The sequence below is a fragment of the Schistocerca nitens genome, chromosome 4 (assembly GCF_023898315.1).
Source record: "Schistocerca nitens isolate TAMUIC-IGC-003100 chromosome 4, iqSchNite1.1, whole genome shotgun sequence".
NCBI classification, from domain to species: domain Eukaryota; kingdom Metazoa; phylum Arthropoda; class Insecta; order Orthoptera; family Acrididae; genus Schistocerca; species Schistocerca nitens.
Window position 1 is genome coordinate 914,781,936 of NC_064617.1, and position 72,089 is coordinate 914,854,024.

The following is a 72,089-nucleotide window of genomic DNA, read 5'->3' on the forward strand; positions in this document are numbered from 1 at the left end:
GAGAAAAAGACGTGTCTAAAGAAGCAATCACAGACATTGGGAAAGCAAATATAGATACAATGGCTCTGAGCACTATGGGACTCAACATCTTAGGTCATAAGTCCCCTAGAACTTAGAACTACTTAAACCTAACTAACCTAAGGACATCACACACATCCATGCCCGAGGCAGGATTCGAACCTGCGACCGTAGCAGTCCCGCGGTTCCGGACTGCAGCGCCAGAACCGCTAGACCACCGCGGCCGGCAATATAGATACAAGAAAAGTCACTGCGAAGGAATTGTGGATAATAGAAGAAATACTTCAATTGATCGACGAAAGAAGGAACTATAAAAATTTACAAAAAAATGGTTCAAATGGCTCTGAGCACTATGGGACTTAACATCTGAGGTCATCAGTCCCCTAGAACTTAGAACTACTTAAACCTAACTAACCTAAGGACATCACACACATCGATGCCCGAGGCAGGGTTCGAACCTGCGACCGTAGCAGTCGCGCGGTTCTAGACTGAAGCGATTAGAACCGCTCGGCCTCAACGGCCTCCAAAAATTTACAAGATTCGATGCTAAATATGACAGCTGAAGGAAGACCAATCCCAGATGATCAATGCAGACAGCAGGTGGACAGCATGGAATCACAAAGTTCAGGTGTCGTGACGTAACAATAACTAGGTCTTAGCTTAGTTCTATATACGTGTATGCATTTGTGTCATTCGCCGGTCAAGAGCTGAGTGAAAGTATTTAAGGGGCAATAGGTCTCTACAGTTTGCTACAGCACAACTGAGAACACCTGGACTTTTGTGTTCTAGTAGCAGCAGTGCTGTCAGGTTTTGCAATGCGTTCACAACTGCGGTAAATTCTTTGGCAGAGTCTCTCGATCACAGCGCTTGGCTACAAAATAACGGGCACTATTTGTATTCATCCAAAATGACAACGTTATTACTGATAATGGCCTACGTCATCGGCTAGGTACTACCTGTTCTCGTATGTAAGGTAGTAACTGACATGCGGTTGTCGTATCGGTATACAGGAGCTTCTAATCAGCAAGCAACAGTTTCAGAAAAGTAAATCGTTTCGTCTGACGAATTTTCTTAATGTGTCCCTTAATCATTGAAGCGTCTCGAACAAGCTATTTATAATAAATCAGCTTGATTGTAAGCTTCCTGGAAAAGCATAAGTCAAATTTTTTGTCTGTCCCGTCTGTCACGGTTCCGTTCCAGGAACCGTAAAATACTGTTATTACACGACTGCAACACATGATCCCATCAAAAGTGCCGCCCACTACCCAAATAGGTAAACAACAGTTTTTAGAATGAGATTTTCACTCTGCACCGGAGTGTGCGCTGATATGAAACTTCCTGGTAGATTAAAACTGTGCGCCCGACCGAGACTCGAACTCGGGACCTTTGCCTTTCGCGGGCAAGTGCTCTACCAACTGAGCTACCGAAGCACGACTGACGCCAGGTACTCACAGCTGTACTTCCGCCAGTACCTCGTCTCCTACCATCCAAACTTTACAGAAGCTCTCCTTCGAACCTCTAGCACACCGATTATATCAGTTAATGGTCAGGACTAGACAGTGTTAAATGAGAAGCTGAGTTAATAGCCGTTAGAACGCCGTCAGAAGGTGCGCAGATGTTTATGACCCCAATAACAACACGGATGTTATTACTACGAGCAGCATGTTTCATAACAAGACAGACCACCCAGTTCCTTGTCCTTGGACAAGTTCGCTGTTAATGGACACTGTATATGTACTGCGTAAAATTTCATACGGCCGTATCTCTTCAGCTTTAGTCTCTTACTAACGGCTTCATTATAGGCCCCCCTATGTTCATTAGTGGAGTTAATCCAGAACTGGACAGATGTCTATTTCCGTGATGTTATAGCTGTGATGATTAACTTGGGTACACAGAAGACAGAAAGAAATTCTGGTTGGAATGTAGGAGCTCATTCAAACGAGTATTTGTATGTATGTTAATACTGAAACTGTTAAAGTAAATAGCTGAAATACAGGGTTGATCAAAAAGTAACGCGGCCTTATAGGAAAACGGCTAAGTTGCAAACGTTGTCGAAAGTGGCTTCTATAATGTGCTTCATATAAGGGAATACGGCGTGCATGTTATCCAACTCATTTTGTAATGTTTGTTGAACTGTACTGACATCTCGTTCAGTTTATTTCTCCCATCTTGAATAATGTCAGTTTTGTTAGCAGAATCCTTAATCTCTCCACAAGAAAAAGCCAGGTGGGTATAAATCAGGATGCAGAGGGGACCACAGCCCCTCCTGAAGCACTTGCCAATGAAAATACTGAGCTACAAATACCACTGTGTTTTTTGGTGCAGCATTGTCTTGCTGAAAATATGAGTACTGCAAACAGTCTTCAGATGTTTATAAATTGCTACAGTGTCTGATGCTCCCTGTTCATTGTGTCATGAAACAATGTGATGTAGATTAGCACAAAAATACCCACTTCTTGGGTATGCAGAAGGGATACATACAACTCACAGGGACTCTCCGTGGCCAGTATGTATGAATTCTCTACATTCTCACAAGCATCGAAGTGTAATCATGCCACATTAGATTAAACCAACCACCTAGTTCTTAATTTGGCGTTACAGCTGACATAATACACGCTTCTTCTTAATTTGGTGTTGGTGTTGTTGTTGTGTTCTTCAGTCCAGAGACTGGTTTGATGCAGCTACTCTACCCTGTGCAAGCTTCTTCATCTCCCAGTACCTACTGCAACCTCAATCCTTCTGAATCCGCTTAGTGTATTCATCTCTTGGTCTCCCTCTACGATTTTTACCCTCCACGCTGCCGGCCAGTACTAAACTGGTCATCCCTTGATGCCTCAGAACATATCCTACCAACCGATCCTTTCTTCTAGTCAAGTTGTGCCACAAATTTCTCTTCTCCCCAATTCTATTCAATACCTCCTCATTAGTTATGTGATCTACCCATCTAATCGTCAGCATTCTTCTGTAGCGCCACATTTCGAAAGCTTCTATTCTCTTCTTGTCCAAACTATTTATCGTCCACGTTTCACTTCCATACAAATACTTTCAGAAACGACTTCCTGACATTTAAATCTATACTCGATGTTAAAAAATTTCTCTTCTTCAGAAACGCTTTCCTTGCCATTGCCTGTCTACATTTTATATCCTCTCTTCTTCGACCATCATCAGTTATTTTGCTCCCCAAATAACAAATCTCATTTACCACTTTAAGTGTCTCATTTCCTAGTCTAATTCCGTCAGCATCGCCCGATTTAATTTGACTACATTCCATTATCCTCGTTTTGCTTTTGTTGATGTTCACTTATAATCTCCTTTCAAGATAATGTCCATTCCGTTATTCCGTTCAAGTGCTCTTCCAGGTCATGTGCTGTCTCTTACAGAATCACAATGTCATCGGCGAACCTCAAAGTTTTTATTTCTTCTCCATGGATTTTAATTCCTATTCCGAATTTTTCTTTTGTTTCCGTTACTGCCTGCTCAATATACAGATGGAATAATATTGAGGATAGGCTACAACCCTGTGTCACTCCCTTCCCAACCACTGCTTCCCTTTCATGCCCCTTTGGCGTTACAGATGACATAGTACACGGGCAGGAAGCTACACGTTTACCGCAGTTTTCAGGTAGCAACTCATGAACAGCACGAACTCTGCGTGGACGCTTCTTTAAATAGTGGTCTAATGATTTGCTGGTACTACCAACAGAGAGACCAGTGTGGCTAGATAGGTGTCACATAGACTTCACAAGATTCAGTTTGCAGTTTGCACTTCAGTAAACGTTTCAGTCGACCAATTTTCCTGCCACATTTCCTGCCTCCTGTGAGGTGGGAAGGAGAGACACACAGTAGTCAGTGGAAATCCCATTAGCTTCTATTATTCTTGCAAATCTAGATTTCGGCTGTAAATAGCCATTCTCAGTGCATTTTCGTTATATTTCAACAAACTGGCAGCAGTTCATTTCACCATATGTTTTTACAGGTGTATAGGCTGAATGATACTGAGCTATTTTCCTATAGGGCTTAATTTTTGAACGACCGTGTTTTTTAGCCATAGAGCCAATTTACTTTAACAGTCTCAGTACGTTCTGCCTATACACATGTAAGAACATATGGTGTTGTGAACTGCAGTGAGTCTGTTGAAATGCAACGAAAATGCACTGAAGATAGCTATTTACAGCCGAAATCTAGATTTGCAAGAATAATGGAAGCTAATGGGCTCGCACCTGACTATGTGCCTCTTCATCCCTATAGTCTACGGTCACTGTGCACTACGGTTCCAGATGGAACCAAAATTGGTTCTGGAAGTTGTACTGTCGCTTGTGGTGGATTTGTATGGTACATACTAAGCATACTTACTGTGAAGGCACTTTTAGTTTTGGTTTGACTCATATATCTACTACTTTCTGCTATAATGGGCAACCCGATATCCTCAAACACGGCACATAACTGAACACGCCTCATTAGCATATTATTTTAATCGGCATGTGTTTTATACTGGTCGTAGAACAATAGCTCAGACTGCCTAGTTGTTTGGAACTGTCAGCTATCACTGTCTTGCCTGCTTAGTGTATCGTTTCAGGTAACATGGGTTTTGCACAGTAATGGAAAAATCTTAAACAGTTTAGAACTGGAAATATTTGATTTGGTGTTCCATCGTGCCTTGCACCTAGTGTTGTACGAAGATCGAACTTTGCTCATTGCCAAGTGCATCTTAAGGTATAAGTTAGATCAATAGCGTCACGTGTATTTTGATAAATAGCACAGACATTGTAGCTGTGGAAGTACTGTAAGTTACTACAGTGTTGTTAATACCTTTATACACACATTAAAAAGAGTTTTGCATCACCCTATTCCCAGAACTCCTGGAGGTAGACGTTGACTGTGGATATTGTTTCACAGACACAATCCATTTGACAGTTCAGAGATGTCACTGAACCCGCCCAAAGATGTAAACAACCATGCATGAGCAGCGGCTATTAGACGGAGGGGGTCCGACAGCCGATCAGTTCCAGTCATTCCACCAGGAAGGAGGTATACAGCTTGTGTTGTATATAGTTCAACGATGCCTATATGGTCACGACCCGCTGTTCGATAGCGTTCGAATTCTTACTTTGGGCCAGGAAGGGCTCTCAAAAAGGGCAGCGTCCAGGCGTCAAGGCGTGTACCAAAGCGATGTTGTTCGGACGTGGAGGAGATACAGAGAGACAGGAACTGTCGATAAACATGCCTTGCTCAGGCCGCCCAAGGGCTACTACTACAGTGGTGCACCGCTACCTACGGATTGTGGCTCGGAGGAACCCTGACAGCAACGCTACCATTTTGAATAATGCTTTTCCTGCAGCCACAGGACGTCGTGTTACGACTCAAATTGTGCGCAGTAGGCTGCGTGATGCGCAATTTTACACCCGACGTCCATGGCGAGGTCCATCTTTGCAACCACGAAACCATGCAGTAAGGTACAGATGGGCCCAGCAATATCCCGCATGGACCGCTCAGGATTGGCATCGCGTTCTCTTCACCGATGAGTGTCACATATGCCTTCAACCAGACAATCGTCGGAGATGTGTTTGGAGGCTACCCGGTCAGGCTGAACGCCTTAGACACACTATCTAGCGAGTGCAGCAAGGTGGAGGTTCCCTACTATTTTGGGGTGGTATTACGTGGGGCCAACGTGCGCCGATGGTGGTCATGGAAGGCGCCCAAATGGCTGTACGATACGTGAACGCCACTCTCCGACCGATAGTGCAACCATATCGGCAGCGTATTGGCGAGGAATTCGTCTTCATATAGTTCGCGCCCCCATCGTGCACATCTTGTGAATGCCTTCCTTCAGGATAACGACATCGCTCGACTAGAGTGGCCCGCATGTTCTCCAGACATAAACCCAATAGAAGATGCCTGTGATAGATTGAAAAGGCCTTTTTATGGACGACGTGACCCACTAACAACTCTGAAGGATCTACGTCGAATCGCCGTTGAGGAGTAGGACAATCTGGACCAACATTGTGTTGATGAACTTGTGGATATTATGCCACGACGAATACAGGCATGCATCAATGCAAGAGGATGCGCTACTGGGTATTAGAGGTACCGGTGTGTACAGCAAACTGGGCCACCACCTCTGAAGGTCTCGCTGTACGGTGGTACAACATTCAATGTGTGGTTATCATGAGCAGTAAAAAGGGCGGAAATGCTGTTTATGTTTATCTCTATTCCAATTTTCTGTACGGGTCCCGGAACTCTAGGAACCGAGCTGACGCAAAACTTTTTTTGATGTGTGTGTATTTTGATAAATAATAAAGACATTTTAAACATGGAAATAACACAGTACCACTTTATATATATATATATATATATATATATATATATATATATATATATATATATATATATATATATATATCACGTTTAAAATGTCTAAAATGTCACTATCAATATACCACCCTATATATATATATATATATATATAGGGCGGTATATATATATTGGTCTATTGATAGTGACTATCAATATACCACCCTATATATATATATATATATATATATATATATATATATATATATATATAGGGCGGTATATATATATATATATATATATATATATATATATATTGGTCTATTGATAGTGACTGGGTCAAATATCTCACGAAATAAGCATCAAACGAAAAAACTACAAAGAACGAAACTCGTCTAGCTTGAAGGGGAAACCAGATGGCGCTACGGTTGGCCCGCTAGATGGCGCTGCCATAGGTCAAACGGTTGTCAACTGCGTTTTCTTTTTTTTTTTTTTTAATGGGAACCCCTTTTTTTATTACATATTCGTGTAGTACGTAAAGAAATATGAATGTATTAGGTGGACCACTTTTTTCGCTTTGTGACAGATGGCGCTGTAATAGTCACAAACATTTAAGTACGTGGTATCACGTAACATTCCGCCAGTGCGGACGGTATTTGCTTCGTGATACATTACCCGTGTTAAAATGGACCGTTTACCAATTGCGGAAAAGGTCGATATCGTGTTCATGTACGGCTATTGTGATCAAAATGCCCAACGGGCGTGTGCTATGTATGCTGCTCGGTATCTTGGACGACATCAACCAAGTGTCCGGACCGTTAACTGGATAGTTACGTTATTTAAGGAAACAGGAAGTGTTCAGCCACATGTGAAACGTCAACCACGACCTGCAGCAAATGATGATGCCCAAGTAGGTGTTTTAGCTGCTGTTGCGGCTAATCCGCACATCAGTAGCAGACAAACTGCGCGAGAATCGGGAATCTCAAAAACGTCGGTGTCGAGAATACTACATCAACATCGATTGCAGCCATTCCATATTACTATGCTCCAGGCGTTGCATGGCGACGACTTTGAACGTCGTGAACAGTTCTGCCACTGGGCACAAGAGAACTTACGGGACGATGACAGACTTTTTGCACGCGTTCTATTTAGCGACGAAGCGTCATTCACCAACAGCGGTAACGTAAACCGGCATAATATGCACTATTGGGCAACGGAAAATCCACGATGGCTGCGACAAGTGGAACATCAGCGGCCTTGGCGGGTTAATGTATGGTGCGGCATTATGGGAGGAAGGATAATTGGCACCCATTTTATCGACAGCAATCTAAATGGTGCAATGTATGCTGCTTTCCTACGTAATGTTCTACCGATGTTACTACAAGATGTTTCACTGCATGACAGAATGACGTTGTACTTCCAACATGATGGATGTCCGGCACATAGCTCACGTACGGTTGAAGCGGTACTGAATAGCACATTTCATGACAGGTGGATTGGTCGTCGAAGCACCATACCTTGGCCCGCACGTTCACCGGATCTGACGTCCCCGTATTTCTTTCTGTGGGAAAAGTTGAAGGATATTTGCTATCGTGATCCACCGACAACGCCTGACAACATGCGTCGGCGCATTGTCAATGCATGTGCGAACATTACGGAAGGCGAACTACTCGCTGTTGAGAGGAATGTCGTTACACGTATTGCCAAATACACTCAGGTTGACGGACATCATTTTGAGCATTTGTTGCATTAATGTGGCATTTACAGGTAATGACGCTGTAGCAGCATGCGTTCTCGGAAATGATAAGTTCACAAAGGTACATGTATCAAATTGGAACAACCGAAATAAAATGTTCAAACGTACCTACGTTCTGTATTTTAATTTAAAAAACCTACCTGTTACCAGCTGTTCGTCTAAAATTGTGAGCCATATGTTTGTGACTATTACAGTGCCATCTATCACAAAGCGAAAAAAGTGGTCCAACTAAAACATTCACATTTCTTTACGTACTACACGAATATATAATAAAAAATGGGGGTTCCTATTTAAAGAAACGCAGTTGATATCCGTTTGACCAATGGCAGCGCCATCTAGCGGGCCAACCATAGCCCCATCTTGTTACCCCCTTCAAGCTAGCCAAGTTTCGTTCTTTGTAGTGTTTTCGTTTGACGCTTATTTCGTGATATATTTGGCCCGGTCACGATCAATGGACCATCCTGTATATATGTGCGTGTGTGTGTTTTGCTAATGAAGCTTACGTATTTTTGGTAACATTACAGACTTTTAGACATACCACTATTGTCAATAACTTTACATATATTTGATAAATAAGCTAGCTACTTCAAATACGTTTGAACACGGCGGCAATTTACGTAATTTCATGTTGTTCGTATCCTTCTGAACATGAAGCCAATATATTTATTTCAAGTCTTTCAGATACATTTTAATATAATCAAGATGGCGGCTCTGAGGCTACATACCAATCGGCTGTTCCGTTTTAAAATAAATTTTACTGACGAGATAGAATTTCACATACAGTGTTTGACATAAATATTGTTTTAATGAAGCATAAGGAAGTCATTTATGAATGAATGTGTGTGTGTGTGAGAGAGAGAGAGAGAGAGAGAGAGAGAGAGAGCGACAGCGAGAGACGTAGGGAGCGAGAGCGAGAGATACAGAGAGATGAAATTTACTGGTAAAGCAGAATTTTTGCAGACGAAACTGTCAGGCTTATCCTGACAAAACATCTCGTCCCCTCCTCCCTCCTCTCTCCTGCCCCTACAAGTAGGCAACCCGTGACGGTTACTGTACTAAGTGGTACTAAGTACGGTATTGTACACATACAGGTAAACGTGCCCTGGGAGTGCCATCGGTGCAGTGTGGAGAAAAACTGCATGTAATCCCTCATCCAGATTCAAGACAAAAGTTCATCTAGCAAAATCAAATCGGTTGCATTTTAGAAACATGTCTATGAAAACGACGAACTGGCAACACTGTCACATCATGCAGCGCATCTGAATGTACAGAAGTATATGTATCACACCACACTGTCGTGCCAGTCATCATAGCTCAGTGAGTAGGCTCCTGGAATATGCCGGCACGGCAGCGCAGCGTGTTCGGTCTGAGGGTTAGCTGCGCTCTGTAATAAAAAAACTGAGTGAATGGATCGATAACGAACTTCAACGGGCGTCAGATGACGTCCGCCACGAACAATTGAAACGAACAAAATTTATTATTTTGATTATTTTGAGCTTTTCCTCATTACAGAGGCTTATCTCCAACATAATAATTTACTTGGAAATTACAGTACAAACAATAAACGTTCTTAAACTATAATCTAAAAATATTTCTCCAGGTGTTTCGATCTTGTGTGTACTCTTCCTCTGCGCCCATTCTCCTCATTGTGTGCTGTACATTTTGGAGCCAGGTTGTCATAGGTCGTCCTCTTCTTCTTCTCCCCTCCGGTTCCCACTCCAGTGTCAATTTTGGTATTCTGGTTTTCTCCATTCGTCGTACATGCCCGTACCACTGTAATTTCTTCCTGTCCATTACGTCATATATTCTTTCTTTTATTTCCATTCTCCTTATTACCTCGGTGTTCCTTATCTTTTATTTCCTGGAGATTCTTGCCGATCTTCTCCAAAAGTCCATCTCTAGAGCTTGTAATTTTTTAATGTGCTTCATGTTAATTGTCCAGGTCTCCGTTTCATACAGAACCACACTCTCTAATATGGATTTGTATATTAATTTTTTAGTTCTGCTCATTACATTCCTGCTCCATAAGACGGAGTTAAGCATCCCAATGACCCTCCGTCCGCTACTAATTCTTTTACTGATTTCTGACTCTGATTTTCCCTCGATTTCTAAAATGGATCCCAAATAACAGAAAGTGTTTATCTTTTTGATTTTCTTTCCTTCAATGTATAGCTCATCTGAATCATTAGTCAAGTATTCTGTTTTTTGGTAATTAATCTTCAAACCCCAAGTTTTGTATGCTACTGCTAGTTGATTGCACATATAGTTAGCATCCTCCCCATCTTGTGCTACGACTACTTGATCATCAGCAAATAATAAATGATGTAGGTAAACTCCATCTCTTATTTCTAATCCCGTACTATTACATTTACGAGATCATGTTCTAAGGCTATAGATTTTAAATAATGATGGTGACATGGGACAGCCCTGTAAAAGACCTTTGCTTGTTCTAAATTTCTGTGAACGTTTATTACCAACTTTCACTTGGCAAATGTTATCTTTATACATCTGAAACGAACAAAATGAGATTACAAAAAAAATAAAAAGAATATCAAACCCACATCCACCAAAGAGGTATTGTTCGAATACTCGTCAGGTTCCGTTTTTTTTTTTTTGTTTTTTTTTTTTTTTTTTTTAATGAAGTCCATTCAAAAGTTCTCGTCATTTATAAGTGGGACAACATTTTGTCAAATAATAGGCTAACACATGAAATTGGGATCCATTAAACAGCATACATGTGTCTACTAACACCACAGTGTATAACCATAAATGATCGTGTCGAGTCACGTAGAGCAGTTTCCCGATGGAGTACACAGACGATGAACACGTCGATATGCTTTTGGTGCTGAGTGCATCCGATAGCAAAGTTGCTGCTGTTCGTGCGTGTACTAAGCGGTACCCTCAAAGGTACCTTCCTCATAAGAATGTTTCTCGTTGCCTGAAGCAACGCCTTCGGCAAACCGGTAATCTTCGTCCACAAGGAATGGACAGAAGTCGTCCAAGGACTGCACGTATTCCACAAACAGAGGACGCGACTCTTGAAACCGTGCACCAGTAACCTCGGCGAAGTACTGCGATATTGCAAGGCAGTTCCAGATATCTCAAAGACTGGTTGTTGAAGTGTTGCACGACGAAGAACTGCATCCATATCACTACACGTTAACTCGACGTCAGCGGCCAGAAGACCGAATTCGACGAGTACAGTTTTGTAAATAGCTTTTCACCAAGTAGAAGATAGCGAACATTTTATTAACAACTTGATATGGACTGACCTTCACTGCTGAATTTTTTTCCACTCTCCACAAAAGCTATTATTGGTCGTAAAACAACCCACATGTCACCCGTATCTTTCAGGCACGTTTTGGCATAAACGGCCGTTATTATGGCCAGAGGTGGTTGTTCTTGGTACTGATTTCTCAGGATCTATGCACCCAAATTGCGTGAAAATGTAATCACATGTCAGTTCTAGTATAATATATTTGTCCAATGAATTCCCGTTTATCATTTGCATTTCTTCTTGGTGTAGCAATTTTAATGGCCAGTAGTGAATTTTACAAATCGAAGTCTCTTTATTTTTATTTATTTATTTATTTATTGTTCCGCGGGACCAAATTAAGGAGAAGTCTCCATGGTCATGGAACGAGTCAATACATGAAATTATAACACGATATTAGAAACAGATAAAGTGAAATATAAAAAAACATATTCAGGTGACAAGTCGTAAGTTTAAATGAAGAAAATCAACAATGTAACACTGGAATTTGCTTAATTTTTTAGCTCTTCCAGGAGCTCCTCGACAGAATAGAAGGAGTGAGCCATGAGGAAACTCTTCAGTTTAGACTTAAAAGAGTTTGGGTTACTGCTAAGATTTTTGAGCTCTTGTGGTAGCTTATTGAAAATGAATGCAGCAGAATACTGCACTCCTTTCTGCACAAGAGTCAAGGAAGTGCATTCTACATGCAGATTTGATTTCTGCCTAGTATTAACTGAGTGAAAGCTGCTAACTCTTGGGAATAGGCTAATATTGCTAACAACAAACGACATTAAAGAAAATATATACTGTGAGGGCAATGTCAGAATTCCCAGATTTTTGAATAGGGGTCGACAAAAGGTTCTCGAACTTACACCACATATAGCTCGAACAGCCCGTTTTTGAGCCAAAAATACCCTTTTTGAATCAGAAGAATTACCCCAAAAAATAATACCATACGACATAAGCGTATGAAAATATGCGAAGTAGACTACTTTTCGTGTTGAAGTGTCACTTATTTCAGATACTGTTCTAATGGTAAATAAAGCAGCATTTAGCGTCTGAACAAGATCCTGGACATGGGCTTTCCACAACAGCTTACTATCTATCCGAACGCCTAGGAACTTGAACAGTTCCGTCTCGCTTATAATACGCCTATTCTGTCTGATCAAAATATCGGTTCTTGTTGAATTGTGAGTTAGAAACTGTAAAAACTGAGTCTTACTGTGATTTAGCATCAAATTATTTTCCACAAGCCACGAACTTATTTTCCTCTCGTGATCTCTTCTTCGCCTGATTCAGCGTCTTTTTTACTTCTAAGCGAGCGTCATCCGGTGCCCCACATTCATGCTCGTTTGAACTAATAACGACACAGTCTTTGGTCTTAAGCACTCCTCAGCAATATGTTGTTCTATGTTTCGAACAGCGCCATATCACAGTCCCATCTGCTTTGGTTCTCTTTACGATGTACGAGTAACCATCATAGTGGGCACATGGTTTACCGTGGGTGGTTGTTGACAGTTCCATATCGAACAGATAAGCACACAGAGACACAAGGCGAACGAGCTGAACACTCCAAAACTTAGACTCATACTGACAGTGAGTAGCCAGGCGGTCATTCACTGAAGTGGACGAGGACTTCACGAGTGCAGGTAGGCCGCGCCGCACAGGGGTCGTTTCCGGTGGATGACAACTCCCGGGAACGCGGGTAGGTCCTACCCGTGAGCAGGTAGCTTCCAACAAAACTGGGTGCGACTTTCACAGATTTCTGTCTGGGGGCGATTTTCACGGGGTGTGATTTTCACATATCCGTGCGAACTTGTTGGTCAGTGTATTTTTACGAGGACAAACAGCTCCGCTGTGGCGATGATTCTATTCACCATGTATGCCACAATGGTCAGTACTTGAATGCTGAAAATGAAAGTTTAACTAGAAAAAATTTAAAATGAACAATAAAAATTCACGATACGCTCCAGGCTCGCTTGGTGACCTACACACTTCTCACAAATAAAAATAAAATTTCGGTGAATTTTATACAACCGTATCGTTCAATCCTTGCACAACTAAGTTCAATTTCTTCGTCTGTCGCATCCTGAAATTTCGTTTACGTTCCGTGATATTGGTGTTAACGGATCGTTCTATTATTCCGAAATGCACTTCGCCGCAAGTGCTTATTATTCGGTAAATCCCTCATGGTGCAAAGCATAGCACTCCGTCTTTAGGCCCCAAGTGGCCCGTTAGGACCATCCGACCGCCGTTTCATCCTGAGCTGAGGATGCAGATACGAGGGGCGTGTGGACAGCACACTGCTCTCCCGGTCGTTGTGGTGGTTTTCTTCGACCGGAGCCGCTACTATTCGGTCGAGTAGCTCCTCAATTGGCATCACGAGGCTGAGGGCACCCCGAAACATGGCAACAGCCCATGGCGGCCAGGACGGTCACCCATCCAAGTGCCGGCCACGCCCGACAGCGCTTAGCTTCGGTGATCTGACGGGAACCGGTGAATCCACTGCGACAAGGCCGTTGCCATCCTCATGGTGAAGAGACCCTGTTTGATTTTGGACGATTTGAAGGACAGGACTGTCGGATGGCTCTCAGCCGTGGCAGCGTGCGCACGGCCCCGCGCGCCGGCCAGTGCTCCGCTACAGGCGTTGTTTACTTCCGCGTCGTAGCATTAAGGCTTGTGTCCGTCCACCGTGTCGAGCGCTTACCGCCGTGCGACCCTTAAAGTTTCCTTCCCAGCTGAACATGCGCGACCACGTGCACATGAAGTTGGAACGTTCAAACGTGAAGAAGTTCGTTTAGATCCTAACCACGTTCTCGGAATCCATTTTTCGATCACGAGTAGTGTCGTTTATATTAAAATGACGAACACCGAGGTGTGTGAAGATGTTATTCGCCGCCATGCCAATGGACTTAAGTTCAAATACTCTGATGGTCACGTCGGAACTGTAACACTTGAACTCGCAGAGTACGGTCAACGCACGATTGGGGTGTTTGAACCACCTTTTGAAGTGCCGAAAGACGAAGTTGTCTCTGCGTTACAACCATACGGTAACGTCATCGGTTACGTAGAGGAAAAATGGCAAACCTTCACGACCTACCATGTCCTTAATGGTGTGCGTCAGGTCAAAATTGAACTGAAAAAACATATACCACCATACCTGACAATTGGCGGGGTGCGAGCCATTGTCATGTACGACGGCCAACCCCGAACATGTGCGGGTTGTGGACAAGAAGACCACGTCAGATCCGCCTGCATGCGACGCCGCCTGATCCAGACGCCGGTCGGCGAGGAAGCGTCCCCAGCGGTGATCACTCAGATCCCTGTCACATATGCCAAGGTTGCCCAGGACGGTAGCACCTCTACACAGGGTCTTCCTGCTCCGTTGACGTCGTCTGATCACGTAGGTGCAACCGCTACTAAGATTCCTTCTGAGGTGCCACAGACGCCACGTCCTGACCTGCCGAATATTCGCAGCACTGTGACTGAAAATGCTACTGAGATGGACGTTGATCCGGGAGTGGTACCTACTTCTGCTTTCCTTCAGACTGGTCCGGAGTCAGACGAAGCCACCCGCAATCGGACTCTGAACGACATGTTCGAAAACAAGGATCGACACGAAAGAGAAAGAAACGTAGCCGTACACCCCCTGATGAATCCATTCTACGGATGGATACCAGGGATACTGACCCGAAGATGGACGACAAACCGCTCTTTGATGACCAAAAGTCTGATGCGAACGACCCGCCACAGGCGACACTGGCAACGAACACCCCTCCTTACTGGCGCCGTCGCCCCCACAGGTCGACGTTGAAGAGAGCCTATCCACTGAGCCGAAAACTACGTCTCCTCTCCACGTGGATGATGTGCACAGCCGATGCCCTACCGCGGTATCAGTCTCCTGGGCAGACGACGTGGGGATCGAAGGGACTGGGGTGGACGGTGCTGATGATGGGTCGCCCCCATCAGTTGCGCCCGCGCCCGCAAACTCTCCACAATAGCAGCCTCTTCAGCGTACCGGCAAGATCGACGATCTCTCGCTCCTGAAGGAGCCCCACCTGTGCCTGTGGGACTCCAACACTAGCATTATCGTGTCGCAACGATTAACCTCGCGACCATTCGTGCGCCCCACAAACTAGCGCTGCTCGGCGATATGATTTATGATGTGGACATAGATATTGTGCTTTTTCAGGAAGTGCATGTCGCCAATTTTTCATCACCACATGGCTTCACGGCGCATCTTTCTCCCGCTTCGGACACCGGTAGTGGTGTTGCCATCATCTTACGAGAAGGTCTTCCTGCCGAAGATGTCCTATACCTCCCCAACGGCAGAGGTATGGCCCTTACTCTCTTTGGTGTACGCATCGTCAACATCTTCTTCGCGAATGAAGTTACACCCCTTTTTATGGGACCTCACGATGACTGGGTCATGGGTGGAGACTTCAATTGGACCCAGCGACCTCAGGATCAATTGCCGCGTCACTCACCATGCACAACTCTGGAAACAGTCGTCACGCGGCTACAATTTGTCGACACGTGGAGACATATTCACGGTGATCTGTTGGGCTTTACGTACCACACTGCGCACTCCTCTAGCCGACTGGATCGCATCTACATCTCGCCATCCCTAATTCAACACACTCGACAGGCTGAAATCTGGCCTGTTGCTTTCTCAGATCATGAGGCTTACTTCAGTGATGTTGTTCTCACAAGACAGGCAGTATGGCACGGATGTGGTTTATGGAAACTGAACGCGGCATTTCTTAATTCACCTGACTGTCGACTTCTAATAGAAGACACTTGGTTCACATGTAACAGACGCCGTCCCACGTATCCGTCTACCATATCCTGGTGGATCCAGTGTGCAAAACCTGCTCTTCGAAAAACTTTGATCCGATATGGCAAAGATGTTGCCGCCTGGAGGAAGAGCACTATGGACTTTTACTACAGGATCCCACGAGAATGCTCCACGATGCCAGCCTCCCCTGAGCGCCATACAAGGATGAACCATGCTAAGGCTCAAATCTCCAATCTCATGGGAAGGCATTTGGAAGGAGCGATAGTACGATCTCGTACTGCTGATCGCTTTATGAACATCCGTCGATGTACCATATCATCCAAGGACGCCAAAATCGACGACGAAAATTGATTCACGTCCTAACAGACCAAGAAGGGCGTCGCTACGTAACCCAATATGCAATAGGGAATGTGCTTCACGCCCACTACCAGCAGCTCTACGCCGCAATTCCACATTCCCCAGAGTTGATCGAGGAAGTCTCACAGCTCAACTTCGGTGGTATCCCAGGAGATGCGGCGATTGACTTGATGTGACTGCTGATGAAGTCCGCGATGCGATCCAGGCAGGAACCATCAATCGCTCCCCAGGACCCGACGGTCTTCCCCTCGAATTTTATCGCACCTTCCGTGATTTGTTAGAGTCCACCTTCACCTCCATCTGTCGGGAACTGATGTCTCCGGAAGTACCTGTGCCGGACGCTTTCATGGAAGGAATTATTATTCGTGTACATAAACCGCATGGTGGCAACAATATCAGTGATTATCGGCCCATCACCCTCCTTAACAGTGACATGAAAATCTTCAGTCACCTTTTGGCGGCACGACTTAAAAACGTTGCCCGATATATTGTGTCGCCAGACCAAGCTTCTTTGGGAGGGAATAGTAATATCCGCACGGCTCTATGCCGCTACAGGGAGATGATCGCCGTTACCCAGGCACAACGCCTCTCTGGGGCACTTGCGTCTTTGGACTTTAGTCAAGCTTTTGGTAGGGTTGACCATTCGTTCCTTATGCCCGTTCACCACCATATGGGTTTCCCAGTCGCCGTTATCACTATAGTGATGCGCCTTCTGCGGGGTATTTCTGTTGCACGGCCTATGCTTACGATGTAGTCATCTGTTTACGTAATGCCGACGAGGTTCGAACTGTTTTGACGTGGGTAACCACTTATGGTGAGGCGTCGGGTAGCTCTTTAAACGTACGTAAGTCACAAGTTATGTTCATTGGCACGGGACTTCCCGTGGAGTGCGTTACACCTCTCACCACCGTTGACACCATTCGCTGTTTGGGAATAGATTTTTCATCTGATCTCCGGCGTTCAGACACCACCAACTGCCGACGCCTCCTTTTAATGATCAGAGCATGTCTTATGGACCATCGCCTTCGATCCCTAGATATTCTCCAACGAGCTCGATATGTCAATATATATATATCGCATCCCGAGTTCCTGATGTAGCACAAGTTCTACCTTTCCCGCTTACTGTAGCACGTCGCATGTTGGCAGCGATGGCATCTTTCGTCAGCTCTGGGCTGTTGTTCAAAGTTAACTATGCAACCCTTACTCTTCCCCGTGAACGAGGTGGGATAGGTCTGTTTCACGTGCCGGATAGAGCTCGCGCCCTGTTTGTCAGCTCTCAGATGATGGTATGGACTCGTTGCCCAACGAGCCTCACTGGTCTCCTCCTGTCGGCACATACGCCGGTCTCACTGTCAGCCCCAGTGATGATCTCGGATGTTGCGGCCCAGTTCCATTATATACGATACTTCTTTCTTGAACTCAGTCATCTACGCCTCACCTTACCAAGACAGCTTTTACTCAAGACAAAGGCAGTATACAATGTCCTCCAATTAGGTCGTCCACCAAACCCGATTGAACAAAAGTTCCCCCAGGTTGACTGGCGTCGTGTATGGCGCGCGGTGTTCGCCTGTTACCTTGACACGAATGTTGAATCTGTCTCGTACCTAACTGTCAATGGTAAGCAAATCAACCAATTTCGCCTTCATCGTGTCCACCTCGCCCAATCACCTCTATCTTCCACGTGTGAAGTGCCAGACAATGACGAACATCGGTTTGTTTGCGGACCGGCAGCGGAGGTTTGGCACTTGATTCGTCTATTGTGGGTTTTCTAACGCGGGACATTCCGGATCGGATTACTCCCCTTCCATTATTATTTCCGGAACGTGACTATTTTCCTCGGACAAAGACCTATGCTGTGAATTGGATTCGCGGACATGCCATTCACTATCTATTTGGACAAACTGTAGACTCTGTACTCAATGACCGTCTTTATGTCGTTGTCCGTCACTCAAAATACAGACAATTTTTCTCGAACTTCTTTGGGAGTACTTTCCACGACCCGCCTCGCAGCTGGAATGTGTTAAGCCAAAAGAGAGGGTTTCCTGTTTGAAACAATGAACATTTCTGAACAATTGAACGGAACACATCAATTTCGAGAAGACGTGACTCAACATATTACCAGCGGGGCGCAGAAGGCCTCTGATCAATTACACAACAAAACTAAAGAAAAAAAAATAAAGTAACATAAAAATAAAAACAATAGAAATATAAATAAAATTCAGAAAAAGGAAGATTTTGTTTTGTTTGTAAGGATAGCCCTAACCTTGATTTCCCATATTTCCCCTGGTATATGGGCAGCTCTGGTTTAGTCAGGAGCCAACGCCTGAAGCGGACCAGATTTTTTTGTTATAGGATGAAAAGTGGCGGTGGCACTTAGGTTTTTTTTGTTCCACTTTTCTAAGGGGCTTTCTAAAAATTCAAAAAAAGAGAAGGAAAAAGTTTTAAAAAAATAAAAAATTAAAATTAAAAAAAGGTAACGTGCTTGCCTGTCAGATAAACGCTGCCTTTGTTCGCCTTTCGAGACCCGCTGAAAGCCAGATTTTTTAATTCTTTTATAGCAGAACTACAAGCAGGCAGATACAAATTCAATGAGGGAATCGTAAGACAATGCTCTAGCAAAATTCGTCTTGCTACTTTTAGTAACCCTTAGTGTCAAAGCGAAAACCTTACGGCACTGCCAAATTCATAATGCCACTTTTGTTTTCTGCCGACATATTTTTTGTTGTTGTTCAAAATGGTTCAAATGGCTCTGAGCACTATTAGGAAATTATTCATTCTAAAAAAAAGAGAGAGATAAAAAAGGAAAAAAAAGTCGGTAGAGCACTTGCCCGCGAAAGGCAAAGGTTCCGAGTTCGAGTCTCGGTCCGGCACACTGTTTTAATCTGCCTGGAAGTTTCGTATCAGCGCACACTCGGCTGCTGAGTGAAAATTTCATTCTGGATACGACGAAACTGTTTCACAAAGAAGTTAGCACCCACAACACTAAATACACTTTCCGCTGAAACTCTGTCCAACTGTTTGTATAAACTTGAACTGAGTGCATAATTGGAATGACTTCGGTATTTATGCCCTAAAAATGTTCCCCTTCCAAAAAAAAATTTAGCCCATGAATGAACAACATGATCTGACTTCCATTAATGGTAGGCATTCGGTGGTAGGCAGGACGTTCACGGCCCAACGGGGATCTCGCACATGTGTTTAAGTATTGCAAAAATATATCATTCTAGGACAACTAAAAGTGTAGATCGAACGCTTGCGATGAAGGTGTAGGCCTAACACCTATTCGCAAAAAGCATGAATGACCAAAGCCATGTTTAACATATTCAGGATATCAGCACGTGTCTCGAAGTTATCAGCAGCTTAAACTTACGAGTACGTCTTGTTTTCTTTAATCTGCAAGCAACGAAATAAATATTTTATCTGCCAATGATAGTTTCAGGTGATTCCGCTGAAGGCAGAATGTACTCAGCGAATTGTACTCACATCAACTACGAATTAGGACAAAAGTTAACTAACCACATAGGAACTGAGCGTGAAAAACATAATTTTTGACCTCTAATTTGAAGTAACTTTCGATTGTTATTCAATAAGCAATCACGAAAATTGAGCAAAAACGTTACACAGTAAAACAATGCCATATATCATCAAAATCAGAAAGAAGAGGAACCCCCATATAATCTCAGATCACTGTGAGAACCCATATAAAAATAAATGTACTTGTGTATGTAAGATCCACATCTCCTACTAATCCAATGGGCCAATTTCAACAAAATTGGCACACATATAATTTACTGTCTGGAAAGAATGACTTTGTAGGTAATAACCACCCACCTATCAGAGGGGTGGGGTAGGGATGATAAAGCAATGTGACTCATGACGCTGTTTATTTCTTTGCTTGCATGTTAAAGCAAACAAGAGGTAAGTGTAAGCTGCTGGCAACTTCGAGACACGTACTTCTATCCTAAGTATGTTAAGTATGCCTTTGGTCATTCATGCTTTTTGCAGATACGTGTTAGGCCATACAGAGCACTGCCCACATCTGCATCGCACGCGTTCTCTCTATACTTTTAATTGTTATAAATGTATTAGTTATCCAGTATTTGAGAATGAGAACACAGACGCTAAACAAACTTTTTAAAAAAAAATTTGATTCTTTTACGAAACTTTTTCTCGCTGTCGATCACCCCAAAATGATGAAAGGAAAATCATTAATCGCTTACTGTATTATCGTTATTCATTCAGTAAAACTCCATATCAAGCATGGCGTTTTAATTTATCACCTCTTTACTTCTATCTGCACGCGTAACACATTTTGACTGCAGTATTCACATGTACCATCAAAGTACCAGAAACACTACATCATTGTTCGACACTTAGTTCAGCAGATACGACCTCATAAAAAAGTGAATGCGAGAAAATTTACCGCCTCGTGCAAGACATTTAAAATTATCACTTCGTTGCCATTAACTCTATTCGCAACACTTTTCGCAGATAGTATCCACATTAGCCACTGAATTTACCTAGAAAAATATATCATCATACGACACATAGTTCAGGAGGTACATAATTAGACGCGGGTAAAAACTGCCATATCACGCACGACGTTTAAATTAATTACTACTCCACTACTAACTCTATTGGCAACACATTTGCTAGGCAGTGTCCACATAAGCCGCCGAATGACCGACAAGAATATATCATTGTATGACACGTAGTTCAGGACACACGTCATAAAATTTGAGCACATGAAACTGAAACTTCAGGGCGAAATTCACTGGACATACATGTGGAATATGTGTACAAATACGCGTCAAATACACTACTGGCCATTAATATTGCTACACCAAGAAGAAATGCAGATGATAAACGGGTATTCATTGGACAAATATATTACACTAGAACTGACATGTGACTACATTTTCACGCAATTTGGGTGCATAAATCCTGAGAAATCAGTACCCAGAACAACCACCTCTGGCCGTAATAACGGCCTTGATACGCCTAGGTATTCAGTCAAACAGAGCTTGGATGGCGTGTACAGGTACAGCTGCCCATGCAGCTTCAACGCGATACCACAGTTCATCAAGAATAGTGACTGGGCCGGCCGTGGTGGCCAAGCGGTTAAAGGCGCTACAGTCTGGAACCGCGCGACCGCTACGGTCGCAGGTTCGACTCCTGCCTCGGGCATGGATGTGTGTGATGTCCTTAGGTTAGTTAGGTTTAAGTAGTTCTAAGTTCTAGGGGACTGATGACCTTAGAAGTTAAGTCCCATAGTGCTCAGAGCCATTTGAGCCGATAGTGACTGGCGTATTGTGACGAGCCAGCTGCTCGGCCACCATTGACCAGACGTTTTCAATTGCCGAGAGATCTGGAGAATGTGCTGGCCAGGGCAGCAGTCGAACAGTTTTTGTATCCAGAAAGGGCCGTACAGGACCTGCAACATGCGGTAGTGCATTATCCTGCTGAAATGTAGGGTTTCGCAGGGATCCAATGAAGGGTAGAGCCACGGGGTCATAACACATCTGAAATATAACGTCCACTGTTCAAAGTGCCGTCAATGCGAACAAGAGGTGACCGAGACGTGTAACCAACGGCACCCCATACCATCACGCCGGGTGATACGCCAGTACGGCGATGACCAATACACGTTTCCAATGTGCGTTCACCGCGATTTCGTCAAACACGGATGCTACCATCATGATGCTGTAAACAGAACCTGGATTTGTCCGAAAAAATGACGTTTTGCCATTCGTGCACCCAGGTTCGTCGTTGAGTACACCATCGCAGGCGCTCATGTCTGTGATGCAGCGTCAAGAGTAACCGCAGCCATGGTCTCCGAGCTGATAGTCCCCGCTGCTGCAAACGTCGTCGAACTGTTCGTGCAGATGGTTGTTGTCTTGCAAACTTCCCCATCTGTTGACTCAGGGATCGAGACGTGGCTGCACGATCCGTTGCAGTCAAGCGGATAAGATGCCTGCCATTTCGACTGCTAGTGATACGAGGCCGTTGGGATCCAGCACGGCGTTCCGTATTACCCTCCTGGACCCACCAATTCCATATTCTGCTAACAGTCATTGGATCTCGACCAACGCGAGCAGCAATGTCGCGATACTATAAACCGCAATCGCGATAGGATACAATCCAACCTTTATCAAAGTCGGAAACGTAATGGTACGCATTTCTCCTCCTTACACGAGGCATCACAACGTTTCACCAGGCAACGCCGGTCAACTGCTGTTTGTGTACGAGAAATCGGTTGGAAACTGTCCTCATGTCAACACGTTGTAGGTGTCGTCACCGGCGCGAACCTTGTGTGAATGCTCTGAAAAGCTAATCATTTGCATATCGCAGTATCTTCTTCCTGTCGGTTAAATTTCGCGTCTGTAACACGTCATCTTCGTGGTGTAGCAATTTTAATGGCCAATAGTGTATTTCAGGATATACATAATGAGATGCGGGAAAAAACTACCATATCACGCACGACGTTTTAATTTATTCCTTTTCCACTACTAACTGTATCCGCAACACATTTGTTAGACAGTATCCACATAAGCCGCCGAATGACCGACAAGAATGAATCACTGTATGACACGTAGTTCAGGAGACAACGTCATAAAATTTGAGCTGCATGAAACTGAAACTTCAGGGCGAAATTCACTGGACATACATGTTAAATATGTGTACAAATACGCGTGAAATATGTTAAATATGTATGAAACATATCTGACATGGGCGTATGCGAGCGAATCCACGGGTAAAAATCTCATCCTAAACCCCTGGAACGATTTCAGTCAAATTTAGTGTACATGTTAGTTAAAATCTAGAAAGAAATACTATAGGACTAAGAACCACCAGAATCCTATTGGAGTGGATGTGATAACGTGGAGGGATGAGGAAAAACGAGGAGATGGAGAGACAGAGGGAGGTGGAGGAGATAAGCAGAGGTAGGAGGAGGAGGGGATGGACAGAGATAGACAGGGAGGGGGAAACGGGCAGAGGAAGGAAAGACGAGGTGATGGACAGAGAAAGGAGGTGGACAGAGATGTGGGGAAGAGAACAAAGGCACAGCGAGGGGGAAGGAGGAGATGAACAAAGGGGGAGAAGCAAATAGACAAAGAAAGAGAACAGACGGAGATGATCAGAGAGAGGAGGATGAGGAGATTGACAGAGAGTGGGGGGAGGAGGACGTGGAGAGAGAGATTGGGTGATGGAGATGAACAGAGAGAGGGGGTTGTTGGGCTAATAAAAGATAGGAATGAATAGATACCCAGACAATGCCGAGTACACAGGTAGCATTAAATAACTGGAAAAATAACGTGAACCATGAGCCACAACCGCGGGTGACTTGAGAGACCAATGTTAATGCTTGTACATGGAACAAAGCCTTGATCGAGATAAGCAGATCTAACTTTGGTCACAAAGAAAAACACCTGTAGAGCTGAAAATCAGGTAAATAGAATATTACGCCGAAGTTGTGTTACGCCGAAGAGTGTTGTAACTTAAAGATGATCACCACCGCAGTACACATGACAAAGGTTTCTGACATTTAAAAAAAGCAAAGCGCATAGGCTGCCACCCAAACAGAAGTATATGACTGGACTGAGCGGACAGCACGTGTACTCTCCGCGTGGTCAAGTTAACTCAAATCTTAACCACCCAGTCAGTAAGGCTCCGCCTAAGATTACAGCCTACAGAAATGTTCTTAGTATGCACACACAAATGTGACCTCGCTAACAGACAAGAACAGTGCACAAGAGACTCTTTCCATAACGACTTACCAGTTGCATAGTGATATTTAGCGCGAAACAAGTTTTCTAAAGGTTGAAACGTCCCCTTAGAAAAATTAAAGATGACTGTGCTTAAACTGACACACAATATTTTTAGCGCAACGCAATCTGACTTTCAATAATCCCTACAAAAGAATGGCCCTGACTAACATTAAACTATACCTTTCACAAATCACTTACCTCACAAAAATCTTCGTTACTCAAGCTACTGGAATACAGCAAGCGCCACTACTGCCAGCTAAAAAAAAAGATTCAAACTACTGAAGGCACTAACTACTGATAGGCATAGTTAGCAAATGAAAGATTTTGATAGAGAACAAACAATGTATTTACCTCAATAGTCATAATATATATAGCAGTTCATGACATCCAGTCTTACAAATTTCAAAACTCCGCCATCTCTCTCCCCACATCTACCACTGCTGGCGGCTCACCTCCAACTGCGCAACGCTACGCGCTGTTCACATCCAGCTGCCCAATACTACAATGGCAGATATTCCAACAACAATGCAAACCAGCCACAGACTGCACACAGCACAGCCAGTGATTTTCATACAGAGCGCTACGTAACGTTGCCAAAAAGAAAACATAAACAGCCTACTTACATAGCCCCCATAGCCCCCATGCAATTTTACAAATTGTTTTGTGCAGTGGACGATAATGATTTGATAAAATTTTTCATAATTACAATAACAAAGATATCAAATGCACCCACTTATTGATACAATGTTGGTCAAAAGCTAAAATTTTCTCACAGTCCATAAAGACAGTCCTGATCATTCATCACAGTAACATTGCAGTGTTTTTCTCAAAGTCTGAGCAGTAAAAGAAAATGCACACGGAAGTAGTGGATTTCGATGCGATCTTGAAGAAGTAGTGTTGTCCTTCCAACGGAAAGAAAGTGCTGACTCTTGACATGCAGACAGGTATTGGTCCACAACAGAGCAAACCCACAGCAGAGTCAGTCGAAATTTTGAAGAGTATTGGTAGGTAGGTCATCACAGAGCAGACCCACTGTAGTCCTGGTAGAGATTACGGTATTGGTGGGCCACCAGAGGTGCAGACCCACTGCAGTCCTTGTAGAAATAATGGCACTGGTGAGTCAGCAAAGGTATAGACCCACTGTAGTCCTTGTAGAAATGGCCAGCAGCCATCTGTTGTGGCTGTGCAGGTGCACAATCACCATTGAAGAGTCTTGTGGATAATATAGCAAGTCCATAACCACCACTTGTGCACTCACAAAGTTTTTGGAATTGTCCTTAGAACCAGCAATGCTGTTAACCAGTCCTTTGCTGAATTATCAACACACGTCCAGACACTAACAGTCCTCTTTTTTTTCACATATTGTGCATATATAGTATGACCAACAGAAATGTGTGCAGTGAAATGAATGCTTACAAGTTACTTAATTTGATGAACTGGTGTCTGAAAACAATAGCGTAGGCAGTGAAACAATTACTGAACAGGGAAGCATTATCGATCGATCGCTCGGCAACAGCTCGCCTCAGGAATCCGAAATGACAGGACACAATTTTGCAAATACTGTAGATTCAGGTTTTGCGTCCTCACCGTTTTCTCAAATAAGTCAAGACACATTTTCTGCTTGTCAAAATGTGAATGTTGCCGGTGCAAATGCACTGCCGAAAAGTGTAGAGGAACAGGTTTCAGACATCTGTGCATTGTTATTACAATTAATGCAACAAATGGGACAAAAGCTTCAAACGTTAGACACAATGGAACAACACCAGAGACAAACACAGCAACAGTTAGACGCAATGGAACAAAATCTTCACACCACACTTGAACAAACACGTGAATATTTAACTACTGAGTTACATAAAATCGAATCGAAATGTCAAAAAGTCTGTAACGACGTAAAAACACAAATTTGTGAGCATTTTCAACCTATTTTTTCGCGGCATGAAAATGCATTACAGAATCACGAAGCAGCCATAAAAGAACTACAAATTATTGTTCATGAAAATCATGAGACCTTGCAAGCTAAAATTGACTCAGTTGCATCTACCGATTCGGTTACGCAACTTGCAAAAACTCAGGAAAACTTAAAGGACACAGTAGAAAGACACATGGAGAAAATTAGTTCATTATCAGAGAAAGTAGTTGAACTTTCGGATCAGCTAAATAATTTATCTACGAAGGTAGATGATAATCTGAATGGCACAAAATCGGTAGTCTTTAATGACACAGAAGAGTGCGAACAAATTAGGAAATTCAAACAAAATCAGAATCAAATTAATACGCAACACCAAAGAGAAATCCGGGAAGTACAAGATCAGCTGACACAAGTAATACAAAAATTACATATTTCAGAGGACACTCTCGCTCCAACACGGGAAGAGGGATTTAGAAATACGGAACAACCACAAAATAATAACACAGGACACTTCGGAAATTATGAAAGAAATTGGCAAGGTACACCGAATTTTGAGATGGAACCGCCGAAACTACGTAACAATGACTGACATGCGACTCGCCGACATGATGATTTTGACTATAAGCTGTTCATTACTACACGTAAATTCAAAACATTTAAGAATTCTGGCAAAGACATTCATCCACAAGCATGGCTCCATCAATTCTCTCATTGTTTTCCTCCCAACTGGTCGTTAGAACACAGATTAGAATTTATGTGTGGCTACTTAGAGAATGAACCAGCTGTAAGAATGCGATCGGTCATGCACGATTGTCACAGTGAAGGAGAATTTTACCATGCCTTCCTCTCAGCATATTGGTCTCAAGCTACACAAGACCGAGTAAACCATAGCATCATGATGATGAAACACTTTGAACAATCTGAATTTTCCAGTCTTGTCAAATATTTTGAAAACATGTTGCATAAGAATCAATATCTTTCAAACCCATACAGCCCTTCAGAACTCATCCGCATTTGCTTAATGAAATTGCCTGAACATTTAAGAAATATTATTTTGGCAGAACGTTGCAAAGACGACATTGAAGCTTTTCAGGGACTCTTACAAGAATTAGAAATTGACGCAGACAGTCGCGGGATGCGAAAACAGGAAAACAATAACTACAGGTCACATCCGTCACAATCCCGTGACGACAGAAACAATAACTGGACACGACAAGTCTATTCTTACAACGCAAATCGTGACCAAAACAGACACCACCCATATGACAACCACTGGCAGAGTAATAATAGTTACAGAGAAAGATCGCATTTCCGTAGTAATGAATATGACAGAGATTACCTTAGAAACAGACAATATGGGAACAAAAACAATTATTATCAAGGGGGACAGAATAACTTCAGACGCAACAGTTCAGCGCACAGTTACGATTCCGGGAGAAATTCTCCACCACATGACCGACAAACAAGAAACTATGTCAACTACCGACAAAACGACAGACCTGAATTCCATCAGAACTGGCGGGATTCAAACAGAGCAGGGCACTCTCGACAAGGTGAATTTGTAGAAGTTAGGTCTCCTAATCCCAATAACGACGCACGCCAACAAAGAGACAGACAATGACTCGCACCGCAGGCAGCCACGTGCACCAGCTGGCTCAGGGAAAAATTACATAGACGCTAACCTTGAGAAAAATTTTAGCATTCTTTACCGATGTACCATATACCACATGATAATTCCACTGAAGCTGAAACTCTGCGTACTAGGAAGAGTAAAGGTTTACACCACATTTCACATATAAAACCGTTTATTGAAAGATAATCTGCTTTTTAACTTTGTCTTTGCCATATAACTTTTCACTTTACATTACCAGTATGCATTGTCAGACTTAGAATTCGTTAACATGCAACAATGTTTGAAGTTAAATATCCAGTCAAGAACCAAGAGAACTTATTTAAATAGAAATTACGAATGCATTGTTATAGTGAACAGACGACACAGTGTTATTTGTACATTCTTGCTTGTTAGTTGCACGATCACGTAACGACTATAAGGCTTACATACTTAGAACATATACCGGCACTGCTAATGAGATTTTCATGCAACATTTTGGTTTACTTGAAAAGACATTCTTTATTTGAAGTACTTTCTGTGGGATTAAAGATGACTTAGCACTTGGTTTCTTTGACAGCTACACAATTATATCACAACGCTAATATTGTGTGACACAATTTACAATGTTGCTTGTGTGCTGTATCTGCTTTATATCTGCACAGTTTTTCTGAATTCTTCTGGAAAGTAAAACATGTTTAATAGTAACTTTGTGGTATAGCTACAATAAGACAGCCTTTGTTTTTGTTTTGTAGCACAACAATACATTACAGTGTAGTACTTTCTTGATCACAGTACTGTACGTAATAACTACGATATCCATATGCAAAGCATTTCACTTTTGTTTATCATGAGGTAAGTACATTGACTTCTGCAGAACTTAGCTTTCGGAGGACAATAACTACGACACTTCCACAGAGATTATCTTACAGCAAGACACACATTTAGCGCTAAAGGACACATATTTGAGTGACTGATTTTGTACTTAAATCATTTATTTTTAAAGATATTTGAAGTACAATGATACAAAGGTTTTCCGTGATACATTTCAGTCCATTGTTGTAATCTGTAACCCCTGAGGGTACAATTACATTAATCCTCAGGGGGGTATACGCTTACTTTGTGTACCATGTGTTTGGCAAGCACAAGGAGCCCTAGCTAATATGGTATTTGCTTATACAACTTTACACATCGGTACCATACTTCTCTAACACACAAATTACACAGCTACCTGATTATTTAACAGAGAAACAAACATTTTTTTACTACATCAGTGACACATGTTTACGTAATTACACAGTTGGGTAACTTCACACTTATGAAATTGTATTTTGTCTGTACTTTGTGAACTGTTCATATTTTTTCGGACCCATTGTGATATTATGAGAGCTTTGAATGATGTATTTGGTATGGGATCATGATTTTAAAGTACGTTTGAGGTAGATGACACTATTGAAATGAGCATAGAATTTTTTTTAGGTTTTGAAATTATTGGAGGAAGCTACGACGATTTTGAGAGTTGACTGAGGTGTTATGATGTTATTATTACGATGACTATGTGTATTATGCTGTTGCGGTATGTTTATGATCAATAAGCTGATGCTATATGAGTTATTTGAGTGTGCTACGTATCCGTTATGATGAAATATTGAAGAAGTGTCGACGAATAAGGTAAGGAATAATGAATAGTGGTTAGGGACTCTGGTTTGTGAAAAAGGTTGTTGGAAACCAAGAATCGTACTTTAAGAGTTATGAAATGTATGTAAATGCGTGAATGTATTACAATGCCGCCGAAATTTTTTTTGGACTCTGTTATATCAATAGGATTTTGTTTCTACAGATTTGTAACGCAAATTCTTGGCCTATGAAATATTTTTATATGAGACTGTCACTGTAGCAGAAACTGCTGTCGTAAATATTTCCGTAAGAAAGTTAAGTGACCACCTGCACGTAATGCGTCGTGGGCAGCTGCGCGACAGTCGCCTGGAAAAAAGCCATTAGTGTGTGCCTTTCAGAGGCACAGGTAGAAAAAAAAAAGGGAGGCCATTATCCTCGCTATTGACATTCCTTTGTATAAAGCATCGCAAATACGACATGCTCAAACTTGAAAACATATGATTATACTGTGGAGCTCTTAATTTATGATATTTACTAAAATGCCTAATGAAACGATGAGAAACATTTCATGGCTATTGTCTTGCTAGTTGAGAGAAATGCCATATGGCTTGCTTTATGTATTTATTTACTCAATTTGTTTAATATCTAGTTTCTAGCTGCACTGCAGTGTTGGTTAAAATAAAATTTTATAGATGTACTAATATAAATATTTTATGCCTACAGATCCAGTAAAAAATTTTATGATCTATTAAAAAAAACGAAGGAGCATAAAAAGACATTTCCCTTCACAGGAATTGCATACGGAATTTTCTTTTCAACTACGTGGTAATTTTTTTGGGAGAATAACTTCTTGTGGTGCACCACTTTAATTACATAGACATTAAGATGTAAATATACATTTCCCTTGTCTGCACTGTTGTCTTTAGTGTAATATTTTTATTCTGCTTGAGCTATGTCATGTTTAGATAAAAGTTATTGCATTTGCTGCTGCTGTTTACCAGGCATAGTGCTACTAAATTCCTTTTTTCCATTACTCTGTTAAGCCAGTTTTACTGCTGATTTATTTTTCTTGTTGCTGCACATTGGCTCATATTAGTTGTAATTTTGCATTTTATTTGTTAATTTAGATTTACTGCTGTTTGCTTTGCAATATGAATTTTTTATCATTGCTGTTTGTGTTAATTGTTTTGTGCTGCTGCATTGCCTCGTTCCTTGGTTTAGCATCTGAGCTCAGTAGATTTAAGTTAGCTTAAGATGGGGTAGGTTATATAAGAGAACGAGTTGTGATGAATTGGAAGAAATGCATTGAGAAGCTATAAGAAAATGGTTTGGCCAAAAAAGTATTTTGAAAGAGGATATGAACAAAAAAGTAGGGTTTAGTGACAACAGGTTTAGGTAGGATTTTCTTGTAAATAAATGATGAGGTAAGATAATGGAAAATAAATAACGAGGTAAGACATATGTGAACATATAAATACAGAAAGCATGCTTGGATAGGATTTTTTTTTTTTTTGGTGGAAACAAATGTTGAAATTTGAGGAAAGATCTACAGAACGAAGTTTTGGGTTGGACTGCAGTACCAAATGTCACACTGAAAGCAAACCCTGTCCTTTCCCCCTGTGTTATTCTGCTATGTGTTTGTGGACTCTTGTATATTTGTGTTTTTCCTGTCTTTATGTGTTTAGCTAATAGGAGTTATGTTGTAGAATTTTTCTGATAATATGTTATTTTCTTTGTAAAGATGTTTAGACATTATTTATTCTGTTCTGTTTAATGCTCATGTGTGAAGTTGATGTTTCAAAAGTTATTCTGATCTTTTATGTATTTACTTATGTCATAATTCCTGTAACACTGATGTATATGTTTATTTCTATTCTTTTGTAAAGCCCCTATTACTACAAATGTTATCTGTATTGTTATGTTCTTTAATGATGTATCTTTGTAATTGTATTCTTATGTTATAAAATTGTAATGGACACCAGTTCATCAGATTAAGTAACTTGTAAGTTACATTTCACTGCACACATTTCTGTAGGTCATAGTATATGGACAGTATGTGAGAAGTTGGGACTGTTAGTGTTTGCACGTGTGTTAATAATTCAGCGAGGGACTGGTTAACAGCATTGCTGGTTCTAATGATATTTCAAACAATCTTTTTGTGAGTGGACAAGTGGTGGTTTATGGACTTGCTATATTCTCCGCAAGACTCTTCGATGGTGATTGTGCACCTGCACAGTCGCAAGAGATGGTTGCTAGCCGTCTCTACAAGGACTACAGTTGGTCTGCATCTTTGATGGCCCACCAATACCATTATCTCTACAAGGACTATAGTGGGTCTGCATTTTCGTTGGCCCACCAATACTGTAATCTCTACCAGGACTACAGTGGGTCTGCTCTGTGACGACCTACCTACCAATATTCTTCAAAACTTCGACTGACTCTGTGGTGGGTTTACTCTGTTGTGGACCATTACCTGTCTGCATGTCGAGAGTCAGCACTGTCTTTCCGTTGGAAGGACAACACTACTTCTTCAAGATCGCATCGAAATCCACTACTTCCGTGTGCATTTTCTTTTACTGCTCAGACTTTGAGAAAAACACTGCAATGTTACTGTGATGAATGATCAGGACTGTCTTTATGGACTGTGAGAAAATTTTAGCTTTTGACCAACATTGTATCAATAAGTGTGTGCATTTGATATCTTTGTTATTGTAATTATGAAAAATTTTATCAAATCATTATTGGCCACTGCCCAAAACAATTTGTAAACTTTTTTGTGGGGAGCATGGGGGCTATGTAAGTAGGCTGTTTATGTTTTCTTTTTGGCAACGTTATGTAGCGCTGTGTACGAAAATCACTGGCTGTGCTGTGTGCAGTCTGTGGCTAGTTTGCATTGTTGTCTGCCATTGTAGTGTTGGGCAGCTGGATGTGAACAGCGAGTAGCGTTTCACAGTTGGAGGTGAGCCGCCAGCAGTGGTGGATGTGGGGAGAGAGATGGCGGAGTTTTGAAATTAGTAAGACTGGATGTCATGAACTGCTATATATATTATGACTATTAAGGTAAATACATTGTTTGTTCTCTATTAAAATCTTTCATTTGCTAACTATGCCTATCAGTAGTTAGTGCCTTCAGTAGTTTGAATCTTTTATTTAGCTGGCAGTAGTGGCGCTCGCTGTACTGCAGTAGTTCGAGTAACCAAGATTTTTGTGAGGTAAGTGATTTGTGAAACGTACAGGTTAATGTTAGTCAGGGCCATTCTTTTATAGGGATTTTTGAAAGTCAGATTGCGTTGCGCTAAAAATATTGTGTGTCAGTTTAAGCACAGTCGTGTACAATTGTTCAAAGGGGACGTTTCAAGGTATATTTAGATGGCCATAAAAATTACATATTGCCGACAATATATCCCAAAGATGTTGTCGGGCAACATTACGGCCACAGGAATTGCAGTCATATTTACAGCATACTAGCCACTGTTACCCGACAATGTTTGCGGCAATACATGTCCGGGCCAGAAGTGTTTGGACGGGGACACACTATCGTCACAAAATGGACGAACGCGAGCTAGCGTTAGTGAGTAAGGCTGTCCTGCTTTTACATCACACAAGTAATAAAGTTATCAGAAAGAAGAACAAAGGAAATCGGGTTTTGTGGATGCATCCAATTTTAAGTAGGCGGAACGATTCAGCTACAGAAAATTTCACTTGTGAATTGATGCTGTTTCAGAATGTTACTGGAATGTTGAAAAATGATTTCGAATATCTCGTTCAAGGAATTAATCCTAGAACCACTAAAACCAATACAAACATGAGTATCTGTATACCAGTTACAATACGACTTGTGACCACTCTTTGGTTTTTAGGTACTGGTGGTTCGTATAAAAGTTTGATGTGTCTCTTTAAAGCGCACTATTCTTCAGTAAGATTCATGATACATAAGTACACTACTGGTCATTAAAGCTGCTACACCACGAACATGACGTGCTTCAGACGCGAAATTTAACGGACGGGAAGAAGATGCTGTGATATGCAAATGATTAGCTTTTCAGAGCATTCACACAAGGTTGGCGCCGGTGGCGACACCGACAACGTGCTGACATGACGAAAGTTTTCAACCGATTTCTCATACCTAGACAGCAGTTCATCGGCGTTGCCTGGTGAAACGTTGTTGTGATTCCTCGTGTGAGGAGGAGAAATGCGTACGTACCATCACGTTTCCGACTTTGATGAAGGTCCGATTGTAGCCTATCGCGATTGCGGTTTATAGTATCGCCACATTGCTGCTCGCGTTGGTCGAGATCCAATGACTGTTAGCAGAATATGGAATCGGTGGGTTCAGGAGGGTAATACGGATCGCCGTACTGGATCCCAACGGCCTCGTATCACTAGCAGTCGAGACGACAGGTATCTTATCCGCATGGCTGTAACGAATCGTGCAGCCTCGTCTCGATCCCTGAGTCAACAGATGGGGACGTTTGCAAGACAACAATCATCTGCACGAACAGTTCGACGACGTTTGCAGCACCATGGACTACCAGCTCAGAGACCATGGCTGTGATTACCCTTGACACTGCATCACAGACACGAGCACCTGCGATGGTGTACTCAACGACGAACCTGGGTGCACGAATGGCAAACCGTCATTTTTTCGGATGAATCCAGGTTCTGTTTACAGCATCATGATGATCGCATCCGTGTTTGGCGATATCGCGGTGAACGCACATTGGAAACGTGGATTCGTCATCTCGGTCACTTCTTGTTCGCATTGACGGCACTTTGAACAGTGGACGTTACATTTCAGATGTGTTACGACCCGTGGCTCTACCCTTCATTCGATCCTTGCGAAACCCTACATTTCAGCAGGATAATGCACTAGCGCATGTTGCAGGTCCTGTACGGGTCTTTATGGATACAGAAAATGTTCGACTGCTGCCCTGGCCAGCACCTTCTCCAGATCTCTCATCAATTGAAAACGTCTGGTCAATGGTGGCGGAGAACTGGCTCGTCACAATACGCCAGTCACTACTCTTGATGAACTGTGGTATCGTGTTGAAGCAGCATGGGCAGCTGTACCTGTACACGCCATCCAAGCTCTGTTTCACTCAATGCCAAGACGTATCAAGGCCGTTATTACGGTGGTTGTTCTGAGTACAGATTTCTCAGGATCTATGCACCCAAATTCCGTGAAAATGTAATCACATGTCAGTTCTAGTATTTGTCCAATTTTATCATCTGCATTTTGTCTTGGTGTAGCAATTTTAATGGGCAGTAGTGTATCTACTGCATTGTTTTGGTAAAAGACCTGAAAGATTTCATTCAAGGAAGTTTGAAATAAGAATACAATTTTTATTTTACTTTTGTTCATCAGCAGACACTGTTTACATTACCAATTCCTGTTTCAGGTATGTCTCGAGATAATACGAAACTCACCGCATCAAATGCATACGGTGTGAATGAAGAAGCACATGCGCTTCTATTCTTCTGTTGCGACTTTTCGGCCTCACACTGGCATAAGTTCGTGGACTTTGGAATTTTTGGTACGATTCCTCAAGCGTGATTCTGAACTCATCGACCACAGATTCCCAGCTATCCTTTTTCACACTGCAATCTTTGTGCACATTACTTTCGACATCCCATAACTCTGGTCTCAGACGAATCGCATTTATAAAAATTATTGTTGTCTACTATGTCCACTCGTTCATAGCTATACACAACAAGCGCTCGACAATGAACTACGAAATAAGCACTACGCACGCCCGAACTTCCAAACCAAAGCGGAACGATATTGTTTGCACTCAGACACATGACTGCAGCGCTGTCGTTGAGAGAATTAGGAAACACAGATGAGAGAGAGGGGGAAGCATTTACCATAGAGTAAATATCTCTGGAGTGAGCATTGCGTTCTGCGCATATTGTCAACATTAAACCAGGATTGTCACGTGTTTTCGGGACTTCGTTGTGCGTGTGTGCTTTCTGCAGCGTTTGAAGTTTATAATATCAAGAGTTTTTGTAGTGTTTCACCGTTTGTTGATAGTGTAATAGCGAGGGTGAATTACTGTTGTTGCTACGGATGCAAAGAAAAATATGTGAAATGAGGGATAGTAACTTTTCATGGGTACATACCATGTAGCTCTAATTTTAGTTATCATATTAGTAAGAGACACTATATGTTTAAAAATTTAGAGACGTCTTATAATTAAGGCTTGATTCTGTAGACCTATTTTTCTACGATTTTATGACTATATAACAGATATTACGGCTCGTACAAAACCTTACAAACAATCGCTTCCTCTCGTAAATTTGCTAGTGGAACAGGAAAGGGAATGGTTAGTTGTTTCAGTAAATACTATCCTCCATGCATTTATCAGTGACTTGTTGGTTATGTATATAGATTACTCAGTCTACTATTTATTTGATAAACTGGGAGGAAGTACTTAAAATGCGTTAAATAAATATCTGAAAGTGCCATCAGTAAGAAAAATTGTGCTTTAGGTCGCAAAAACGAGAAAATAAATACGCAGAAATAGAAGAAAAAAGGACGAATTAGCAGGGATATAATCGCTAATGTGCGACAAACTCGGTGTTTTTCGGACACTTGCAAAAGTACTAGCGTACTGTTAAGTCATTTCGTAGGACTAGGACTATCACTGCAAAAAAGTACGTCAGGCTCTGTAATATTATTAGTGCCGTATCATACCGAAAACTACCAAAAATCGAGTGCATCTGAACTGTGACACCTATCGCAAAGAAGCAGAATGTAATATCACTTGCCCTTAAAAGTTACGTAGCTGGTTTGTTCCCGGTATCAAATGGATACTGTTAAAATGTCTGCGCACAATATATAAATAATCCACGACACGTACGAAAAGAATCCGTCTGTACTAGGGATGTAGTGATATTCTAAATATACATGGACAAACACACCACGTCCCGAGATCATGTGACCAGGCCGGCAATGTATGTTGACAACACAAAATCTGTTCTGCGCATGTGAATGCTCACTCCAGAGATATTTACTCTATGGCATTTACAGACGAGGACAAAGATAGATATTGCCGTGCAATACGAAATATTCTCCACCCTTGGTTGACAACACGGCAACCCCTCGGCAATAAGTCGACAACTACCTGCAACATGAGCAATATTGCCCATCCATACCTCAACACTGCCTTCTGTTGCAGGCACTTTGCAGCATTGTTGACAGCAACGCTGTTGCTGCCAAATATTTCCGTAAAATAGGGTCCATCTAAAGATACGTTAACAGACGGCTTTCACTTAACAAACAGCGGAACTACGTCGAAGCTGACCACCATCACCACACTGTTGGCAGGGCGTGGTCTCCGCTGTACCGGCCGGTATTGCGGCTCCGCCGGGCGCGTGATGGACCTGCGGCACTTATCGCAAAGTCAAGGCCGCGGGCACCCGCCCACTCAGTGCTTTGGCGGGCGTTGCCTCCCCAGCAAGGCCGGCCGCTGCTGTATATATATTGGCGCCGACGTCAGCCAGGCACCACAGGCAGCAGCCACACGCCCTTACACCACCATGAAGGCCTTCGTAAGTATTCAGCCTCGTCGATAATGTCTGCGTTGAAAGCCAGTTACGAAACACTCGGTCGACTTGCAGTTAACTAATGTTGATACTTGCAGGGCGACGTAGTGGGAAACAGTGGCTAAACACAACTGTGAATTCAATTTGATTTAAACATCGGAATGTACCTGTAATTGATAATATGAAAGTATCATTTCACAATTGCAGACTTAGGTAAACAGGTGGCAATTTTCTATCGGTAGGGAGAAATAAAATAATTCTTCGTTAAATATGGGTTTCGATCTTATGATAATCTTCAGGTATCGTAAAATTATTTGCAACCTGTTTTGTTTGATGTGAAAGTCGATGCAGCATGTCATGACGTCACACAAATGCAGGATGCTTTTCGATCGGTACCCCTGGGATTTGCAGTGGCATGCTAGAGGCTAGCACGACTGGGGTGGCTGTAGGAATCTGGAACATCCTATAATAATTGGTATTGGAATACTTTAGTAAGTAACTTTTACTTAACTTCGTCCCGCTACAACACAATTCTGGTATTACGTTTGTAATACATGTGCGAACTAGAGGCTACGAACCTAGCGAGCTGAAGGCTATTCTAATCTGACTTCGCTCACGACCTGTAGCTGAATCGGCCCGGTGCGATCTGCAACTCTGTCCGTGCCATACGGCGGCGCTGCAAGCGCCAGCGAGTCCAGAGAGGTTGCAAGTGCTGGACCGCTATCGATTATCGCAACCTCTAGCGTGGTGTCTAACGTTGACACCACACTGTTCGTGGCATCAAATAAAATAAAAGCCATTCCACATCACCGGCGTCAATACTGAAATAAGTTATATGTTCAGTAGTAAAATGTACTTACTCAGTTAATCAATCTTCTTTTTATTCTGTCATGATACGGTACTAACTTTTCGTGTGGAGGTGCCTAATTTTACGATACCGAGAGCGGTTCCGAAAACTGACTTCTTTTCAAATATTTACGAGCTGTGGTGCACCAGATGAACAAAATATATTAAGGTTCAATATGCCTTCAATTGTGGGGTCTCTAGGGACGAGCCAAAAACTCGAACTGGACAAAATTGAAGCAGAAAATTGACTGCTACCTTTTCAAAGATACCATCCTGCAATTCGTGTTACAGGATTAAGGAGAACTTCCAACTAAATTACTGGATGGAAATTTGAATTTCTCTCCACTACACTGTGAGTTTAATTTCCTAAGCACTGTTCCAACTCGCTCAAATCGTACTCTATGGTATTGTTAAACTGCCATTCACCTACAGTAGATAAATTACAAAGAATGGTCGGTACCACCTCTTCTTCTAGAACATCCTGAAATGGCGTGGAGTAGATATCAAATTACGTGAAAATGTAACGTCGAATGCACGTATCCCAAAGAGGGGACGTTTGAGAGAATATTGCATCACAATGTCGAGTAATCATGTTTTAGGTTACCTAAAACGGGTCAAAATCAGAGAGAAAATATATAACTTTGAGGGTCTTTGAAGACTCTGGAAACATCCTGCAGCCTCTAACACACCATTCACAGAGTAACAGTGAAAATTTTAATAATCATCTTACTTGCTCCAGCAGGCACAGGCACAGGAAAGGAGAGTAATATAAAAAAAACTTACCATACGTTAGATACTAGTATCAGTCATTTCGGATGTAGACGACTCCATCTATGGTGCGTTTGTTACAATGTGTTTGTTACATGAGTATGAAAGTACTCACTTGGTCTACAAATTTTACTGTAATTAGCAATTGGTAAGATCACCAAATACAATTTTATATGTTAAAAATGACGAAATTCCTCCAGCTGTATTAAGGTGTTGGTTTTATTGGCAACTAGTTTCGATGTTAAACTTCCTGGCAGATTAAAACTGTGTGCCAGATCGAGACTCGAAATCGGGACTCAGTGGTAGAGCACTTGCACGAGAAAGGCAAAGGTCCCGAGTTCGAGTCTCGGTGTGGCACACAGTTTTAATCTGCCAGGAAGTTTCATATCAGCGCACACTCCGCTGCAGACTGAAAATCTCATTCTAGTTTCCATGTTGTTACAACATCATCTTCAGGCCCATACTTGTTGACAGTAACCATATGTGTCTAACAACAGTAGTCACCACTGACTACTAGTGTTAGACACATACGGTTACTGTCAACAAGTGTGGGCCTGAAGATGATGTTGTAACAACATCGAAACTTGTTGCCAATAAAACCAAAACCATAATACAGCTGGAGGAATTGCATCATTTTTAAACATGTATTATACTAGCTGACGTCCCAAGTCGTCCGTTTGAATTGTAGATATATGAAGATTAAATGCAATTTTAAATCAAACTGATCTGATTGATATTTGATAGTGAGTCAACAGACGCTTTGTTTCTTCTACATTAGTAAAGATACAAAATGCAAAAGTGGCCAAGCTTTGCTGATACAAACCTCCAGATTGTTCATTTGGTCTTCAGTTTCAGTTCTGACCAATGTATGATATATTTCCAAAAACCTCGAAAAAGTCAACTATTAGCCCTAGACGTATACTAAATTATATATGACGGTAGTATCTGTTCCCGAAAGAACAGTTACCGTGGATGACCATGTACCTGTGCTAGAAATGAAATGATAATTAAATGGACACCCTAGCTGCAAACAGGGACTTATCCCTTGCACGCTCCCCGTGAGATCCACATTCCCTACATGTCCACCCCACTACATTCGTAGTGCGCCTAATAGATGTTTGCCCATCATCTTGTGCGAACGCACACGCTATGCCCGAACTCGTACGGGACTTGGTAGATTAATCTGCCACGAGTAATGAGTATGATGGGCAAACATCTATTAGGCGCACTACGAATGTAGTGGGGTGGACATGTAGGGAATGTGGATCTCACGGGGAGCGTGCAAGGGATAAGTCCCTGCAGACGCACTATCCTCTGTGCCCGCAGTGGCTCAGATGGATAGAGTGTCTGCCATGTAAGCAGGAGATCCCGGGTTCGAGTCCCGGTCGGGGAACACATTTTCAACATGTTCCCAATGAAGTACATCAACGCCTGTTTGCAGCTAGGGTGTCCATTTAATTATCATTTCGTATACTAAATTTTTGTGTTGTGCGCTTTGATAAGCGCAGCTCAAGTCTATTTTGCACAGGGAACTACAGAATTGTTCACAGCAAGAAATTAATTTTTCCCCTCCCCACAGGTTTGCTCTTTCCTCGTCGTCCTGCTGGTGGCGGCCGTGTTCGCCCAGGAGAAGGCCAAGGAGACCCTGAAGGGCGCCGAGGCCTACTACGCCTACGCCGCCCCCTACGCCTACAGCGCCTTTGGCTACCCCGCCGTCAGCGCCTACTCCGCCTACCCTTACGCTGCCGTCGGCTACCCCTACTACTACCGCTGAACACGCCTCACTGGGCTTATGCATCACACTTGAGAAGCCGTGCCTACTGTATTTCAGATCACCAGTGCCATAAATAAATGTGTATATAGCAACAACTACTTCCTTTCATTTACCGTCACCTGTTAATCCTAACTCCTTAGTATGCGCCACCGGATTTACACAGACGCGCACACACACACTCAAAGAGAGGGGTATGGGGGAGGTGGGGTAGGAAGGGATGGATGGTGAGAGGGAACGTGGTTGGATGGAAGCGAGAGCTAGAAGAGGGGAGAGAGAAACAACTGCAACCTGATCAGACGAATATAGACACTAAAGTCAACTTTCTCAGCTATTAAAGGCATTGCATCCTTCAGTGGGGAAGGAATAACATGACCTACTGTATGTAGTACTCGTGCCTATAACACAGTAAATATGAGGCTTGTCCATAAATTAAGTTCCGATCGATCGCTAAATGAAAACCACAGTGAAAATCAGAAACAATTTATTTGCAAGAGTTAGCTACACTTTCCAGATACTTCTCTACATAGTCGCCACTCCGACGTAGACATTTACCGGAGCGTTATACCAAATTTCCAACACCATCGTCATAGAAGGCAGCCGCCTGCATTTTCCGATAATTCTCTACGCTGGTCTATAGCACGTAGCCTGTGCCCAAGTGTTGTCTTCGTATTCAGTGTTTCACGTGAACAGAGATGATACTCAGAACTAGACAATTAGGGCTGGACTGTGGATGATCGAACACTTCCCATCGAAAAGGCTGCAGGAGCGTCTTCACTGCCCCTGCCGAGTGCGGCTGAGAATTGCCATGAAGAAGGAAGTGCGTGGCAGTTGTGTTAGGTGGGCTGCATTCATTGTGGCGAAGCCTCTCATAGGCCCTCCTACTCGGCGGGAGACATTGTTGTTCTAGGCACCTTTACTCGCTCACAGTGCGCTCACAACTGAAAAGAGCGTCTTGATGCGATCGACGATCATACTAGAGACACTACCCAACACATCTGTGCAAAACTTCTTCGGGTTTTCACCGAGATGCCCATTTCGTGACAGATCGAAACTTACTTTCTGAACAACCCTCGTATTTCGTTTCAATAAGTTCTAAAAAATTATGTAACAGAACAGTCTATGTTTCTATTAAAAATTAACTGTTTTGATTTCAAACGAAAGGTATAATTAATGTAAATTTTTTCCATGAGTCATACCAGTGACAAATATAATATATTTAAGTGGAAACTATTTATCTTACAAGTGAATTAATTAAATGAGCATACAATAATATTGTACTTTATAAAAAATTGGAATCAACATGTGACAGGTCTAGCGAGTATACGTCACTATATTTCGAGTAGGTGTCTCACATTATCCATTTAAACACAGAAACAGCTATGGGCACACTAGCAACTAATATTTCTGTGATTGGGACTATGTTGTCCCAAATGCAAGTAAACAGCTCTCCTCTCGTTGTCAACGAAATACTAGTAATGAAACTTTCTTCCACCATTAGAATTAGAATAAGCTATGTCCGAATTGAGAACATCCACACAAGAAAATTCCAAAAACCCTGATTGTGCATATGAGTGGAACACTAGGTCGGCTAAACAATGATGACAGAAGACATTGTTGTCTCACTGAGGGAATTACGTGGCGTTTTCCGTCTAAAATACAAAAGTCTGAATCAATAGGATTTTACGTGTAGCTCCTATGCTTACCATTACGAAGCGACTGTCCTAACAACTTCACTAAATAGATAGTTAAATTATTGTATCTTGCACAATGCTTACAGCCATCACGATAATGTAAGTCTGTAACCAGTGCCACCTAATTATGCTATGCAGAGAGGTTTGGGATCCCTCTGGGCTGTGCACCAACGCACTAACAGGTGTTAATGACCTATGACGCAAAGAAAAATAATCATAACATGAATAGTGAAAACTCCTCGTACACCGAGGAGGATACAAGTCAAATGATTCATTGAAACAGTAACAGCATAAATGCGCAGCTCAGAATAGTTTCAAAATTAGAAGCCGTCTCTAGTGATGCAAAACGCCCTTCTACAAGACGGTGCAAAGGACTCTTAAGGTTAAATTAGTAACCACTCCACAGTGTATGAACTGAAGGCATGTAAAACAGGTAATGATTTCTCTTGAAAGTACCTACAGCGAGAAACTGACATAATTTCATTATAAAATAGCCTTTCTCATTATTAGCATTATCATTCGTGCCTATTTGCATCGTTTTCATGTCAAATTGACATCATTAACAGGAAAATCTTCTATTCACGTAAAGAGCTTTCAGCTCTCGGTCACATACTCATAGTCTTTTTGTTCAAAGATAATGTAAAAATATCAGTGCATCAGTGGTTAGTTATTTAGGCGGTTTCATGTTCCATTAATCATTTGTGTGGTTAATCGTAATGATGTGGAACGACTAATTTTACATTCACATTAGTCATTCATGTGTAAATACAGCTACATACTGACCATTTACAAATGGTTGCCTTTTAAAAAAATACAAATGTCACTTAGTAACTGATACCCACCAGCTTTTACACTTTACAAAAATGTACCTAAACAGGGAAAGGTCGACTTAGGATGATCTGTGACCATAGATCAAGTGGAACATCTTAGAGATCTTAGTCAGCTAGTTAGCGGAAGCTGAACAAAGACTCGCGGCACACTTGTATTTCTGTTGCAGCACCGTGTGGTCGACTTCTCGCGGAGTGGCGGTTGGGCGATATAAGTGACAGAGTGTAAGGTGTCAGGCAAATCCAACACCTTCCATGAAAACCCTGAAATGATAAGCAAATCCAGTAGTATGTCACATAGCTCCGAATAAATCGCGACAAAAATTAACCAAAGTAATACGAGTAACGAGTGAGCAAATGGAATACCACAGACTAACACAAGAATGCCTAAATGCATGTCATACCTTCCCACCGTGAGACAGACGCAGTTCCGAGGGGAGAAACGAGAACAGAAGCCGAAAGCAGAACCGTGTTAAGCTGGAAGGCCCTACGATAAGGGACGGACGGACACCCACGTCGCCAGCTAACCGCTAGGACCACACCACCCGCAAGTTTTTGTGTGAGACTTTTTCGCGTCTCTGTTACATCAGGACCACCCCCCAGCTCATGTTAAAAGACAGAGCCCTCCAGAAGAACAGTATAGATCTTACGATAACGCTAAAAGGACCACACCAGCTGCAAGTTTTAGCGTGAGACTTTTTCGCGTCTCTGTTACGTTGCAGACTTTAAAAAACATTGCCCCGTCACGAAAAGTATAACGTTTCTCATTGGATGGACAGAATTTTTGTAGGCGGAGCTTAAGGTTAACATTGAGACCCTGATTGGTCAGATGAAAACACAGCCAGATAGTTTTTTTTTTAAACCAACTTCGGTAAATTGTAGTAAGGAGAAGTTAGGGGAGAGTTGCTTCGGAGATGGCGAGGTGAGCGGAGCTGTGCTGCCCGCCGCCCCCTGACGAACACCGACAAGGTAATGAATGCACGCGATGCCGCATAACAGCGCATAAAGCTTCACTCAGAACTGCAGAAGTCTCATCTGTTACACCCCCTTTTTGTGTAATACTAGCGTCGATCGTCAATTAAAGCTCATGGTGTTCACATTTGCCACTTGAAGTAAAAATCTGAAACGCAATGATTTTTCTGTTATATAGTTATTGAGAAGTCACATCAGCCACAGTAATTTACGACAAGTTAGATAAGTAATTAAAGATAATTGAGGGTCACTGTAGACCATTTTGATAGTTTTCTCTTTTGTGAAACTTAATTTAAACCTAGATTATAGATGTGATATGGCATAGGTCATCCTTCGATCCATTGTAGAACTTGGAAACCCATTCAGGGAATATTCGTTCACATTTTTGTTGAACGCAGTTGGTTTTTACCATCCTGTATTAAAACATTTCCTTTTATTAATAATGTAATTTATAAACAATGTTTTGTGAGTAGAATAAAATTTCCAATGGTAAACTTAACTGCTTTTTCGACGTTATTTTACCAGCTAACTAAAAATAAGAAAGCCTTGAACCCCTTCCACTAAATTTAGTTAGTATTAAGATTCTTTTACAGGGAGTGCAGTGGAGCTGACGCTGAAATAATTAAGTATTTGGTTATATCATCGCTAGTCTCACTGAACTCTTCTGAATTCTACATGTCATGTGTGGTCTGACGTCTCCTTACCAGCAACAGGCCCCGGGTTCAAACTAGTCAATTCCCCAAAAAACACGCTCAGAGCATTGTTGCGCGAAAGTGGTAGGGAGACACGATATAGAACAAAAAGACACCACGCAGAATGTTAGAAATTGGCGACCCTGCCAGGATGGTAAAATACCATGATTGAAGGTCGACCACATGCCTAACTAGGTCAGAAAAATATCCTGTTTAAAAATTTTAGTAATAAAAAGAAAATTTTTTTTTAGCATTAAAAATAGTCGAAAACAGTAGCTGCAGCGATAGATAGTAAGAAAGTATTCAATAGATAGACATTCTAGCAGGGACAATAGCATAATTAAGTTATGAATTTTAAAAATTGTTAGAATTAAGTTTTCTCTCCAATGCAAGTGCACAGGTGGCGGATACATCGTTGACAAGTTGGTTCTGACCCAACAAGTAAGTGAATTGATTGTCAAGTCGTGTGTGCAAAAAGTTTATGAAATGTGTGGGATCGTATCAGTGCATGTTGACGTGAAGTAGGGCGCGTGAATTGCTTTTAAAACAGAAAATAAGGGATTCGGAAAGATTAGCAATGGCAGATCGAGACCTTGACCGAATTGAGGTAGAGACCCAGCATGAAAATGGACAGAGAATAGAGGATAGTACAACAGATGATGCAGTATCGCGAGAAATAGGACATATAACGCACCATAACGAGGATAATATACGTCAAGGCATAGAAAACGTAAGTCAGCATACGTCAGAGGAGCAGGAAAGTAGAGAGACAGTCGATGAGGATTCTAACTTGCGTCTTGAATACGTAGAACCCATAGTACAAGTAATCAGAGCTCCCTCACCACAAACTACAAGGAATGCGAGCAGAAACGTGTCACAGCACAGCTCAATGCAATCGGTTGCAAACCAACAATTGGCCGAAAACACATAACGTAGGACGTCGGAAGAAAACGCAACAGGGCCCACCAATCTGGCAGAATTATTACAATTAATGACGGAAACCATGACAAGACAAAATAAAGAAATTGCGAACCAAATTAAAATTCAGAATGCAGAAACCACGAGACAAATGCGTGAGATTAAAGAACAAAACAAAAAAATTCAGTTACACCTAAGTCATATTGAAGATGAGGCAAAAGAATCTCGAGAAGTGATAGGAAACTTAATAACAGGTCACAATCAATTGCGAACAGACATTGACAAGGTACAAGTGGACGTACAAACATTGCATAATGACACTCAGGACGAGATCAAAACATTGCGTAACAACACCCAGGGAGAAGTCAAGAAACTAGAGAAACAGATAAACGTAATTACTAGACAAGCAGCAGGTACAGCGCGTAAAATGATTGAAAACAGTGTGTTACACAAACGTATCACAAAAGCAGCGCTGAAAAGATATGATAACCGCATAGCCAAAATAGAAGCGCAAACGAAGCGACAATTTCAGAAATTGCGAACAGAGTTGTTGCAAACCACTGAAGAGCGTAGTGAACAGGATCGAACAAGCACAGAGTCTGCAACCACATCCGTATCTGTAACAGCACCGGAAAAACAAGCAATTAACGAAGATATTACACATTTGCGATCCCAATCACAGGCGGAAAGTAACATACGTGAAATCAGACAGCCTGCACAGCAACAAACACGTTACGAAATTCTTGATGAACAAACGTCATCACAAACACATGCGGAACTACAAATATATGTTTCAAGACAGTTAGGATCGTGCAATGAAGCAGCAAGGTTAGCCATACAAGATACCGAACCAGTACATGACAATGTAAAGCCAGGTCGCGAAGAGTACAGTGCAATGCATTCAGCTACACGTTCACAACCGATGGAAGAAAATTATTGCGTACCACTCCAACGATACTACGCAAGGGTAGGCGAAAGTTACAGTGGACAATATCCAATGGATCTACCACAACCGGAAAGAACGACGGGAGAAATTATCAGAAACAAAAGTGGCGAAGAATCGCGAATTTCATATGGAACTTTGACGAAGTACGACAACGATCATTTCCTCACAGTCAGAAAATTTCAGTACTTTCGAGAAGGAAACTCATTACATCCACGAACTTTTATTGATCAATTCCGAGTAGGATTACCAGAACACTGGACGCTAGCACACAAATTAGACTTTATATGTGCACACATGTCAGAAACCGTCGCAGAAACCATGCAGAATGTTGCAGCGACATGCCGATCGTACGAAGATTTCAGAGAGAAGTTTCTCTCACGATATTGGTCCAGCGAAGCACAGAACAGAGTGAAGTACGAATTACTACAGAACCCATATTTTGAAAATTCAGGAGAGAAGAGTTCCGTGAAATTTTTCGAATTAATGGCAAAAAAAAATCAATGCTTAGATGTACCATACAGTGACGGAGAGTTGATTAAATTATGCGCGATGAAGCTACCATTGAAATACCAGCAATCATTAGTAGGTCGCGGAGGCAATGACGTCGAAGCATTTAAAGGGAACTAGAGTTCATATTTTCGGAAGATGACGCAAGAAAAAGACGAAGCGCACGTGAAAACGAAAGGAAAAAGCAGTGGAATCCACAAGACACAGTACGAAGAAACAATAAGTACGAACCACATGATAATTTACGCACCAAGAAACGACAATAGATTTCAACAAAGAAACGGTTATGGATTTAGAAGATAATATGGCAATAACTATAATTCACCCAGGAACGGCAACAACTATTACAGAGGGAATAACGACAACCGGAATGGGTACTGGAGAACCAATAGACCGACAAATTATCAACAAAGAAACCACTATCAACAAGCTGAACAAGAAAAGAGAATAAAGATAAAAGAGGTGGAGGTAAGACCACCAAACCCCGATAAACGTTCGAATTGACAACTAAGCGCCCATGCCAAAGAGAATGACGCACCGACCCAGGACAATTGCAGCACCTTGAACAGAGAAGTAAAAATCTTATCACGAGAAGAGAAGAAGGAAGAAACAAATCCGCAGGGACCAGATGAAAACGAAGACAAGAAAATAACAATATCGTGCTGGGACGAAATTAATTGGGAGAATACTGACGAGGAAGATGAATTACCAGAGGCATGCACAACGAATGTAGGAGGAAAGGACGAAGTAATGAGCATTGCAGAGCTATTTGAGATGGAAACCAGGGAAAGCGAATTCAATGAGGATAATGCGCAGTCAACAGAAGTTGAAAATAAGTTACGAGTGGGCACACAACCCAACGTATATAATGAAGGAAGTTATGAAGCGATAATTAGAGCATTTAGATGCGATTATGAGGAAGTAGCGACGAAGAAGGAGAAGATAGACGAGGATGAGAAAAAAGTAGAGGATGTTGAAGAAAGGGTAAATGAAGGAAGAAATAGAGAAGAGGAAATAAAAGAGAGAGAAGTAGTAGTCGAAGCTTATCCTACAGAAAGTTCGAATTCAAAAGGGAAATTCCTAAAAAGACTCATGTATGATTCAGTGGAGGATTCGTTGATGCTAGAAGAAGAAGAACAGAACCAACCCTTTCAAATTCAACCAATTGTGAAGGCCATGGTAAAGCATATCCCAGTCAATATTGTAATTGATAGCGGAAGTGAACTGACTGTGATCTCAGAAAATTTATTCATGCAGTGTAATGCCAATGAGGAATTGAAAACACGGAAGATTAAAGTAAGAGGTCCTATTAGAAACAATGCTGCGGAAGTCACGAGACAAACAAGGTTAACTCTTTCGTGTCAAGGTCAAAAGATCGAAGCCAACTTCGTGATTATACCTAAACTAACTGTAGATTTGATTATAGGTGCAGATTTTTTAAATAAGAGACGAGCGATAATAGATATGGGGAAAGGTAGCGTAACATTCGGGAATGTCACACTTCTCTTTGAGCAAAAGCTAAAATTAGAAGAAATACCAGTTATAAACAAACAATTAAGAATGATGTGAGATAAAGAGGATGAAGAATTAGAATGGTATGCACAAAATGGGGAATCGCCTCAACTCATGTTAGACGTCCATAAAGAAATTGAAGAAAAATTGCAAGAAGTTCAAGGTATTTCAGAACACAGTAAAAGAGAATTAGATGGTATTTTATGAGATAAAGCAGAGGTATTTTTACCTAAGACTGGCAGTATTAAACCCTTTCAGTACAAATTTGAAGATTAATTTTATTACTGGTAAATAATCAGCAAAATATTTCAAGTTTATGTTGCAGATAACACCGTCAGGAGAAAGAAGAATGAAGAGAGAGGAAGGTGGGAAAAAGAAAGTAGTTTCAATAATAACACCAATAGTACCGTAGATTAAGGTCAAGGGATAGGATGTGGATAGTCTAACAGCATGAAATACTAAAATGCTATACACCACGACACTACACAAAAATAAAAAACGAATTTGAGGATTCTTGTAGACGTTAAGACTCAAAATATCTTCGAATTGTAACATGGAAAGGGCGCCAAAATTTGTAAAGCTTTTTAAGAAGGCGTAAAACAATGTAGGTACTAGACATATGTTAGATGATTATAAGTAAAACTTTTTGTAAGAACCATTGTAAAAACTCCAGCAAGGACGAGATGCAACGACCCACTAGTTGCAACGAGAGAAGTATCAAGAAAGAAACGGACGTAATTAGCAAGACACGATTCCTACAAGGCAGAAGCGTCGAGAGAAGGGAAAGGACAGCGAGACCAACAGAAGGCCCTTGTAGCTGAAGTGGGCTGTATATATGCTGGGACAAAACACGGAACCCTGCAGAGACGCGACGGGATGCCAAACGCTGGAAGGGTCTCCAAGCACTCCCACTCAGCGGAGCAAGCAAAAAACGGCCCGACGAGAAGACGGCTTGGGCAAGCCACCACCGGCAAATATATATATATATATATATATATATATATATATATATATATATATATGTGTGTGTGTGTGTGTGTGTGTGTGTGTGTGTGTGTGTGTGTGTGTGTGTGTGTGTGTGTGTGTGTGTGTGTGTGTGTAAAAGTCACACTACCGCTATTAAACAGCACGCTGATGCACGAAACTGATGAAAACGTCCACAAAGTAGAAATGATGACATGCCCAAACAATTTATCAAGGTGTTACTAAGAGGAGAACTTCAAAGCGACTAGTTATCAATAAATATATCCATATCTTGCCCAGAGAAGAACCAAGAAGCAAGTAAGAAGCATAGAAAAAGCAGGAAGAACAGAAGTTGAAGATTCGCAAGACTGAGACCAAGAAAGAAGATGGGTGAAGAATAGACGACATACCTTCCCAAATCCCTATCCTATTGTAAACTAGTCGTCTGCAAAGTATTACAACGAAAAACGAGCTTTCAGCGACACATAACATTGACTTTCATGCATACAAAGCCAGTAAACCATGAGATTCTGCACTCACAGCTCCATTCCATTATGGGACCTCCACAACAGCAACACACACTTGCAAAGCCAACAAGGAATGACGAACGAAGCTGAACATCAAATACTTGCCCACATCCATCTCGCTCAAGTCCATCACCTTCATGCAAAAGCATTCGCCAACCTCATGCTTAAACATTCATAGGATTGTGTGAATGTGTGAAATGGCTCTGAGCACCATGGGACATAACTTCTGAGGTCATCAGTCCCTTAGAGCTTAGAACTAGTTAAACCCAACTAACCTAAGGACATCACACACAGCCGTGCCTGAGGCAGGATTCAAACCTGCGACCATAGCGGTCTCGCGGTTCCAGACTGCAGTGCCTAGAACCGCACGGCCACTTCGGCCGGCTGAATGTGTGAAATCAAATTATGTGATGTAGGAATTATGCAAAAGAAACGTGTGAAAAGTTAAGCACACCAGACAGCTAATAAACTACAAAATAACAGTCATTGACTATGGACTTAAGTAAAAAATAGTCTATCGATAAAAATAAGTCATTAGTTCTGAAATGGACAGTATATAAAGAACAAAAGTAAGGCATAATAAACACCAAAACTATATACCGCTTATTATCTCCTCATAAAAATAAAAGAATAATTATATTTTACTTATTTTCTTCTTATAAAAACAAAGAATAAAAAATTATCTTGTTGGATGTTTTACCTTTTTTTTAACATTTGTACCATTTGTTAGGATAATATCTCAATACTTGTGTATGTATATTTCTTTTTTCAAAGCAATTCTTGGAAATAATTCTTATTTGTTAGTGTAACAATGTTGAATTGAGTGTCTAGAAACAAAAACATTTTACTTGTACATGATACTTAGAAAATGTGTTAGGAATAGATTTTACTTAATTACTACATTTATAAAAAAAATATATTTCTAAGAAAATCGATGTGAAAGACTCCTCACTTTCGATAACAAACTTCTTAAAAAACAAACTTCACACTTAAATAAAGAAAGAAAATAATTAAAAATTAATAATAGTAAAAAAATATTCTTCTCGTCATTTTTAAGAATAATGTGGAAGAATATAAAAATATAAATTAGTAATACAAACTAGCATAGTACAGAATAACGTGGCTGAACAGTAGGCAACAAAATTTAGATAACGGAATAATTTTTGACTGGCTTAGACAACGATTCAATCATTGCCTAATTTCAGTACAAAAAAAAAGTTTGAAGGGTGGTGATATGTAAGGTGTCAAGCAAATCCAACACCTTGCGTGAAAACCCTGACATGATAAGCAAATCCAGTAGTATGTCACATAGCTCCGAATAAATCATGACATTAAATTAACCAAAGTAATACGAGTAATGAGTGAGCAAATGGAATACCACAGACTAACACAAGAATGCCTAAATGCATGTCATCCCTTCCTACCGTGAGACAGACGCAGTTCCGAGGGGAGAAACGAGAACAGAAGCCGAGAGCAGAACCGTGTTAAGCCGGAAGCCCTACGATAAGGGACGGACGGACACCCACGTCGCCAGCTAACCGCTAGGACCACACCACCCGCAAGTTTTAGCGTGAGACTTTTTCGCGTCTCTGTTACATCAGGACCACCCACAGCCAATGTCAAAAGCTAGAGCCCTCCAGAAGAACAGTATAGATCTTACGATAACACAAAAAGGGTTACACCACCCGCAAGTTTTTGTGTGAGACTTTTTCGCGTCTCTGTTACGTTAGGACCACCCCCCAGCTCATGTTAAAAGATAGAGCCCTCCAGAAGAACAGTATAGATCTTACGATAACACAAAAAGGGTTACACCACCCGCAAGTTTTTGTGTGAGACTTTTTCGCGTCTCTGTTACGTTAGGACCACCCCCCAGCTCATGTTAAAAGATAGAGCCCTCCAGAAGAACAGTATAGATCTTACGATAACGCTAAAAGGACCACACCAGCTGCAAGTTTTAGCGTGAGACTTTTTCGCGTCTCTGTTACGTTGCAAACTTTAAAAAACATTGCCCCGTCACGAAAAGTATAACACTTCTCATTGGATAGACAGAATTTTTGTAGGCGGAGCTTAAGGTTAACATTGGGACCCTGATTGGTCAGATGAAAACACAGCCAGATAGTTTTTTTTAAACCAACTTCGGTAAATTGTAGTAAGGAGAAGTTAGGGGAGAGTTGCTTCGGAGATGGCGAGGTGAGCGGAGCTGTGCTGCCCACCGCCCCCTGACGAACACCGACAAGGTAATGAACGCACATGATGCCGCATAACAGCACATAAAGCTTCACTCAGAACTGCAGAAGTCTCATCTGTTACACCCCCTTTTTGTGTAATACTAGTGTCGATCGTCAATTAAAGCTCATGGTGTTCACATTTGCCACTTGAAGTAAAAATCTGAAACGCGATGATTTTTCTGTTATATAGTTATTGAGAAGTCACATCAGCCACTGTAATTTATGACAAGTTAGATAAGTAATTAAAGATAATTGAGGGTCACTGTAGACCATTTTGATAGTTTTCTCTTTTGTGAAACTTAATTTAAACCTAGATTATAGATGTGATATGGCATAGGTCATCCTTCGATCCATTGTAGAACTTGGAAACCCATTCAGGGAATATTCGTTCACATTTTTGTTGAACGCAGTTGGTTTTTACCATCCTGTACTAAAACGTTTCCTTTTATTAATAATGCGATTTATAAACAATGTTTTGTGAGTAGAATAAAATTTCCAAGGGTAAACTTAACTGCTTTTTCGACGTTATTTTACCAGCTAACTAAAAATAGGAAAGCCTTGAACCCCTACCACTAAATTTAGTTAGTATTAAGATTCTTTTACAGGGAGTGCAGTGGAGCTGACGCTGAAATCATTAAGTATTTGGTTATATCATCGCTAGTCTCACTGAACTCTTCTGAATTCTACATGTCATGTGTGGTCTGACGTCTCCTTACCAGAAACAGGTCCCAGGTTCAAACTAGTCAATTCCCTAACAAACACGCTCAGAGCGTCGTTGCGCGAAAGTGGTAGGGAGACACGATATAGAACAGACACCACGCAGAATGTTAGAAGAGGACAATTAAATAAAATCATATTTCGGATTGTTCAGTTAGCACTGTCTCCTAAGATGAATGCTTTTACTAATGCTTGCTAGCAGATTTATGAAATTAATTAACAGACACCGTCGTCTTGTTTCTTACGAGCCCACGTGGACTTCAGCTAAGTTATTTGTTCCTCGTTCTCTTGATCATTCCTTATGTTAACGCTTTGCACTCCATAATTATTTTTAAAAAGTTTCAGATATGTTTTATGAGTAGATAATAAAGTCATTGAATTGAGTTTCTTTTCTCATTCGTTTGTGTAAGCACAAGTGGTATTACTGAGGTCGCACTACTACCACGCTTTGCGTAAACAATTTTATAGTTATTTAGCTAATATGATATATACGTTTTTGGTATTTCAGAAAGTAGAGTATTTTTGTAATTCGTAATGTTGAGCACCATTTGGTCATTAATGATAATTCTAACAAGTCTTTCGTTTCATCCGGTTATGTGTGACAAGGCCTAGAGAAATGTAAACTCGACGGAAAAAGGACTGGTTATTAATTCACGTTTATTTAAAGTCAGTTGTTCAATAATGTAATTGACTAAATGTGGGAAAATGGGATCTGTTCATGACTCACTTCTTGTAGGTAGCACCTGAATTACGTGAAGGTCACTATATATCTACATTACTTCAGCATCGTCAGATGATTCTAAGGTAATTGTGAACGTTGGTGACTATGATAACCAGTAGAACAAGAAATTTTTGAGTCATGTGTCTTATTACTATTCATGACTCGAATGGTATTTTGATTTATCCATCCCTCATGGATAGTATACCAATTTACTACTTGTCGCATTTTGACCAATCTGGAACGCTCACGCTGGAACACATGCAGCTCATTATCATATGCATAACATCACATGTGCGTGTTACCTATAAGCAGGAGCAAGGGCAACCAATGAGATGGGATCCATAGTACTAAGCGCTCTGTCTCTTTTAAAAAAATGTGTATGTGTGTGCTAAGGTCATCAGTCCCTAAGCTTACACACTACTTAATCTAAATTATCCTAAGGACAAACACACACACCTGTGCCCGAGGGAGGACTCGAACCTCCGCCGGGACCAGCCGTCTCTTTAAAACAGACGACAGCCTGCGTGATGATGACACGAAGCCTGTCGGGCCCTTTGGTGCTTCTCGGGAGTAGTAGTCTGTGTGTCTGTCTGTGGTTTTACCTCACCTATCCTTTCGTTTCGCTCTCTTCCACGGCACCATGAACTAAACGTTACACCCGTCAGAGATACGGATTTTGTGATGTATTGGAGGAGGGAGAAGGGAGCAGGAGATTTACTGAAACTTTTTTAAAAGCCTGTCATATGGAGAAAGTGTTGTTAGAGTGTAGCGAACGACTACACAAATTCTGATAATGAAAATATATACGAGGTGAAAATAGGGGAAGAGGGAATAATATTGACGAAGACTGACTAAATCGAACGGGTAACTAGAGCTTCGGCGATTGGGTATGTGAACCCAATACTATGAACACTAAGTGCAATGAGCATGCCACCATTGTAGGCCAAACGCAGCCAATAAGGAACTGATCGTCGTTTCCACTGAAATATCCTTGTACGTAATTCTAATCAGTACGTGGGAAACTGAAATCTCTCAACATCGCACGTAAACAAACTGCTATCTTACCTCCCTACAGCACCAACCCACTGGTAATGATGAATAAACGACCACAATTTTATACATAGCTGGTAAAGTTGTGTACGAAATTGTGCGATGGCTGACATGAAAGCTAAGGTTCCACAGTCGGTGTTTACGCTGATTATGCTTCTTTCGGTTTGAGTATTGCCTGGCTTATTGCTGCAGTCGTCATCCTGAAGACTGGTTTGATGTAGCACCCCGCGCTAATCTATCCTGTGCAAATCTCTTCATCACTGAACAACTACTGCAACCTGTATCTAACTGAACTGCCCTTACTGTAGTCGAGCCACGTATTTGCCTCAAAACTTTCATTTCCCACTCTATCAAACATTACTAGTTTAAATATCCCTTGAAACCTCCTCTTTGTCAAGTTGTGTCACAAAGCACTTTTCTCCCCGAGCTGATACAGTACCGCTTCTTTACGTAGCCGGTGGACCCACCTTCAGTATTCTTTAGCAGAACCATATCAAAAGCCTCTCTTCCCTTGTTGTATGTACTATTTATTGTCTACATTTAACTTTTATATGAGGGTTCTAAACATACCAGTCCCACAGTCTAATTAAAAATGTTGATAAATAATAAACAAAAAATTATTTCTTCAATATTTTTGTCTAGAGAAACAGGCGTAGGAATGTATATTTTTCATTTTATGGGACACTGAATGCAATAGGCAAAGCCTATGTTGACTGTTGCAGAAATCAGAAGTTCAAAAAATTGTACTCGCTTTCATTTTCTTGATGTCGTAATAGATGGTTTTGCTCGTTGTCCTTTAATAAAACGGGTTACTCTTTCTGCAAGATGCCAAAGTGTTCACATGTTTTACGAAGAAATTTCTTTTCTCTATAATCAATGAATCGTTATAATGCCTTCATGAAACAAAACTGTCGATAATTAGCGTCTGTTCGTTTAGGTAATACCGCAACTGGATAAATAACTAATATTCTTGAATAAAAAGTTTTTAAACTTCCTGTATTTAACCACAGTCGAAACAGTAAATTCTTCATTATAAGCATTTTGCATGAATTGTTGAATTTTTACAAATTCATATATACAGTTGTCATGGAGACATCCCGGATTTGTCTCCCCACGTCTGTCCGTCATAAGCATTTCATGCTGACTCTCTCTCAACAAACTAACTACTGAATAACACTAAGTAAAATAAAGATATTACATTTCAACAGTTCACACATATCGATGTGATCTGTGATAACCTTTATGTAGAAAATGTTATTCGAGTTCCTAGCACGTTTTGTAAGATATAAATTGTTAGGTAGCTGTTACGTATAACTTTTATAACGGGTTTTAAATCATTTGTGTCTTTGAAGAGTAAGTTTATCTGCTTTCAAATTCAGGTCTGAAAATGTTATGAATACGGTAAATAATCCCCCTCGCCTGCTTGTGAAGCACTTCACGTTTATTGCGTCACCTGACATTTTTTTAATCATACTAAAACATTTACTGATACACATTCACAGCTATACTGCTACAAGAAAAACAAAAGAAACAGAAAAACGAAACTGACAGTTGATTGAAAAATTCGGTTGTCGCAAAGTACAGCAATAATGCAGCATAGAGGAGTCAGAGTCTCGCCGTATAACTGTAACCCACTGCCTCTCGTACAGCCAACGAATATTATTGGACCGCCAGCGGTTAATGCAGCAAGATGCGCAGAAGGGCTGAAAATTGGGCCGCCTCTCTACATGACTTTAGCTAGCATAGAAAGCAAGTCTAATGACATAGGATGATTATCGTTTTTGGAAAAAAAAAACGAAAATGTAAAGAAACAAGTCTTCAAAAGATAATGGAAATAATATAATATAATAAAATGGATCCGCAAATTCACACGGAGAAAATAAACTTTACAGAGGCCAAGAAATATCGTTAGCATAAGAATGGTATCGAGAGCTTCACATGACACAGCTGTATCGCCATCTACTACTGTATGGATACCACAAAAGTATAGATCCGTTTCAGGGTATACTTCAAACAAATACTATCCGACAGGACTTCCTAATACTAAAATGATAAGTCCGTTTGTTGTCCATAAAATCCCTCAGTTAAACTATTACTGCTTCTGTTTAGGACGATTAGGGAGGAATTTATGCACATTATTCAAGGAATAAAATGCTGCATTCCACCTAAATCAATATCTTAAGTCAGCAACTGTTGACAGTCTGCTCAAAACTTACAATTAAGCAACAGACGTAAAGGTAGTACACGTTCAACCCAGTAACTTAAGACTAAACTTTTACAAATCCTGGAAATACGTAAGCATTTCGTATTACTCGACTCAAATAACAATAAAATTTCCTTTCTTCTAGCCATAGTCATTCATTAATATTATACAGCCATGAGAAATTATATAATTTTCCAACACAAAGACCCATTTGGCCAGCCAGATGAACTAATTCGAAAGTCAGAGACTCGAGACTCCTGTAATTCCCATAGACCAGCTGGAGCGTAGATTTTCAGCATCACATTTAAGGCATTTGTCCTCTCCAACTTCTGGGTTGTGGCCTGTCCTTACACTGATACACTACTGGCCATTAAAATTGCTACACCACGAAGATGACGTGCTACAGACGCGAAATTTAACCGACAGAAATAAGATGCTGTGATATGCAAATGATTAGCTTTTCAGAGCATTCACACAAGGCTGGCGCCGGTGGCGACACCTACAACGTGCTGACATGAGGAAAGTTTCCAACCGATTTCTCATATTCAAACAGCAGTTGATCGGCGTTGCCTAGTGACACGTTGTTGTGATGATTCGTGTGAGGAGGAGAAATGCGTACCATCACGTTTCCGACTTCGATAAGGGTCGCTTTGTAGCCTATCGCGATTGCAGTTTATCATATCGCAACATTGCTGCTCGCGTTGGTCGAGATCCAATGACTGTTAGCAGAATATGGAATCGGTGGGTTCAGGACGGTAATACGGAACGCCGTGCTGGATCCCAACGGCCTCGTATCACTAACAGTCGAGATGACAGGCATCTTTTCCGCATGGCTGTAACGGATCGTGGAGCCAAGTCTCGATCCCCGAGTCAACAGATGGGGACGTTTGCAAGACAACAACCATCCGCACGAACAGTGCGACGACGTTTGCAGCAGCATGGACTATCAGCTCAGAGACCATGGCTGTGTTTACCCTTGACGCTGCATCACAGACAGGAGCGCCTGCGATGGTGTACTCAACGACCAAAATGGGTGCACGAATGGCGAAACGTCGTTTTTTCGGATGAATCCAGGTTCTGTTTATAGCATCATGATGGTCGCATCCGTGCTTGGCGTCATCGCGGTGAACGCACATTGGAAGCGTGTATTCGTCATCGCCATACTGGCGTATCACTCGGTGTAATGATATGGCGTGCCATTGGTTACACGTCTCGGTCACCACTTGTTCGCATTGACGCCACGTTAACAGTGGACGTTACATTTCAGATATGTTACGACCCGTGGCTCTACCCTTCATTGGATCCCTGCGAAACCCTACATTTCAACAGGATAATGCACGACCGCACGGTGCAGGTCCTGTACGGGCCTTTCTGGATACAGAAAATGTTCGACTGCTGCCATGGCCAGGACATTCTCCAGATCTGTCACCAACTGAAAACTTCTGGTCAATAGTGGCCGTGCAACTGGCTCGTCACAATACGCCAGTCACTACTCTTGATGAACTGTGGTATCGTGTTAAAGCTGCATGGGCAGCTGTACCTGTACACGCCATACAAGCTCTGTTTGACTCAATGCCCAGGTGTATCAAGGCCGTTATTACGGCCAGAGGTGGTTGTTCTGGGTACTGATTTCTTAGGATCTATGCACCCAAATTGCGTGAAAATGTAATCACATGTCAGTTCTAGTATAATATATTTGTCCAATGAATACCCGTATATCATCTGCATTTCTTCTTGGTGTAGCAACATTCATGGCCAGTAGTGTATGTTACACTAAGTCTTATTTTTATCTTCTTTTTCATTCTTTCGACTAAAATGGAAATGGTCGTTTCACTCGTATCTTTGTATGTCAGTATAGTATATTTGGTGTGTATTTCACACTCAGTATTTTGGCTACGTAGCAGAATCTGAGTACTACTGGAGAATCTAAGTAAAAGGTTATTTAATCCCTCTAACGACAGGCTGTGCGACAGAGTGTTGTCTTTCAGAAAAACCGAATTGGCTGTAGACACACTGCAATTAACACCTAAAGACAGTTAAAAGGTTGAACTACGCAGTGGTAGCATACCCATCAGAATGTGTTCAAAAATTGGCTCTGAGCACTATGGGACTTAACATCTGTGGTCGTCAGTCCCTTAGAGCTTAGAACTACTTAAACCTAACCAACCTAAGGACATCACACACATCCATGCCCGAGGCAGGATTCGAACCTGTGACCGTAGCGGTCACGCGGTTCCAGACTGAAGCGCCTAGAACCGCACGGCCACACCGGCCGGCAGAATGTGTTCTTTACGTTATTTAAACTAGCAGTGTTGGTAAATCCTCGGTCCTTTTCTAAATTGGAGCTACTCTTTAAACTTTTGAATGTGAGGTCCGACAGTTATGCAAAACACCGTGTTTTTTTCTCGGTACCCAAACATGTTTCGGCACCACTATGCCATCATCAGTGGGTTTTCGTAAAAAAGAAAAAGAAAGATATACCAAAATCTGCAAAGACGCACCATTTTCACATAAAAGGAATACCATATAAAAGACAACACACACAGCTAAGAAGCGCACAGAGAACACACACACACACACACACACACACAAAGATGAAATGCAAACAAAATACAAATTTGGCGCCGAACTCTCTGGTGAACAAATGAACACTGACTGGGTTGGGACACACAGCAAACCACAATCACACTGTGTTTTGGTGAAGTGAAAAGTGTTTTTACTACGTTATTTGTGGAAAATGCTTGTTATAGTTACGTGTGCATCACAACACCTCAGCATGATGCGGAGAATGGAAGTGCTTGCCACACGAACACGTAAGTAAAAACGAATATAGGCGCGAAAACATCGCTACAAACTAAATTACATTCTGGAAGATAGGTTAACTCCGAGCAAAAAACTTCCTCATCAACATCGTTTTGTTGCATATGACAAGCCACCTGTAGTAATTAACATACTGGTGATCCAGAAAATTCATGCACACCAAATGTAAAGGTATTTACAAATAGAAACGATCTGCTTGAACTAAAGATAATCATTTAACAAAAATGTTCACATTGCAGAATAAATAAAAACGAAAACCCACTGATGATGGCACAGTGGTGCCGAAACATGTTTGGGTACTGAGAAAAAAACCGTGTTTTGCATAACTGGCGGACCTCACATCCAATAATTGTTAACTGCAGACATGGCCAATACAAGGAGCTGCAAAACAACTACAAAATAGCGGTAAACGGAGTGCGTTCAGCAATACGTCTTTGTTTGGGAAAAGGAATACAGGTAAATCATGGACTACTAGTATGTAGTGTATGATGCGTGTTTTAGTCTTTCACAGGTGAACCGTGAATTTACTTTTAAAATCTTCTCTTAAAGAATTTACTTTTTTTACTAGCATTCATCAAGAAAATTAACAGATTTAATCACACTAGGTGAGGGTGGAAGTAGTTGCCAGGGAGTAACTGATGAAAATGAAATTACCTTTAACAAATGGGTATTTTATTCATAAAAGCCTTTTCAAAACAGGTTTAAAATTTATAAGCAGAAAAGCACCCTCGAAATATCAAGTTACAATTTTATTTAGAGGCAGAAAGAACAATATTGACAGTATGAGCCTTCAGGCTGAGAAGCTTGCCGCTCCCTTTCAACACGGCCGTAATCACGACCGCTCACAACAACCTTTGAAAGACTACACTGGTGCAAATCTGCAACACATCAGATTACTTTAAACTAAAAATTTTCAATAACTCACACAAACACATTAACTATGCACAGCGTAAGAGGGATGGAAATGGTACAAACACTCACACTATGAAATTATTTGCCAGCGAAATTACAATCTGTTTTTAAAAGGACTCTTACGGTGGAAGGGTGGCAACTTTAAAAAAATTATTATTTAAATAAAACCCATGAAATTCAGACTTACGTAAAATGTACAACATGCTCTACATTACACATATACCGCCTCGTAAGATGATAGGCAAGATAAAAACACATTTCAGGAATTCGGCCTTTACACCTTAATTCTATAGATTCGTTAACACCGAAACCGACAAACATGATAGAGGCAGCTATTAATGTATGGCAGACAGACAGACAGACACTAACTGCCTAACAAATGCGGTCGAGAGACAGACGAGCAAGCTGGGGACGAGAGATTGACCAAGAAAACAAGTAGAATTTAACAAGTAAATGAAACAACATATCACGAATCACTTAACTTCGAATAAACTGCGATGTCTGGCGAAGACCTGGCGCAGCACCCCCAAAACGCTCTCCCGAACCGTCCGCTGCCAGCCGCTTCAACGGACGCAGGAAGGCGCACCGATCTCCCGTCTCACGGCGTCGCAGCTCGCGCCGGCCAGACCGATGTCGTGGGTTGACTCCTGTTGCTCTCGTGTCAGCTGAGAAGCCACTACCCCTCGCTATACGGCGAGAGCCACTGGACTGACGTGGTGACCACACATGCGCCGACGCTCAAGACGGACAAGTCATCTTGTGTCACAGTGCGCGACAGACCAACCGATCGATCCACCCGCCAATGGCCATTGCCTGAACAAACTCGAGCAGACTGGTGGCCTAACATATACTAGCAATCCGGACGACAGACACTGACTGCCCCACACTGACCCGGCTGATCAACTCATCAGACTGGCCCCGACTGACCAACCGCCGAGTTTTTTTTTTCTTTATTGAGTTTCGATTCCCCCTAAAGGGGGCGGGCTGGCAGCAGCTTATTACGCCGCTCTTCAGCCTACAGAATTTGTTTTAAAAAGATGAAGATAAGAAAAAATAATAACAGTTGGCGATAAAATCGGTGACTTACAGGTAAAATGGCAGAAAATGCTGGAGCTTAAAACATAAAACAGAGGCTTGATGATGCTAATAAAATACACAGGAAGCAGAAAAATAATAGACAGACAATTAAAAAATACGGCGACAGTCTGGATTCTGTTTGCAAGAGATATAAAATGCACACCCAGCGACAGCATGATTTCTGTTCGCAACACTGTGGAAAGACGCACAACACTGAACACTCACTTACACACTGCACTAAAAAGTTGGCACAAATATGACATACCACACCCGAGAGCAGGTGGGGGAAACTGGTCAGGTGACGGGAAAAAAAGGGGGGGAAAGAGAGGAAAAGTGAAGTGGGAGGGGGCAAAGGAGCCAATGGAAGAGGAGGGTCCATAAGAGGGGTGGGGGTGCTGAGCAGACGTGCCAGGAAGGCAGAGGAGGGTACAAAAGGACTCGGGGGGGGGGGGGGGGGAAAGGAGATAGGGAGAGGGTAGGCGGGGAGAAAACACAGGATGGAAGGGGGAGGAAGAGGGAGCCCAGGGAAAGGACGGAGGAAAGGAGGGGGGTGAGGATCAGAGGGATAAATGGAGGGAGAGAGGGCACCATCCGGGAGGGGGAGTTGATGGAAGCCACCTTGGGAAAGGAGATGTAGGGTGTAGAGATGGAGGGTAGGGGGGATACAATAGTGAAGACGTGGCAGGGGGCGGGGATGGGAGAGGAGAGGAGCAACCAGGGAGTGAGGGGGTTCAAGGCGGCGGGAGGTGTAGAGGATGTGGATATGTTCGAGGAAGAGGAGCAGATGGGGGAAAGGAATGAGATCATAGAGGATCCGTGTAGGGGATGGGAGGCGTATACGGAAGGCGAGGCGGAGTGCATGACGCTCCAGGATCTGGAGGGACTTATAGAATTTGGGAGGGGGGGGGGGCAGATATCCAGGCAGGATTGGCATAACAGAGGATGGGACGGATTAAGGATTTGTAGGTGTGGAGGATGGTAGAGGGGTGCAACCCCCATGTCCGACCAGAGAGGAGTTTGAGGAGTTGGAGGCAGTTGTGGGCTTTGGATTGGATGGAGCGGAGCTATGGGATCCAGGTGAGGTGACGGTCAATGGTGAGGCCAAGGTAGGTGAGGGTGGGGGTGAGGCCGACAGGACGAGCGCAGACAGTAAGGGAGAAATCCAGGAGCCGGAAGGAGCGAGTGGTACGACCTACGATGATTGCCTGGGTCTTGGAAGGATTGATTTTCAGGAGCCACTGGTTACACCATGCAGCAAAAAGGTCAAGGTGATTCTGGCAACCGCCGAGCTGATCGCGCCCCTTAAATGCACGTGAACAGACAACCTTTCCCCTTTCCCACCAGAGGGAGACCAAAGCTGCGATTGCCACAGCGGCGCCACCGCCAGAAACGGAAGGCGACTGCTTTACACTACGCGCTGCGGCGCGCTCTTCAAAACAGAAAATTTTTCCACGGCTCAACAGGAGCTTCAGGAAGCGGGTAGGAGCAACAAAACCTAAATTCCTTGTAAAAGCAAAGATTATGCGACGAGTTTCTTACCGATACATCGCATTTGAACGTAGTTAGTTTGTGAAAGAAGCGGGATTTTTCCTCGCGTAAAAAGGAGAAACTTCTATCGGGAAGTGCCAGAATTTGAAACTAGAGGGCTGTTGGTCTATCGGCATGGGCAGTTTATTGTTCCGCAATACTGCTGCCAGTATTGGTCGGTATCCCACGACTGTTATTTGAATATCGTATGGAAGCGTTGAGGAGGGTGATCTTGGCACGCCAGACCTCAACGGCCCCACGCCAGTGGTGCGTGTAAGGACAGGAGTTTTGTTCGCTCGGCCGTGCAGGATTGTAGTGTTCAGCACGCAAGTTGTAGGAACATGGGCTTGTCTGCAACAAGACAAGTACAGAAAGTAAAGGCAAAGAAGAAATGACTCAATAAATCTTACTAATGCGATAGGAACGTAGCAGTGTCGCGTACCTAGGAGTGTAACTATTGTTAAGAGCAAACAGCCTAAATTAGAGAGGATTCGAGAGATGTATCAACATACTGACGCCTATGATGAAACGTGTCAGGCTCGAGGCAGCCTGCCCGTTCCGTTCTCATTGAGATTGCTATTCAGTAGGATGATAAAGGGATCCTTTCGGCATTAGTACTAGTAATACACTGGTAGTGATCCGCAAATCTGTTTTGTATGATTATTGCGAATGCTATTATTGCCCTCTAAAACAATAGTTCTTCCATTAACTGCGTGTCGATTCACACTGAGGGGCTCGCTAGTGGTTTTTCTGCGTCTTGGCACGACATTCATCAGGGCGTGGGCAGCCAAGCATTTCTGACAACAGAGTGTGGAGGCGTGCAGCAAGCCTGTCCCAAGCGATTGTTCAGTGGATCACCTGGCAGCGCTTTCTACTACGTCAGTCATCCTTTAGGATGTAATGGGCTGCTGGCCTTCGTATCAGGGGTGACACTGAGCTCTAACTTGTCCTAAAATTCTTGGACATTGGGGTTGTTGCAGGTACAATTTACTGTAGGGCTTGAGAGGCAGTCCCTGCACAGAAGGTCAGATGGGAATTTCGAGCCGGCCGTTGTGGCCGAGCGGTTCTAGGCGCTTCAGTCTGTAGCGCGCGACCGCTACGGTCGCAGGTTCGAATCCTGCCTCGGGCATGGATGTGTGTGATGTCCTTAGTTAGGTTTAAGTAGTTCTAAATTCTAGAGGACTGATGACCTCAGATGTTGAGTCCCATAGTGCTCAGAGCCACTTGAACTGGGAATTTCGATAGTACCGAGGCTGGCGCCGGGCCGATCAGCAGGCGGATGTTCACTGAATTTCTAGGCCTCAGTTTGGTCTGTAAATAATATCGTACGATCGGATTTGGCCACTCCTGTTTTTTCCATCTCCGCCTCCGCTTACAGTTCATCGACCCGCGCGTCCAAAGCGGGAAGTTTCGGCTTTGTGATTGTACAATTCTCTTAAAATTAGCCCTAGTGGGCAAGCTGGCGTCTTCTTTCGGAAGGGCGGTAACTCTGACATTTTAGATTGCTTAGATTTCCACCGTTTCCCAGGATGGAAAACGGTGTAATTCAACGGAGTAATTCAAAACTACCCTCCAAACAGAGCGAGGTGGCGCAGTGGTTAGACACTGGACTCGCATTCGGGAGGACGACGGTTCAATCCCGCGTCCGGCCATCCTGATTTAGGTTTTCCGTGATTTCCCTAAATCGCTCCAGGCAAATGCCGGGATGGTTCCTATCAAAGGGCACGGCCGACTTCCTTCCCCGTCCTTCCCTAATCCGATGAGACTGATGACCTCGCTGTCTGGTCTCCTTCCCCAAAACAACCAACCAACCAAAACTACCCTCCAAAGTTGTGCGTTCAATTAATGACTCAACAATTAGAAATTTCAGAGAAAATCTTCAGCAGTTAGACTGGGATGAGATGTACAAGGAACCTGATGCTAATTTAAAATACTATAACTTATTTCATGATACACTTGTAAGAGAATTTGAAAACTGTTTCCCCAAGAAAGTAGTTAAATCTAATTATAAGAAACTATGCAAAAAACCTTGGCTTACTAAAGGAATAAAAATTTCTTGTAACCACAAAAGGGAACTGTATCTAACAACAAGAGTAATGACCTAGAAACAGCCAAATATTATAAAAACTGTGCTACATTAAGAAAGGTAATTAAAAAGTCAACGAGCATGTGCATCATGTCTGAGATTAATACCTCTGATAACAAAATCAAAACAATTTGGAATATTATTACAAGGGAGACAGGAGAACCAAGATTACAGGATGACGGCACCACCATCAAAGCGAATGGAAACTTGATAAACAACAAGCCGGAAGTCGAAAACATTTTGAATAATCATTTTTAAATGTTGGAGAGAAAATAGGATATAATTGTTCATCAGAAGAAGCAAGGCAGTTAATGGAAGAGGCTTTACCCACACCATTTGATACAATTGAAATTCCACCCACCTCTCCATCTGAAATTAGGAAGACAATGAACTCTCTCAAGAATAAAAGCTCACATGGGATTGATGGTATTTCCAGCAGGATAATAAAAGCTTGTTCCCAAGAAATAAGTGGGATTCTTAGCCACATATGTAATAGCTCTCTGAAGCAGGGTATTTTCCCAGATAGACTGAAGTATGCCATTGTTATACCACTGCATAGAAAAGGGGATACGTCTGATGTCAACAACTACCGCCCAATCTCTCTTCTGACTTCATTATGCAAAATTCTTGAAAAAGTAATGTATTGTAGAGTAGCTTCACACCTTTGTAAAAATAAAGTTTTAACAAAATGTCAGTTTGGTTTCCAGAAGGATTTTTCAACGGAAAATGCTATATATACTTTCACTAATGAAATATTAAATGCTCTGAGTAACCGGAAGTCACCCGTTCGAATTTTTTGTGATCTATCAAAGGCTTTTGATTGTGTAAATCATGGAATACTTCTAGATAAGCTCAAGTTCTGTGGTATGAATGGAACAGTGCTCAAATGGTTTAAATCATACCTAACTGGAAGAGTGCAGAAAGTTGAAATAGACAGTTCACATAATGTGCAAAAACTGGTGATTTCTCAAACTGGGGAACAATCAAGAATGGGGTACAGCAAGGTTCGGTCTTGGGTCCTCTGCTGCTCTTAATATATATGTTAATGACTTGCCATTCTATATTCACGAAGACGCAAAGCTGGTACTTTTTGCCGACGATACAAGTATAGCTATCAGACCCTATAGACAACAATTAACCGGTGAAATTGTAAACGATGTTTTTCAGAAAATCATTAAGTTGTTCTCTGCAAATGGGCTCTCATTAAACTTTGACAAAACACAGTATATACAGTTCCACACAGTAAATGGAATGACCCCATTAATAAATATAGACTTCGATCAGAAATCGGTTGCTAAGGTAGAATATTCAAAATTTCTAGGTGTATGCATTGATGAGGGTTTGAACTGGAAAAAACACACTGAGGATCTGCTGAAACGTTTGAGTTCAGCTACTATTAGGGTCATTGCAAATTTTGGCGATATACATCTGAGTAAATTAGCTTACCACGCCTATTTTCATTCTCTGCTTTCGTATGGCATCATGTTCTGGGGTAACTCATCATTGAGTAAAAGAGTGTTCATTGCACAAAAGCGTGTAATCAGAATAATTGCTGGAGCTCATCCAAGATCATCCAGCAGACACTTATTTAAAGAGCTAGAAATCTTCACTGTAGCCTCACAATATATATATTCACTTATGAAATTTGTTATTAACAATCCGAACGAATTCAAAAGTAATAGCAGTGTACATGGCTACAACACTAGGAGAAAGGATGATCTTCACTACTCAAGGTTAAATCTAACTTTGGCTCAGAAGGGGGTAAATTATGCTGCCACAAAAGTCTTTGGTCACTTACCTAATAGCATCAAAAGTCTGACAGATAGCCACATATACCGAGCGAGGTAGCGCAGTGGTTAGACACTGGACTCGCATTCGGGAGGACGACGGTTCAATCCCGCGTCCGGCCATCCTGATTTAGGTTTTCCGTGATTTCCCCAAATCGCTCCAGGCAAATGCCGGGATGGTTCCTTTCAAAGGGCACGGCCGACTTCCTTCCCCGTCCTTCCCTACTCTGATGAGACCGATGACCTCGCTGTCTGGTCTCCTTCCCCAACACAACCAACCAACCAAGATAGCCATATAGCATTTAAAAGGAAATTAAAAGAATTTCTTAATGGAAACTCCTTCTACTCATTACATGAATTTTTGGATATAGTAAGTGGGTAAGTTCCCAACCTCCACAAAAAAAAAATATTGAGTGTCATGTAATACACTCCTGGAAATTGAAATAAGAACACCGTGAATTCATTGTCCCAGGAAGGGGAAACTTTATTGACACATTCCTGGGGTCAGATACATCACATGATCACACTGACAGAACCACAGGCACATAGACACAGGCAACAGAGCATGCACAATGTCGGCACTAGTACAGTGTATATCCACCTTTCGCAGCAATGCAGGCTGCTATTCTCCCATGGAGACGATCGTAGAGATGCTGGATGTAGTCCTGTGGAACGGCTTGCCATGCCATTTCCACCTGGCGCCTCAGTTGGACCAGCGTTCGTGCTGGATGTGCAGACCGCGTGAGACGACGCTTCATCCAGTCCCAAACATGCTCAATGGGGGACAGATCCGGAGATCTTGCTGGCCAGGGTAGTTGACTTACACCTTCTAGAGCACGTTGGGTGGCACGGGATACATGCGGACGTGCATTGTCCTGTTGGAACAGCAAGTTCCCTTGCCGGTCTAGGAATGGTAGAACGATGGGTTCGATGACGGTTTGGATGTACCGTGCACTATTCAGTGTCCCCTCGACGATCACCAGTGGTGTATGGCCAGTGTAGGAGATCGCTCCCCACACCATGATGCCGGGTGTTGGCCCTGTGTGCCTCGGTCGTATGCAGTCCTGATTGTGGCGCTCACCTGCACGGCGCCAAACACGCATACGACCATCATTGGCACCAAGGCAGATGCGACTCTCATCGCTGAAGACGACACGTCTCCATTCGTCCCTCCATTCACGCCTGTCGCGACACCACTGGAGGCGGGCTGCACGATGTTGGGGCGTGAGCGGAAGACGGCCTAACGCTGTGCGGGACCGTAGCCCAGCTTCATGGAGACGGTTGCGAATGGTCCTCGCCGATACCCCAGGAGCAACAGTGTCCCTAATTTGCTGGGAAGTGGCGGTGCGGTCCCCTACGGCACTGCGTAGGATCCTACGGTCTTGGCGTGCATCCGTGCGTCGCTGCGGTTCGGTCCCAGGTCGACGGGCACGTGCACCTTCCGCCGACCACTGGCGACAACATCGATGTACTGTGGAGACCTCACGCCCCACGTGTTGAGCAATTCGGCGGTACGTCCACCCGGCCTCCCGCATGCCCACTATACGCCTTCGCTCAAAGTCCGTCAACTGCACATACGGTTCACGTCCACGCTGTCGCGGCATGCTACCAGTGTTAAAGACTGCGATGGAGCTCCGTATGCCACGGCAAACTGGCTGACACTGACGGCGGCGGTGCACAAATGCTGCGCAGCTAGCGCCATTCGACGGCCAACACCGCGGTTCCTGGTGTGTCCGCTGTGCCGTGCGTGTGATCATTGCTTGTACAGCCCTCTCGCAGTGTCCGGAGCAAGTATGGTGGGTCTGACACACCGGTGTCAATGTGTTCTTTTTTCCATTTCCAGGAGTGTATTTTGTCTAATGTAATATCTTGTATAGACACCTTTTATTAACCTGACACGTTCCACATCATTACGAAGTGTCGTATTCATGATCTATGGAACAAGTACTAATCTAATCTAATCTAGAGCAAAATGTTGTAAAATTGTTTGAAGCAGAAGATTAGGTGACTGGCTCGCGTAACAACAAACTTTGCGTAAGAGAGAGAGGGAAATGATTGATAAGTGATCTCTCATTGGTGGCGTTTAGAACATTTAGCATGATTTGGTACTCAATAACTGTTGGCGGACTTTTCGCAGAGAGCTCGGCAGATCGTCGTTCTTGACTTTACCCTCGGACGTAACACGAAGCGGGATGGTACTCTGGGACGGGATGTGAAACTGTAAAGTTCTGTCGGTGTGAACGCGGACCAGCACAGATTCTAGATCGTGATCAGAGGTGCAGAATTCATTCACTGTGCGGATCATGGAAGCTTTTGTCACGCCCATGTCGTCTGCAGCGAGATCGCAGCTCGTCTTGTTTAGTGCTGACGGCAGAACGAGGCGAGATGCTAGTGATGGCGCACCATGTTTTATGACGTACTCTCGCAAACGATGGCCTAACCAAGACTCCATTATTTGTTTCCCTGCATACATGTTCCTAATATCACCTGAACGACGCAATCATCATATTCTAAATAACCGTTTATTTAATTTGCGTGAGTGCTTTCATGTTTTAGTTAGCAGATAATGCTCTTGTCCTTCCCGCGGAATTTATCGCTCAGTTTCTGGCAACTGTGTAGTCGTACAGAGTTCATTTTATGATATATTCATGTATGAGCTAATTATCAGATCGTTTGTAACGTTCTGTTCCCCATGTAGAATCCTTTGTAATAAATTATAATCACGGGTACCGCTCTTTCACTTCAGATGAAGTCCTCTCTGGTGCTTTTACCACTCCTAAATCCAAACTGATCGTCATCTAACATATCATCAGGTTTCCTTTTCCATTCTTCCGTAACCTACGCTTGTCAGTAACGTGGATGTATGAGTTGTTAAACTGGTTGTACGATAATTCTCGCACTTGTCAGCTCTTACAGTCCTCCGAAATCATATCGTATATTGCCAGGCTCATACATTCTACACACAAACGTGAATAGTCGTTTTGTTGCCACATCCCCTAATGATTTTAGAAATTCTAACTGAATGTTATCTATCCTTCTGCCTTATTTGATCTTAAATCCTTCAAAGATCCTGTAAATTCAAATTCTAATACTGGAGCCCCTATCTTTTCAAAATCGACTCCTGTTTCTTCTTCCATCACATCAGAGAAATCTTTCCATTCATAGAGGCCTTCAATGTACTCTTTCAACCTGTTCGCTCTCTCCTTTGCTTTTAACAGTAGAATTCCCGTTGCATTCTCAGTCACAGAATGGAGCGATCATCTTGACACTTTTTCAATTATAGGTCACATCTCCTGTGTTTCCATTGCCTTCTGCATCCTTATGTCGTTGATCATTGCTGATTCTTCCTCCCTTAGGGGCAGTTTCCCACCCCAAGGACAAGAGTGTGCCATGAACCTCTGTCCGTTCCTCAGCCCTCTTTGAGAAGGTCGTTGACAGAATGAGTGTGACTCCTTATGCCGCAAGTCTTTGGCTGCCAATGCTGACTATTAATCAAAATTTAAGTAGTCGCGAACCCAGGACCGAAGACGTTTTGATTACTAATCAAGGACGCTATCCCTAGTCTATAAAACTTTATACTCTTAAAAAAAGTAAAATAACGGGACAAAAAAAAGTAAAATTCTTGTCCACTCACCATCTACTGTCATTCACACCACATTCGTTCCTCCCTCTGCGTAATAATGTTCGTCTTTCTCTCCCTCTTCCCTCATATTCACTGCTACCACTTCCCGTAGTTTAGATCTAACTGCCTGTAATTTGTCTATCTCGTTCTGCTTTTCATGAACTGCCATAAAACTGTGTTTCTCTACTATAGCTACCTGTTTCCACTGTTTATGATACACTGACTTCTAAGTGCTATATCCTATATTTAATGTATGACGCTTTATAACGTGTGTTGCAATGAACATGACGTAAAATACGTAGAATTAAAGAGAGAACCTGATAGCCCTACGCTTGCCAGGACAAGTACATCAAAAAAAATAAATAAATCCCAAAAACCAACGTCAAATAGTAATTTACTTTTTAAATAACAAATAAATTCCATGCAATTAATACCACCCACTGTGAGACTCTAGGTGACACTTGGGGGCATCGCGTCCCGGTGACGCAGTAAGGACAGCACCTAAATGGAGCACAGACGAACGGAGAATCATTGTAGCGAGGATGTTGTTGTTGTTGTTGTTGTGGTCTTCAGTCCTGAGACTGGTTTGATGCAGCTCTCCATGCTACTCTATCCTGTGCAAGCTTCTTCATCTCCCAGTACCTACTGCAACCTACATCCTTCTGAATCTGCTTAGTGTATTCATCTCTTGGTCTCCCTCTACGATTTTTACCCTCCACGCTGCCCTCCAATGCTAAATTTGTGATCCCTTGATGCCTCAAAACATGTCCTACCAACCGATCCCTTCTTCTAGTCAAGTTGTGCCACAAATTTCTCTTCTCCCCAATCCTATTCAATACCTCCTCATTAGTTACGTGATCAACCCACCTTATCTTCAGCATTCTTCTGTAGCACCATATTTCGAAAGCTTCTATTCTCTTCTTGTCCATACTAGTTATCGTCCATGTTTCACTTCCATACATGGCTACACTCCATACAAATACTTTCAGAAAAGACTTCCTGACACTTAAATCTATACTCGATGTTAACAAATTTCTCTTCTTCAGAAACGATTTCCTTGCCATTGCCAGTCTACATTTTATATCCTCTCTACTTCGACCATCATCAGTTATTTTACTCCCTAAATAGCAAAACTCCTTTACTACTTTAAGTGTCTCATTTCCTAATCTAATTCCCTCAGCATCACCCGATTTCATTTGACTACATTCCATTATCCTCGTTTTGCTTTTGTTGATGTTCATCTTATATCCTCCTTTCAAGACACTGTCCATTCCGTTCAACTGCTCTTCCAAGTCCTTTGCTGTCTCTGACAGAATTACAATGTCATCGGCGAACCTCAAAGTTTTTACTTCTTCTCCATGAATTTTAATACCTACTCCGAATTTTTCTTTTGTTTCCTTTACTGCTTGCTCACTATACAGATTGAATAACATCGGGGAGAGGCTACAACCCTGTCTCACTCCTTTCCCAA

General features: G+C 42.2%; 1 protein-coding gene, 1 non-coding gene and 1 pseudogene across 2 annotated transcripts; 1 reads left to right on the forward strand and 2 right to left on the reverse strand.

The window, feature by feature from the left end:
- Window positions 1-1,373: 1,373 nt before the first annotated feature.
- Window positions 1,374-1,448, reverse strand: Trnas-cga (transfer RNA serine (anticodon CGA)). Its single transcript has one exon. It is a non-coding gene; the product is annotated as a tRNA-Ser (tRNA).
- A 12,276-nt stretch (window positions 1,449-13,724) lies between these two features.
- Window positions 13,725-13,842, reverse strand: LOC126254864 (5S ribosomal RNA; annotated as a pseudogene).
- A 22,900-nt stretch (window positions 13,843-36,742) lies between these two features.
- Window positions 36,743-40,408, forward strand: LOC126253498 (uncharacterized). The gene is made up of 2 exons (XM_049954881.1): window positions 36,743-36,931; window positions 40,119-40,408. Exons 1-2 carry the CDS (start codon window positions 36,758-36,760, stop codon window positions 40,311-40,313), a joined length of 369 nt encoding a protein of 122 aa, XP_049810838.1. The 5' UTR covers window positions 36,743-36,757; the 3' UTR covers window positions 40,314-40,408.
- Window positions 40,409-72,089: the final 31,681 nt, after the last annotated feature.

Excerpts from the sequence above, each read along its gene's own strand:
- LOC126253498 (XM_049954881.1), top strand. The coding sequence starts at position 36,758 with ATGGACCTGCGGCACTTATCGCAAAGTCAAGGCCGCGGGCACCCGCCC. Across the intron at positions 36,932-40,118 it reads ACACCACCATGAAGGCCTTC|GTTTGCTCTTTCCTCGTCGT; the intron begins GTAAGTATTCAG and ends CCCTCCCCACAG.